The sequence below is a fragment of the Microtus oregoni genome, unplaced genomic scaffold (genome assembly GCF_018167655.1).
Source record: "Microtus oregoni isolate MIOR12 unplaced genomic scaffold, Mior012 000034F_ref0000314, whole genome shotgun sequence".
NCBI lineage: Eukaryota > Metazoa > Chordata > Mammalia > Rodentia > Cricetidae > Microtus > Microtus oregoni.
This window is the reverse complement of record NW_024543093.1, coordinates 13,091,299-13,163,387: the sequence shown is the minus strand read 5'-3', so window position 1 is coordinate 13,163,387 and position 72,089 is coordinate 13,091,299. Positions and strand designations below refer to the sequence as shown.

The 72,089-nt window shown below is 41.8% G+C and overlaps 2 protein-coding genes and 2 pseudogenes across 2 annotated transcripts in view; 2 read left to right on the top strand and 2 right to left on the bottom strand.

The window, feature by feature from the left end:
* Window positions 1-12,925: 12,925 nt before the first annotated feature.
* On the bottom strand, window positions 12,926-31,097 carry LOC121432310 (annotated as a pseudogene).
* An 8,591-nt stretch (window positions 31,098-39,688) lies between these two features.
* Window positions 39,689-42,433, top strand: LOC121432309 (cullin-4B-like). Its single transcript, XM_041630165.1, has one exon. The coding sequence runs from the start codon at window positions 39,689-39,691 to the stop codon at window positions 42,431-42,433; it is 2,745 nt and encodes a 914-aa protein (XP_041486099.1).
* Window positions 42,434-55,457: 13,024 nt separating this feature from the next.
* LOC121432308 lies at window positions 55,458-57,422 on the bottom strand (annotated as a pseudogene).
* A 12,366-nt stretch (window positions 57,423-69,788) lies between these two features.
* LOC121432307 (ATPase MORC2B-like) overlaps window positions 69,789-72,089 on the top strand; it is a 3,135-nt gene continuing 834 nt past the window's right edge. The window contains exon 1 of the mRNA XM_041630164.1: window positions 69,789-72,089. This exon is cut by the window's right edge and continues 834 nt beyond it. Coding sequence (XP_041486098.1) covers window positions 69,789-72,089 — 2,301 coding nt within the window.

The following is a 72,089-nucleotide window of genomic DNA, read 5'->3' as shown; positions in this document are numbered from 1 at the left end:
AAATAATCTGACTTTAATGAGGTCTCCACATTTCACTATGTATCACTTAACTGTATATATTTGATAATAGACAATGCAAAGTCTGAAAGATCACATCATTATTCTGTGTCCTGGTCCCTTGGTTTTACCGGTTGTACATACTTGATGTAAATGGAATCCTGATTTATATATCCTTCTGTGTTTGACAGCTTTTGTACAAGTGAATACGTCTTTCTATTATGACTGCTGCTGTTGATTTCTATTTACTGTGTGTGTGCACATTTGTTTGTGCACAGCTGTGTGTGTATGTGCACATGTGTGTGTGTGTGTGTGTGTGTGTGTGTGTGTGTGTAACATGTGTTCAGGTGCCTGAGAAGGCCAGAAGAGAATGTTAGATCCCCTAGAACTTCTGACCTCTCAATGTGGGCTTTTGAAAGTCCAATGGAAGTGCAGAAAACAGTTAACCACAGAGTCCCCTCTTTAAGCCCTGATGAATGCCCTCTTCAATAAGCTAAGTATTTGATTGTTTATAGGTTTATCATCTATTTTAGTGAGTGGTGGCTGTGTTTTTCAAATACCACCACTTTTCATGTTACTGGCTTCTATACTAGATGCCATTTGATCAGTTCCTTCATTTCAAGCTTACCACCTTCCAATCTGTCCAAAGATGGTGGTTCCAATCATGCCATACAACCCCAATACTCTGAGATCATGAAGGTGAATGGTTTGGGGAAATAACATCCTGTAGGATAAAACTAAATGGATGCCACCAGGATACATGGATGCTGCTTTCATACAGTTCCTCTGTGCACAGAGCAGGGTTTCTTAACACAGGACTATTGAAATTGGAACCTAATAATTCATTCTGTGATGGGCCCTCCTGTGCCTTTTGTGGTGTTTAACAACATCCCTGGTCTCTACTGTGTAGACAGCAGGAGCAGCTGACCAAATGTGACAAGGAAAACATTTCAGAAAGCATGAATGACTCCGTAGAGAAAGATTTCTCCTTGTTAAAAATCGCTGACCTAAAAGAATACAGTTGCCTTAATGGTACCCTTCCTCTCCATTCTGCATGAGTTTGTTGCCCAAGCTCCCTTTGTTTATTTGGCAAATACATGTTTCTGCTTAAGGCACAGAGTCAACATCATGTCCTTTTTAGAGTTTTTGTGTACATTTTCTTCCCAAAACAGATTGAGTCACTCTATTCTAAGAGACTATACTAAACACAGCTTACTACTTGGTCATGGATCCTTCGATCTGCATCATGCTGGGATCACATCTGCTCATGGAAACGGGCTGTAAGTTCTTCTATCAATGACTGTTGTAACTCTAATGACTACTATAACTATAATGTACTAAACACATTGAATTCCCATAAGCACATCTATCTTCTCTGTCTGTTTTGCGGACTCTTGTGCACCTGTCTCAAGGCTCAGCACCCTCCTGTGGTTCTTGAATCTTTCCCTGGCTTTGGGAAGAAGCTGCTATGCTCCCAGTTATCTACAGCAGAAAGGAGAGTCCCACACGGAACTCATCTCTTTCCCAGGGAAGAACAAGTGTGGAGCAGACAGGCCAGAATTTGAAGTTAGGACCTGGTGCTCATAGAGCTTGACTTCTTGACCTCCTGTTATTCTGCTCATCGCTTACTCATGAATGTTAAAAAGAAAACCAGAGGCTGCTTTCACTCAGAGATGTCTTTCCTATGTGACTGACCAACCCATTTCTATACTTATATTGCCCATGACCCAAGAAATACACAGAAAGGGAGAACTCTGCAATTAGAGCTGATCACCCCCGGAAAGAGGAGACTGAGATTGCATATGCCACCCATTGGCATAATAGGAACTTGAGTGGTTATTCAAAATTGGAAGGAGAATAAAAGACCCGTGGCTTCCAAGGAATGGCAAGGAAAAAGGAAGGAGGAAAAGATAAAGTAAAGAGGATTTCTAAAGGTAGTAAGAATGCTGTGGACTTTCAGGAGGAACACATGGCTTTGTACAATTGTCCAAACCTAGGCCTGAACAACACTAAGAATGAAACCTAATATAAACTTGAAATTCAGGAGCATACATACAAACACACACACACACACACACACACACACACACACACACACACACACACACAGGGAAAGGCCGAGAGCAGGCATAGGCAAAGAACAGGACACACTGAGTCTCACAGGTAACCATGGTTGGTGCCACTTTGATATCCAGATACATGCAGACTAAGCCTGGCATGGATAAATCCTACCCATACACATCTTTAGTGTTTCTTAAATTCAGCATTAGGGACATATAGGAAAGTATCATTTATTTTTAAATTGATATTATATTTGAATGGCTAATCATGGATATGTACATTTATGCAAAACAATGACTAATTTGGTGAATACCTATATATAGATGTGTCATGATTAAGTCAAACTGGTGGCCAAATAAATTCACCTCAGTGCTCAGCAGTTTCTGTGTTGTGCCAGACACAATTTTAACATTGCCACATATGATAAATTTTTACTGACTATCGTTATCCTTCTAAATGAATTTGTTGCTTATGAACAGTAATTCTGCATTCACTCTCCTCAAAATACAAGCTTCTGGCCACCACTCACAGAAGGCTCAAGCAGGCAAATTCTACATGATTTTCATGGTGTGGAATACAACAAATTTGAACACACAGAAACGATGAGATTTTTGCCTAGACCGTGTCTTTATGGAGAGAGCTGTGCCCTGAATTCTGACATATTGATTTTCACAAATTGTCAAATATTTCCTGAAGAACGGACCATGTTTGAGAAGCAATGGCTTATCCAGCTTCTCTCTAAGATCCCATTTTGCTCCTCCTGTTTCCTCTTCACTGACATCTCTCAGCTCCCTAGCCCTTCTTTGCATCTGTTACTTCCACTTTCCGCTTGAATTCCTTATTCCTTACATGCCTTGGAATTAGCTTCTCAGTCCTCAGTGTATTCTGTCTTCCATATGCCTGCCCCCATCCTGCTGCTGGACTCTGGCTGCACAGACCAACACATGTTAACACAGAAAGATAACCTGGGTAAGACAGTCTGCTCTTATATCTCTGCAAGTCATCTTTCCTGCCTGTCCAAATGACCTACCTCATGAAGTAGGAGATCCCGAGAAGATACAAACTACTGTGCAATCATCACACGGTCTTGATGACCCATGCCCCATATACTTGAATTTCTTGAAGAGTTGCAGAAGAAAGTGACTTCTCTGAGTCCCTGGCTAAAGCTGGCTTCGCAGGTCTTTCCTGGTGAGGTGGATGAGAGGGAAAGGCCACTAACCTGAGAGTCACGGCTCTGCAACTGATCCCTCTAATAAAAATCCCTGATTGAAAATGCCTGTGCATGTGGACACTACACTGGTGTGCCTAGAGCCAACTTGACCAGGGGCTTGGAGGAGCCTGGTCACCATTTTTTTTATCCTTCCTGTGCTACCTGCCCACTGCCTGTTCTGGCTGGCTGTGGTCCAGCTCCTCTGCTTCTGCTACAGGGAGCCCAGGGCCCCTAGAGCACTGCTGGAGATGAGGCCACCTCAGGGAATCTGTGTCCCCACTTCCCCTCCCTGCTTTCCAGGGGTGAGTCAATAACCTGAGCTTCTCTGTGGCTTGAGAAGAGACTTAATTCTCGACAGTCTGCAGATGTGGCATGCTAACTGTTAGAGTTAATAGGAGAATAAGCCTACGGCTGCACACAGGGATGAGAGGCCTCCAGTACACTTCTCCACTTTCCTCCCTCCTCATCTTAATCTTTGGTCCAGGCAAGAGGGATTTTCAAAGTTTCATCATTTTAATTCAAAGAACATACTTGTTTCTTTTTCTTGAGCAATTAAAAGGCCACAAAATAAGGTTGAGGGCTATGAAAAATTCAGTCACGAAAACATTTTCTGGGTGGGTGCTCTCTCTCCTTCTGCTCCTGATTTGGACCTTGAGATTTCAGACTGGTGCTCCAATGTGGGTCTCTGTCTCTGTCTCCTTTCATCGCCTGATGAAGGTTAATATTCAGGAGGATGCCTATATGTTTGTCTTTGGGTTCACCTTCTTATTTAGCTTCTCTAGGATTGCGAATTATAGGCTCAATGTCCTTTATTTATGGCTAGAAACCAAATATGATTGAGTACATCCCATGTTCCTCTTTTTGGGTCTGACTTACCTCACTCATGATAGTTTTCTATTTCCATCCATTTGTATGCAAAATTCAAGAAGTCCTTGTTTTTTACTGACGAGTAGTACTCTAATATGTATATATTCCATACTTTCTTCATCCATTCTTCACACACTGAGACAATGGGGATGTTCTATCAGGAACCCACCAAGGCCAGCTGGCAAGGGCCTGAAAAAGCATGGAATAAAACCGGACTTGCTGAACATAGTGGACCATGAGGACTACTGAGAACTCAAGAACAATGTCAATGGGTTTTTGATCCTACTGCACGTACTGGCTTTGGGGGAGCCTAGGCAGTTTGGATGCTCACCTTACTAGACCTGGATGGAGGTGGGTGGTCCTTGGACTTCCCACAGGTCAGGGAACCCTGATTGCTCTTCAAGTTGATGAGGGAGGGGGACTTGATCGGGGGAGGGGGAGGGAAATGGGAGACGGTGGCGGGGAGGAGGCAGAAATCTTTAATAAATAAATAAATTTAAAAAAAGAAAACATTTTCTGGGGATAGTTTAAAATACCTTATAAAATTAGTGGATGTATTTACCTGTTATTTAATGGGGGGCATAGATAACATACTTGTGCAGTTCACCTTGCTGGCCACATTCGCAGCGTTACGTATATGTGACATGTGAACCAATGCAAACCTTAAAAATGACATTACTCTGGATAAAAATTTCATTTTTTAGATGTTATATGCTTTATATAATAGATCTCAGTATATAAGTCAAGGGGAGTTGACATCTTTCAACTAACATTTCTACCTAGATCAAATCATTTTCATTAGGCCAATGAGACAACTCTGTGGTTAAGAGTGGACATTGTCCTTGCAAAGGACCTGAATTCAGTTCCCAGCTTTTATGTCAAGCAGCTTACAAATGCCTGTAACTCCAGTTCAGGGTACCAGATGCGCTCTTTCTGGTACCAGTGGGGACACACATGCACGTGTTAGGACACACACATTAATAGAAATTTAAAACAACATGATGATTAAGCAGACACAGTTCAATCTATCCCTGCAGCTATTGGAAATCTCCAGGTTCATCTCTACCTTGGAATTGCCTCTTTGGACCATTTCACGTGTGGAAATGGAAGAGTTGTGGCTTTTTTCTTTCATTCTGCAGATAACACATCTTTTCTCTGAATATTTTGTAGTAAAATTTGTAATGACCAAGGATATTCATTCTTTCATTGCTGACATTCTAGACACGTCATGCTTTTTGGTGATGACAAGATTGTGAATAGCGGGAAGTTGACCCACATTTCTGCTATCAAACATTATCAGGGAAGCTTCCGCTTACAGTAGTTGCCAATTAATTTATAGACCTACAGCTAGACAATGAGCAGAGAGTAAGACTTTGGAGTACTCAGTAGCGAATGGGATGTCTTCATCAAATCCTCCCCTCAAGGATCCAGGATTTTTGAGGAAGAGGAGGAAAAGATTGTAAGAGCCAAAGGTGATAGATGACTCCAGGTAACAGTGTCTTACAGACACAACAGGGCTGATGCTCATATGAACTCAGAGACCATGGCATCACACACATGGCCTGCAAAGATTCAGTCAAGATAGGGTTGCAGCCCCAGGAGAGGGGTTGGTTGACACAAGGTCCCCGTCCTATGGAAAAACCTGTTGCCAATTGATACCTGTTGACAAAAGGACAATCAGTGTTATACATTCACAACATAGTACATAAACCACACTCCATAGTAAATGCAATGCCCAGAAATAGTGGCCAACACAAAGTAGATTCCATGTGGATTTTTGTTTTGTTCTTATATATCTTGTTTTATTGTTTATTTTTTTAGCAATAGAAAAAAAAGAACATGAAATTGAATGCGTAGGGTGATTCGGGGGATCAGGAGGACTTGCAGGGAAGGAAAAACATGACCAAAATATGTTGCATAAAAGAATTTTAATTCAGCCAATTGGTGGTAGCACATGCCTTTAATCCCAGTACTCAGGAAGTAAAAACAGGCAGGTCTCTGTGTGTTTGAGGCCAAACTGATCTACAAAGAAAGGTGCATGACAACCACGGCTATTATACAGAAGAACCCTGTCTCAAAATCAAAAGGTAAAAAAGAGAGGTAGAGAAGGAAGGAGAGAGAGGGAGGGAGAGACAGAGAGAGAGACAGAGAGAGAGAGACAGAGACAGAGAGACAGAGAGAGAGAGGAAGAGGGAGAAAGAGGAATATATCTATATATAGAGAGAGAGACAGAGAGAGAGAGAGAGAGAGAGAGAGAGAGAGAGAGAGAGAAGGGGGGAAACTATCACAGGTAGACAGAGGCCTGAGATAAGATAGACTCACTAGAAAATGCCTCCAGCATCCTACTGCCTCCAATTAGATTCTATCTCTTGAAATTTATTCCACCTCCCAAACACATCTTCAAACCATTAACCCATTACTATATTAACCTATTGAGTCTTCCTGATCAAGTAGCCCCTCAATGTTTGGATTTACTATCCAGCGACCATGTAACAGATGAGACTTTAGGGGGCAAATTCACATCCAAACAAAAGTACCCCCTTATGAATGCCCAAAATTTGCAACATCTTAGACTCAACCACTCCTCCAGGTCATTGGGTTGCTTCACACTAACAGTAAGTGAGCCAACTGATGATGTTTCATATGATCCTTTGAATATGATGCCAGGAGAGGCCATGTCTTCCTTCTGTGTTACTTAAAATGTATATAAGAAGTGAAATCTAAAAGGCTCTACTTGGGTTTAGAAACTGGAGATAGAACCAGGTGAGGAGTATACCATGATCTCTCCCCAAACAAACAAAACCAAAAGTCAGAATGGCAAACAATTATGCCCTTGAGAATGTAAAGATTCCAGACACTCACTGTAATGCAATTGAAACACCCAGTTATACTGGGGAGATGTACTCCAAAGACAGGATGCAGATGAAAACCCCAGTGCCATGAATGTCTGACTGCTCTGTAGGTTGTAGGCTACTGAGCTATCTAATGTTATCCTCAGCCCCAATATATGCAGGCTATTGTCACTACTGTTGGTTGTACACTAGAAATAGAGACAGTAAGTGCTTGTTGCTGAAAACCACACATGCTGTGGTCACAGGACAGGGAAGAATTGAGCTAAAACTAAGCTGGGAGTCTCTTTCCTAAGGATTTCCATAGACACTGCTAAGATGCATTAATACAAGCTTTTAGGGAATAACTATCACCAACAGTGCAGATTTGTTATGGATCCGGAGTGTTATGGAAACAATATGCCAGACAAGATGTTCTCACAGGGCAATAGTGGCATGGTTGTTATGGGTACAACTAGTACTTTAATTGAAATTAAGGTAGATCTACAGGAGATAGCAACTGGGTACTGTAAACTAAGCAAAACCCTATGGCTGGGGAAAAATAGCCAAGTAAAGAAGCTACTTATGTTTTGATAAGTGGATACAGTGTACCTTGGAAATCAACTTCTAAACATTTGTGATTATGCCTAGATGTTACCATAATATTTAGCCTTTGTACTAGAGGGATACCTTTTCTTAAGTGAACAACAGAAATTGCAAACATGCATTCCTCCATGACTTGCTGAGAATAAGTGCACTCTACAGTGACAGAGTGTCCAAGCACTCTGGGCTACACTATCAAACACACACCACCACCATAGCTGTTTCCTCTGAGTTTAACATGACCACAGGCAATTACAAAGCAGAGATCACTAGATGGCCCCACACACTCACAGCATTGGCCATCATGTACTAGAGATTGCTTTGGTGGTTATGGCTATGGAAATGGAGCGGGCCAAATAATACAGCGTTCTTATGTCTATGCATGTGGAGAGACAGCTGTTATCCTTCCATTGTAGGAGTAGGTGTGTCATAAGACCTTCACTGTAGAATCGAGTCAGTCTCCTATCTTCTGCTATCTAGCACGTCAGTGAAAGGCTGACTAAGGCTGCAACACCAAAGATGCAGCTTTTGTGAGGTCATTAATCATGCTAGGGTGGGTATTTTTTGGTGATGTAGCGAGTTTTGAGTCATCCAGGCTCCTGTAAGTACTCCCTCATTCATACTTCTTACATACGATTCAAAATTCATACTTTCATATAGGTAGACAAGGTTGGAATAATTTCTCTTATTTTCTTCTGCTCTATTTAGAATGAATAGACCATTATAATGCATTCACAAGAAAAAGGCAAATGTCCCTTCCTAATGTCACGTTACACAGCTGTTTGGATAGGTTATAAAATGTTACTCCATAGGCTTGGTTTATTTGGAAACATGACTCCAGGATGGTAGCGCTGTTTTATGAGATTGGAGAAAAGTTCAAAGGCGGTCTGAGCTTGAGGAAGGAGCCGAGGAGGGCAGTTTTCCAGGTTATAGCCATAAGGCCACTTCTGGCCTGTTTCATTCCACTGCTGTCAGGATGTAGGGAGTTCAGCTACACCAATATGAACACTACCATGCCTCTGTCACCATCATGGATTGCATCCTTCTAACAGGGAACCAAAATAAACCTTTCCTATCCCAAGTAGCTATTCTCAGATATTTTGTCATAACAATAAGTCACTAATAAAATGACCACTTTCTCTATGATGTTAAAGCACATAGTGAGCCGGGCGGTGGTGGCGCACGCCTTTAATCCCAGCACTCGGGAGGCAGAGGCAGGCGGATCTCTGTGAGTTCGAGGCCAGCCTGGTCTACAAGAGCTAGTTCCAGGACAGGAACCAAAAGCTACAGAGAAACCCTGTCTCGAAAAATAAAAAAAATAAAAAAAAAAGCACATAGTGAATGATGAAGGGGTTTTAGAGATTTCACCGTGCTCTTCATGATGCCACATCTAAATTTTGTGACAGTGATGGGGTGGGAAGACATGAAAACCACATGCCTTCAAAGTCATTTCTTCATTGAATGATTTCTTCCTATCCATATTAATCTAATGATCACCACTTGGACACAAACACAGCAAGATTGAGTGTTTTACACAGATTCTTAGTGGTATTTTTATTATTGGAAAATTATATACACAAACACATACACACACAGTATAATATCCATCCCTACCTCTTGCCAACTCTCCACAGAATCCCCCACATCACATCTCCCAACTTCATGTATTTTTATTTTTAACATATCAAGTCCAATTTGTGCTTCTCATGCGCAAAATGGGCTTAGGGTCATCTTCTGAGACATGGCCAACCTACAAATGACCATACCCGTGAAGAACAGTGATTACTTTCTCTCAGGAGCATCAACTGCCAATGGCGCCTCAGCTAGGGATTGGGCCTCACTTAGTTCATCTCCTGTCCATGCTGGAATTCCCAACTGGCTTGACTGCAGTCAGTAACCACAGCTGCTGTGAGTTTATGTGCATAACCACCACGATATTTCAGAAGATGGCATTGCACAGCACTCATCTTTAAGGTTTACATTCTTTCTGTCCCCACTTCTGTAATGTTCACTGAGCCTTTGATGTAGGAGAAGGGTAGCCATACTGTTAGGTAAGGCAAATTCAGGGGCATTCATTAGCCCATAGGTGCTGTGCTCATATACCAAAGGATCTATGCCCATTCTGTCTCAGTCAAAGATTAAGTTTTTCATATTCTTATACGATAGGATAAAACATTCAGACCAAAAACTCAAGATTGCATGAATGCTCCATGTTGGAGTATGAGTTCTGGAATCTATTTCCACAGAGCCAAATTGAAAACAATTCATTGACACACACAGGTAAGCAAATCCCACAGTGATGCACTAACAGATTCAGAACCTATCCAATGGCAATTACTATGCAGAATGCACAAATCTAGAACTCCCATGACCTTCACATTCTGTCGATGTTATTTCAGTAAGAATTGAGATGCTAAGGTGACATTTCTTTCTCCAGTTATGAGAAGTTATGCCTATTTGTGAACTTCTATCAATTATAAAATCATGATTATTTGAAAATAGTTAATATACATCATCTTCTGAAGATCATCACTCTGGCTTAACAAAAGTGTCATCAGAATAATTGACACACAGGCAGCAAGGACCCAGACACCTAGGACAGCACCCCCAAGTTTCAAGACTGGAGACACCTTATTCTCACTTTCAGCTTGATTGGATGCCTCGTACAGCCTGTATGCTCTGATTGACTAAAGACTTTGGGTCCACACTCTCCAATGGGCAGGACGCCTAAGCTGGGAGGGATGAGAAAACTTTGGGAATCATCACAGCTGTTACTACTGTCAGAATGTTCCACACTCAAACTGATGCCAGCCCCCATTCCTTAGCTCCTGAGGCCAACAGTTCACAAAGATGTCCTGAGCAGCCAGGGAACTCTGTCCAATGGCACCTAAAAATGGAGTGATTCTTATTGGTTTTCAAGGTTTTTATGGAGTACCCAGAAAGTGTAGTTCTCTGGGACCAGAGCCTGAGTAGCCTGGAAGCAGAAAAAAATAGCTCACTCACCAAAACTTTCTATTTTAAATAGAGCAAAGAAAGACAGGAAGAAAGGAAAAACAATGAAAGACAGAAAGAAAGAAAGAAAGAAAGAGAGGGAGGGAGGAAAGAAAGAACCAAGGATAGTGCCTTAAAAAAAACAGAAAATCTGTTTAATTGCCTGATTCTTACTGAAATGAAATTCCAGACACAGCCCTTCATAACACTGCTTGCTCCCATACTTGGCCAGAATTGGGGACAGTTGTAAGTGGTGATAATTTATACAGTGCAAGGACATCTTGGCAGTCCAGAGCCAATGAATACCACAGAGTCACACCATGCAACCAACCTTACACAAGAGGATTATGGGGGAGAAATACAGAATGGCCACTGCTTCTGATCAGGAACAGAGACAGCAGAGGATTCAATGGAAGGGAAGGCTTTTATAAGGATTTTTGGAGCATGTACGAGCTTGGTTGGGAAAGTATGTAAGGATAGGAAACACTGATTGGTCATTAATGTTGGGTCAAGTGGTGAGGGGGTTCCAAATCTTGGAGTTCAGGGTCAAGTCAAGGGCAGGATATTTTTTCTTTGGAATCTGCCTTGGGTTTCATGTCAAGTCAGGCTCCGGGTGTTGTTCTTTGGACCTGGTATTGGGGTCAGGTTAGGATCAGTATGTTCTTTCCTTGGTCCTGGTTTTGAGGTCAAGTCGGGGTCAGAATGTTGTTTCCCTGACCCATTTACCCTACAATGGTATGGGGTGGGTGTCTATACTGCCTCACCTTGTCCAAGCTGGACTCCTGTTATCTATGTACTACAGAGCCTTCATCTTCTGAGCCTCTTGAATCCACCTCCCAAGGGCTAGAAAACAGCCATGCATCACAGTGCCCAGTATATGTTAGGATCAAATGCAGTTCTTGCATGCTGGGCAAGCACTCTACCAACTAAGCTACATCCCAAACTCTCCTGGGCTCCCTTTTTGAACATTTGAGAGATGAATGATGATGTACCCAAGGCTGGCCTAAAACTCACTATGTAGCCCAGTCTGTCCTTAAATCCATGGCTATTTTCTAGTCTCAGTTTTGTGAGTGTTGGGATTGCAGGCTGCTTGATATAATGATGTCTTTCTCTTTCTTCTATTACTTTATTTCCTTCTTTTTATTTTTGGTAGGATTTCTAAACCTCAGATTGGCTTCAAAGTGTAGCCAAGGGTTGCCTCGAACTTCTGATCCACCTGTCCCTACCTCCCCATTAATAAGGTTACAGTCATGTACAACTGTACTAGTCAGGGTACTTTAGAAGAACAGAACCGATAGGAAGAGGTGTGTGTGTATGTGTCTGTGTGTGTCTGTGTCTGTGTGTCTGTTTGTGAGTGTGTGCAGGTACCCTTACAAATGTAGAGGTCAAAAGCCAATGTTAGATTTGTCCGTCAATACCTACTCCATCTTAACTCATATTGGAAGGGTCTATTGCTGAAACTAGTCTTCACTAATTGAGCTAGATTACCTTGCCAGCAAAAGGAGCATCCTGTCCCTTCTAGTGCCCCCTCACCAGCACTGAGGTTATAGCTACATTCTGCCACTCCTGGACTTTTTGTTAACATGGACATTAGCATCCAAACTTAGGTCCTATATTTCTATTAATCAAGCACTTGGCCCACTGAGTCATTGCCCCAGTCCTTGCTTATTGCGCTTTGTAGCTTACATGCTGGCAGTTCTGAAACTTAGGGAGTTTTCTTTTCCACTGGGCAGTCTTTATTATACTTTTTTTCTGAGATAGGGTTTCTCTGTGTAGACCTAGCTGTCATGCTGTCCTGGAACTCTCTCTGTAGACTAGGCTGGCCTTGAATTCAGAGCATCTACTGCCTCTCCTCCTGGAGTAATGGGGATCAAGGCCTGTGCCAACACTCCCATCTCAGCTTTAGTAAACTTAAAGATTGTGCCTCCCTCAGACAAACAGACAAAAGCATGTCATGAAGTCTTCCAATTCTTGTTACTTTATGGATATGTGTTGTTGGGGATCATAGAAGACAGGAGTTTGGGAAACAGAGGGCAGTAAATATTCTCACAATAAATACATCAGCCAATTCTGGTTTGTTCAATATTGTGAGGCTTGTATTAATCCTCCTGAAAAATATTCAGCACAAGTAGAGTAGTAATGTGTATTGTACCAGGTTAGAAAAGTCAAATACCATTTTCTGTCTATTTTCTCATATTTATTTCATTGCCCAAATAAATCACAGGTGTTAACCCATTCATGTATACTTACATATGACTACAAAGGTTTGACCAACATGAAAGTATCAGAAGTAAACACATAGTGATAGAGAATTTTCACAAACAGTAAAATTTGGTGTGCCAATCCACAAGAATTTTCTTATAGGTCATTAAATTTTCTCTGGGTAGAGTTTGCTTAGGAAAGCTTTCTTCATGGCATTCTTCAGCTCTTTGTTCCTGAGACTGAAGATGATGGGGCTGAGGAAGGGGGTGAGGACCGTGTAGGTGATACCCATCAGAGTGTCTCCCTCCAGAGACTTGGGACCCTTGGGCTTGAGGTAGATGACAGAGGCAAAGCCATAGTGCACAATGACCACCGTGAGGTGGGATGCACAGGTGGAGAAGGCCTTTGCCGACCCTCAGCTGATGGTATCTTCAAGACGGCTGCCACAATGAAGGCATAGGAGAGGAGGATGAGGAGAAAGCATCCCAGGAGGTCTGTGATGCACACCATTCCTACACCTCTGGCTACTACCAGTACATTCTTTCCACATGCCAATTTCAATAGAGGATGAACATGACAAACAAAATGGTGGATCTCATTGGGTCCACAGAAAGTGAGATTGAAAATGGCTGTTCCCACAAATGAACCACCAACCCAGGACAAGGCAACCAAGCAGGCACAGTCACGGGGACTCATGAGCACATTGAACTGCAAGCTCTGAGGTAATCAGCTCAAATGTGTAACAATGTACAGTAGCAGAACCAGTTTCAATCCCAACTCTGCCTACTGTGAACTTCAGAAAATTTATTCACACTGTTTTTCTCTGTGTTTTTCTTCATATCTCAATAGTTATTTTAAGAAATAGTAAGTTTCAAGTCCATTAGTGGTGTTGCATGCCTTTAATCTCAGCATTCGGTTGGCAGAGGCAGGGGGATATCTGTGAGTTTGAGGCAAGCTTGGTCTACATAGAGAGATCCAGGACAGGCCTATGCTACATAAAGAAATACCTACTAGAAAAATTAAAAAAAGAAATGAAGGAAGAAAGGAAAGAAGAAAGAAAGAAAGAAAGAAAGAAAGAGAGAGAGAAAGAAAGAGAGAGAGAGGGAGGGGTGGGATGGAGGGAGGGAGGGAGGGAGGGAGGAAGGAAGGAAGGAAGGAAGATTAAAAAGACAAAAGAAATAGTAAGTTTTTCTTAAAATTTTCCTAAAAGGTGACACCCAGAAGGTGCAACGTAGCATTTTTAAGTCTACATAAGTTGGAAGGAAATGCTGTTTTTGCCTAGCAAATAATCTTTTAATAAGGTCTCCACATTTCTATATGAATCAGTTAACTATATTTCAATGATCTTTTGTAACATACAATGCAACGTTTAAAAGACCTGATCATTGTTTTGCTTTCTGGTCCTTTGGTTTTGCCTGTTGTACATACTTTATGTAAATGGAATCCTGAGATGTGTGACCTTCTGTGTTTGACAGCTTTTGCTAAGCATCCTATTTCAAGGTTAAACTGTGTTGCAGCAGCATGTGCTTGTCTATGTAAGTGTGTGTGCTGTGTGTGCAAGTGCGGTGGTAGGCTCAATGCCTGTTGTTCATGCAGGGTAGCAAGAAGAGGGCACAGAGTTCTCTCTCTCCTTACTTCCTTGAGACCAGATGTCTCCTGAACCTGGAGCTCAAGCTTTATTGGCTAGACTGGGAACTAGAAGTTACAAAATTCTCTTTTTCCTGCTCCTCTCTGTTCTACAAGCTACAGGAATGCATAGGCATCCTGACTTGTTATGTGAGTGCTAGCATCCAAACACTGGTTCTTGGGTTTACACAGAAAGTGCTTGTAACTACCGAGCTGCCTCTCTAATCACACAACTCCCTTTATTATAGCCAAACAATACTTTCTCATGTGGATGCTCTTCCCCAGTTGATGGGCATTTGAATTATATTGTCCACTTTGCCTCTGTGAATCGTGTATTGATGTGGGAGTGATTTCTTATTAATAAAGAAACTGCCTAGACCCATTTGATAGGCCAACCCTTAGGTAGGTGGAGTAAACAGAACGGAATGCTGGGAGAAAGAAGCTGATTCAGGGAGTCGCCATGATTCTCCCACTCCAGACAGACGCAGGTTAAGATCATTCCTGGTAAGCCAGCTCGTGGGCTACACAGATTAATAGAAATGGGTTAGATCAATATTTAAAAGCTAGCCAATAAGAAACTGAAACTAATGGGTCAGGCAGTGTTTAAAAGAATACAGTTTCCGTGTAATTATTTTGGGTAAAGCTAGCCGGGTGGCGGGACACAGCCCGCCGCTCCGTATTTCAACAGAGTGGTACCCAACGTGCTAATGAACTCCACGTAAAACCTGAGAGGACTTAAAAAGGAGAGAGAGAGAATTTAAGACAGCTTTTTGCTGTTTGTGGGTTGCGTGCCGCAAAGAAATTGTCCTGACTCAGCAGCAGGAAAAAACTGGCTGTTTTAAAATGCCGGCTTTCTGGGCTGTGCCGCCATTGCGATCTCTGTCTGGCTCCTGTGGGAGACAGAGCTTTTGAATGGAGCATTTGGAGTAAAGCTCTATGGCTTGCTTGATGGCAATGTGGACTGCTGTGTGCCTGGAACTGTGTGTGGCTCAGGGGCACCAAATGGCTCTGAGGCAGGAGCAGCTTGGCTCAGCTCTGCCATGCTGAACTGTGCTGGTCTCAGGCAGGAACTACCATAATTACCATAAAAACAGCGCATTTAAGGTTTCAACTGGGCAGGACACAGGCGGTACCGTATTACCTGTACATGGTGCAACTTAAGTTTTTAAGAAGTGCTTAACATTTTAAGAAATGCTCCTGGATAGTAAAAATATTACAGATTCACAATAAAACAGATTCAGACATTACAGACCTCAGTGGATCACAGTGTTGGATGAATGTACATAGGCTTGAGAGAGAGAAGAATAAGAATATAGAGAATAAAGTAAATGTCTTAAAAAAAGGGTAAAGTCTTTAAAGAGACAGAGTACAGATAGTTAAGAGATTAAAAGAAATAAAGAAAAATAAGCCACGTAAAAATGGAAAATTCACAGAGAGTCTGGATTATGTACATTGTGTTTTCTTTAAAATTTTTGACTGTAAAGGAGCTAAGTACAGACAGATATTTCATTACATGGGCTGCCAAGCTAAACCAGAATGGATATAAAGGTATTACGATTTCAAAATTTGGGTCTAAGGATATGATACTTTGGAAAGGGTCTTCTTTTGTTTTCACAGAGGACCAGACCCTGTGGATTTCTTCTATCCCAATTTGGTATGATAGACCACGACCTCCCGAAAAGTTGCTGTGAACATCTTCACAAAATTACTTCACTCAACTGCCAACTGAGATGAACCTGACACACAGGTTACACCCTAAATGATCTGATTAACAGCGCCCCCATTCAGCAGGAAGCAGTTTGGAGAGAAAAAACTGCGCCCATGTTCCCAAAATATTGTTTGTAAATGTTCTTTTACATTTAAAGGGGGAAATGATATAGGTATGAGTAATTTGCATTGGTGTGGATTTTACAGTCAATTTTGTTATATGTATATGTATTTCTGATCTTGATTAAGGTATTGTGATTGTGTAGTTCATTTAAAAATGTAATGTATAATTAAGAAATATAGGTTAATGGTTAATCATCAATAATAGTCAATCTTGTAGTCATGTTAGTTAGATTTTCTAGATATATAGAGATACATTTCAGTTAGATAGACATTCTTCATATCTTTCAAAGACTGCAGAATATGGCATTCAATGTTTTAATAACTTAGGACTTTTCATGACAATGAGACATATCTGCTCCTGGCAGCACCAATCTACTTCAAGAGGAAGATGGGCATCGAAGAGGATCCTTATGGAGTTGGATAGCCATTTGGGCAAGAAACTGCTCTTGCCTGGTCTGTTGCATAAAATGGACACAGAGAACCCGCAGAGAGAGGACTGCTGAACTTGCCTAAAGGTGAGACGGCCTTTTGGGGTTCATGACTCATGAAAGAGTCTGCGAGACATTCTGCAGGACACAGCAGATAGTGACTGAACTGTCTTTGAAATTTCCTGCTTCATGGAAATGTCTGCTGGATACTATGGGCCTGAAGGCTGAAGATGGATGCCCCAACCATACAAAAGAACTTTGGGTGACTGTCCAGGCAGCAAGATGTCTCTGTCATTTCCAGAGTTTTCTTATTTCTTGTTTACCTAGGTAGTATTATATCCTTCTGGAGTCTTTGATGGAGTTGAAGAATGGATAGATATAGTTTTCCTTAGTTATGATAAAAGATAAAATAGATATAAATATTGTAACTGTAATTCTTGCTTGATAACTGTTTTGCTATATGTAATTTTACTATGTTAAAGTTAAAGCCTTTCTTTTTTGTTTAAACAGAAAAAGGGGAAATGATGTGGGAGTGATTTCTTATTAATAAAGAAACTGCCTAGACCCATTTGATAGGCCAACCCTTAGGTAGGTGGAGTAAACAGAACGGAATGCTGGGAGAAAGAAGCTGATTCAGGGAGTCGCCATGATTCTCCCACTCCAGACAGACGCAGGTTAAGATCATTCCTGGTAAGCCAGCTCGTGGGCTACACAGATTAATAGAAATGGGTTAGATCAATATGTAAAAGCTAGCCAATAAGAAACTGAAACTAATGGGTCAGGCAGTGTTTAAAAGAATACAGTTTCCGTGTAATTATTTTGGGTAAAGCTAGCCGGGTGGCGGGACACAGCCCGCCGCTCCGTATTTCAACAGTGTATCAGTGTATATATTCACAGGAGTCTAGCACAAACAAAAAGTTGGCAGGGTCTGAAGCAAAAAAGACAATAGCATATGACTAAACATGTGTCCGTAGAATTTATTTTTGGAGTAATAAAATGTCTGTCATTAAACAGAAGCATTGAGTTCTATGATATCACGATTATGCTCACTACCACTGAATTTTACATAGTGCTTATATTTCTGATGACTTGTTTTAAAATGAATAATTAATATTATTTTTCAACTTTAAAATTTTTCCTCGCAAAGTAGCAAGCGTCCTTAAAATATTTTCATACACGTTGGCTTTGGGCGACCCTCCCTCATTTCCCTGCCCCGCATCCCCACTGAACACTTCCATCTCTAGCTTTCCCACTTCTGGTTTGATATCACGTGTGTTCTATTGTTTCCCTGCCCCTCTCCCTCACAGCCTCCTTTCCCTGCACATGAGCTCCTTTCTAGTGTCCTGGTATCCACCAACACTTACACCCATGTAAAGATACACAGTTCCACACATTTTCCTGAGGCTTCCCTACCTTTGTTTTTCTTTATGGCTGAATGAACATTCCATTGTCCATATGTACTTCGTTTGTATTATCCATTGGTCTGTTGGTGGGAACCTAAGCTCATTCTGTTTCCATACTATTGTTAATACAGTAACAATAGCAGAATTATTAACATTATTCTTGGTTGAGTAATCAAAATTGCCTGCTCTATGGAGCACATGTTGTGTGCATGTGTGTGTGTATGTGCATGTGTGTGTGTGTGATACAATATGATTAAATTATTCCATGGTCATACCATTACCTCTGTAATGAAGTTTTTATATACATGTGTGTTTGTGTGGTATTTATGAGAGTACTTTGTGTTATGTGTGCATGTGTGCACATGTGTGTGGGGGTTGTATGTGTCTGTAAACATGTGTGGAGGCCAGAGACCTGTATCATATGTATGCCTCTGTCACTAACCTCTCAATTCCCTTGAGGGAGGATCTTTCACTGAACCGGGAGCTGGCAATTTTTGCAGTAGGCTGTCTGACAACTAAGTCAATTAATCTTCCAGTCTCCAGCCATCCCAGGAATGAGTTATAGCTCTGCTCAGTCACCCTTAGCTTTTTAGATGGATGGTGAGGATCCAAACCCATATCCACAAATAATTCTACCCTCTTAGCCAAATGCTCAGTTCTTTAACATGTTTTTAGTTTTTTTTTTTCAGTGCCAGAGATAAAACCCAGAACCTCATACTGAGCAAGCACTATTACTAGGCAACATCGTGCCTTTTCTTTATTTTATGGGAAGAATTAAAATTTGCCTTTTAGTTGATTTGAACTATATAATACTTTATTTTTAAATGGCCACTCTGCTCTGCAATAGGTATATTATATATTAAGGAATACCGATTCTTTGAACTTTATGTGAAACTTTTTGCCCATTTATCAACAAACCTCTATTCCTTGGTGACTTCCCTGCCTAAATGGCAAAATTTTGTTATGTTTACTTTGCCACAATAAGAAATCAGTTTCAGGATTGGAGATTTTTAGCTAAGGGGTAGACAAATGCAAGGTCCCAAATTTCATCCCCCATTATATATTTCACACACACACACACACACACACACACACACACACACACACGGAAAATATGTTTGGGAGCGGGAAAGATGGTTCAGGGTTCAGTAGTTAAGAGCATTTGCTGATCTTCCAGAGACTTGCATTCAATTCCCTGCATTACACCAGGTGTCTCACAACCACCTGTAACTCCAGGTCTAGAAATTTTCACACCCTGGCCTCCAATAGCACCAGCTTGTCTATGTGCATATCCACAAAGACACACACAAACAAATGGTAAAAGAAAATAGTTGGGTCTAGAGGAATGATTCATCACTCAAGAGCTCCAGTTGCTCTTGTAGAGGCAAATTTTGTTCCTAACTCCCATATGGCAGCTCACAGCTGTCCACAACACCAGATACAGGGGATAGGATGCCCTCTTCTGACCTCTTCAGGCACCAGGCATACTTGTGATACACGAGCACACATGCAAGCAAAATACTCATACACATGAAAGAAAACTAAATCATTTTAAAAATATGTTTGTAAAATCACTTTCAAGAGAAGGGTTTATTTTGCTCACAGTTTTTCAGGTTTTAGTCCAGTTGTCCCATGGACGTGGGCCTCTGACAGAACATCATGATTAGCATATTAGGGAGAGAGGAAGCCCAGAGACTGCATGCACATGTTTGAAAGAGCATGACAAAAAGGGACAAAGGTCTCGTAATCCTCTTCAAATGGACTGCAAAACCTTCCCCGATGCCCTAAAACCTTCTCCTAGTCCCCAAATCTAAAGGCCACCTCCTAATAATTCCATGGACTGGCAACCACATCCTTAAGAAATGGGGTTTTGCCGGGCGGTGGTGGCGCACGCCTTTAATCCCAGCACTCGGGAGGCAGAGGCAGGCGGATCTCTGTGAGTTCGAGACCAGCCTGGTCTACAAGAGCTAGTTCCAGGACAGGCTCCAAAACCACAGAGAAACCCTGTCTCGAAAAACCAAAAAAAAAAAAAAAAAAAAAAAGAAATGGGGTTTTTAAGATTGTTCCAAATCCAAACTATAGCACAAGTGAGTACATTTTCTATTGTTATTTTTGTTGGTGGTGGTATTTACTGTGTGTGCATGTGTGTGTTTGTGTATATGTGTGAACATATATCATATGTTCAGATGCCTAAGAAGGCCAGAAGAGGATGTTAGACCCCCTAGAGCTTCTGAGCTCCTCAATGTGTGGTTTGGAAACCAAACAAGGGTGCACTGCAAGTGTAGCAGTCGCAATCAACCATGGAGTTGACTCTCCAGGCCCTGGTGAATGCCCTCTTCAATAAGCTAAGGTCTTTGATTGAGTGTTTTCAAGTTTATCATAAAAAAATCAAAGAAGAACTATCTACTTTAGGAGTGGTAGCTATGCTCCTCCAAATACAACAATTTTTCAGGATACTTGCTTCTATTCTAGATATCATTAGACCATTTCCCCCATTTCAGAGTTAGCACCTTCCAATCAGTTCAAAAAATGGTGGTTCCAACAGCCCCATACAACCCCAACACTCTGAGATCATGGAGGTGAATGGTTTTGGGAAATAACATCCTGTAGGATAAAACTGAATGGATGCCACCAGGACACATGGACGCTGCATTCATACCGTTCCTCTGTGCACAAAGCAGGGTTTCTTAACACAAGCCTATTGAAATTGTAACCTAATAATTCATTCTGTGATGGGCCCTCCTGTGTCTTTTGTGGTGGTTAACAACATCCCTCATCTTTACTGTGTAGATAGCAGGAGCAGCTGACCAAATGTGACAAGGAAAACATCTCCAGAAAGTATGAATAACCCCATAGAGAGAAACGTTTATCCTTATTAAAATTCGCTAACCTATAGAAAATACAGCTGCCTCATTGGTACCCTTCCTCTCCATTCTGCATGAGTTTGTTGCCCAAGTTCCCTTTGTTCATTTGACAAATACATGTTTCTGTTTAAAACACAGATGCAATGTCATGTCCTTTTTAGAGTTTTTGTGTGCATTTTCTTCCCAAATCAGTTTGTGTCACTTTTTCCTAAGCGACTATGATATAACCAGCTTCCTCCTTGGTCATGGATCCTTTGATCTGCATCATGCTGGGCTCACATCTGCTCATGGATCTGGATTATGAATTCTTCTATCAATGACTGTTGTAACTCTAATGACTACTGTAAATAGAATGTACTAAACACAATAGATTCCCATAAGAACATCTGTCCTCTGTATCTGTCTCGAGCATCCTCATGCATCTGTCACTAGGCTTAGCACCCTCCCGTGGTCCTTGAATCTTTCCCTGGCTGTGGAAAGGAACTGCTGTGCTCCAAGTTATCTATAGGAGAAGGGAGATTCCCACAGAGAACTCATCTCTCTCCCAGGGAAGGAAAAGTGTGGAACAGAAGGGCCAGGATTTGAACTCAGGACCTAGTGCTCACAGAGCTTGTCTTCTTGACCTCCTGTTATTCTACTCATCGCTTACTCATGACTGTTAAAAAGAAAACCAGAGGCTGCTCTCACTCAGAGATGTCTTTCCTCTGTGACTGACTGTGGCCACTTCTATCTTTATATTACCCATGACTCAAACAATCCAAAGAAAGGGAGAACTCTGCAATTAGAGCTGATCACCCCAGGAAGAGGAGACTGAGATTGCATATGCATTGGCATGATAGGAACTTGAATTCAGAAAAATAAAAAATTGGTGAGAGAATAAAAGATGTGTGGCTTCCAGGGAATTATGAAGAAAAGGAAGGAGGAAAAGAAAAAGTGAAGAGGATTTCTAGAGTTAGGAAGAGTGCTGGAGACCATCATGAGGAACACATGGCTTTGCACAATTGTCAAAACCTGGGGACTGTACAACAATAAGAATGACACCTAATATAAACGTGGAGTTCAGGAACACACATACACACACACAAAGGGAGTGGTCAAAGACAGGCATGGAGAAGGTAGGACAGGAAACAATAATCTCACATGTACCCATGGCTGGTGCCACTTTGATATTCAGATACCTGCAGACTAAGTCAGGCATGGATAAATCTTACCCATAAATTTTTTTAGTGTTTCTCAAATTCACCATTGGGGACATTTAGGAAAGTATCATTTATTTTTGAATTTTAACATTTTTGATTGGCTCATCATCATTATATTCATTTATGCAACACAATGAATACCTTGATGAATACCTATATATTAATAGATGTATCATGATTAAGTAAAACTCTTGGCCAAATAAATTCAACTTTCTGCTTAGAAATTTTTGTGTGCAGACACAATTTGCTCATTGCCACATATGATAAATTTTTATTGACTATAGTTACCCTTCTGAATGAATTTGTTGCTTATGAACAGTAATTCTGCATTTACTCTCCTCAAAATACAAGCTTCTGGGACCACTCACAGAAGGCTCAAGCAGGCAAATTCTACATGATTTCCATGGTGTGGAATACAACAAATTTGAACACACAGAAATGATGAGATGTTATGCCTAGACCATGTCTTTATGGAGAGAGCTGTGCCCTGAATTCTGACACATTGATTTTCACAAATTGTCAAATATTTCCTGAAGAATGGACCATGTTTGAGAACCAACGGCTTATCCAACTTCTCTCTAAGATCCCATTTTGACCCTCCTGTTTCCTCTTCACTGACATCTCTCAGCTCCCTAGCCCTTCTTTGCATCTGTTACTTCCACTTTCCGCTTGAATTCCTTATTCCTTACATGCCTTGGAATTAGCTTCTCAGTCCTCAGTGTATTCTGTCTTCCATATGCCTGCCTGCCCCCATCCTGCTGCTGGACTCTGGCTGCACAGACCAACACATGTTAACACAGAAAGATAACCTGGGTAAGACAGTCTTCTCTTATATCTCTGCAAGTCATCTTTCCTGCCTGTCCAAATGACCTACCTCATGAAGTAGGAGATCCCGAGAAGATACAAACTACTGTGCAATCATCACACGGTCTTGATGACCCATGCCCCATATACTTGAATTTCTTGAAGAGTTGCAGAAGAAAGTGACTTCTTTCAATCCCTGGCTGCCTCTGGCTTCCCAGATTTTTGTGGTGAGGTGGATGAAAAGGAAAGGCCACTAACCTTAGACTCCAGGCTCTACACCTGATCCCTCTAGTAAAAATTCCTGATTGAAAATGCCTGTGCATGTGGACACTACACTGGTATGACTGAAGCCTGCTTGGCCAGGGGCTTGGAGGAGCCTGGTCACCATTATTTATCCTTCCTGTGCTACCTGCCCACTGCCTGTTCTGGTTGGCTGTGGTCCAGCTGCTTCTCCTTCTTCTACAGGGAGCCCAGGGCCCCAGAACACTGCTGGGGACGAGGCCACCTCAGGGAATCTGTATCCCCACTTCCCTTCCCTGCTTTCCAGGGGTGAGTCAATAACCTGAGCTTCTCTGTGGCTTGAGAAGAGACTTAATTCTCGACAGTCTGCAGATGTGGCATGCTAACTGTTAGAGTTAATAGGAGAACAGCCCTGCAGATGTCCCCGGGGATGAGCAGCCTTCAGTATACTTCTCCACTTTCCTCCTTCCTCATCTTAAATCTCTTGTTCAGGCAAGAGAGATTTTCAAAGTTATATCATTTTAATTCAAAGAACATACTTGTTTCTTTTTCTTGAGCAATTAAAAGGCCACAATTAAGGTGGAGGGCCACAAAAAATCTAGCCATGAAAGCATTTTTGGAGACTTCTTTAAAATTCCCTTTTAAACATTATTGGGTGTATTTACCTTTTATTTAGTTGGAGGGAGCATGGATAACACACTTGTGGAGTTCACCTTGCTGGCCACATTCCGAGCTTTACATACACGTGACATGTGAACCAGTGCAAACTTTAAAAATGAAATTTCTCTGGATATCATAATTTCATTATTGAGATGTTATATTCTTTATATAATAGATTTCAGTATATAATTCAAGGGGAGTTGACATCTTTCTAGTGTTCAACTAACATTTCTACCTAGATCAAATCATTTTCATTAGGGCCAACAAGAACATTCTATTGTTAATAGTGGACATTGCCCTTGCAGTAGTCAGGTTGGCAAACAACAGTGCCCATGAGAATAAAAAGATTCCAGGCAGTCACTGTGATGAAACTCAAACACCCAGTGAAATGGGGGAAAGGCTCCCAAGGACAGGATGCAGATGAAAACCCCAGTGCCATGAATGTCTGACTGCTCTGTAGGTTGTAGGCTACTGAGTTATCTAATGTTATCCTCAGCCCCAACATATGCAGGCTATTGTCACTACTGTTGGTTGTACACTAGAAATAGAGATAGTAAGTGCTTGTTGCTGAAGACCACACATGCTCTAGTCACAGGACAGGGAAGAATTGAGCTAAAACTAAACTGGAAATCTCTTTCCTGTGGACTTCCACAGACAGTGCTAAAAGTCATTGATACAAACAGCTAATGGATAACTATTCCCGACAGTCCAGGTTGATTGTAGAGTCTGACTGGTATGGAATCAATATGCTGGCCACGATGGATCCAGAGAGCAATAATGGCATGGTTGCTATGGATACAGCAAACACTCTAATGGCAATCAAGGTAGATCCACAGTAGATGGCCATTGGGTACTTTAAGCTAAACAAACTCTATGGCAGTTGAAGGCATAGTCAAATACACAAGCTACTGATGTGTTGTGCAATGGATACAATGAACCTCTAAAATCAACTTCTAAACATTTGTGATTGTGCTAAGAGATTACTATAACACTCCTCTTTTGTCATAGAGGGCAAACATCTTTTTGTTTTCAGTAAACAGCAGTAATTGCAAACACTTATACTTAAAATTGCCGAGAACAAATGCACTTTACAATGGCATAGTGTCACAACGCTCTGGGATACACCGACAAAAACACACCACCACTACCATCATCAACAATACAGAAAATACCCCAGGAAAATGTATAGAAGGAATGTCAAAGACTGAGGAAGAGTAGGTTGTAGGGTAGAGCTGTTTCCTCTGAGCTTAACATGACCACAGGCAATTACAAAGCAGAGAGCACTGGATGGCCCCACACACTCACAGCATTGGCCATCATGTACTAGAGATTGCTTTGGTGGTTATGGCCATAGAAATGGAGCGGGCCAAATAATACAGTGTTCTTATGTCTATGCAGGTGGTGAGACAGCGGTTATCCTTCCACTGTAGGAGTAGGTGGGTCATGATAACTTCACCTTAGATTCGAGCCAATCTCCTATCTTCTGCTATCTAGCACACCAGTGAAAGGCTGACTAAGGGTGGAACACCAAGGATCTAGCTTTTGTGAGGTCATTACTCATGCTGAGGGTGGGGTGTCTTTTGGTGATGTGGCTAGTATTGAGTCATCCAGGGTCCTGTAAGTACTCCCTCATTCATACTTCTTACATTCGATTCAAAATTCATAGGTTCAAACAGGTAGACAAGGTTGGAATAATTTCTCTTATTTTCTTCTGCTCTATTTAGAATAAATAGACCATTATAATGCATTCACAAGAAAAAAAATGTCTCTTCCAAATGTCACATTACACAGCTGTTTGGATAGGTTATAAAATGTTACTCCATATGCTTGTTTTATTTGGAAACATGTCTCTAGTGTGATAGCACTCTTTTGGGAAATTGTAGAAAAGTTAGAAGATGGTCTCAGCTTTAGGAAGGCAAGGAGGGCAGTTTCTAAGGTTATCGCTATAAACCTCTCTCTGTGTTTCCTGCTCTGTCAGGATGTAGTGAGTTCAAACACACCAACATGAATTCTGTGATACTTCGTTCACCATTATGGATTGCATCCTTCTAACAGGGAACCAAAATAATCCTTTCCTATCCTAAGTCGCTTTTCTCAGATATTTTGTCATAACAATAAGTCAACAATAAAATGACCACTTTCCCTCTGATGTTAAAGCACATAGTGAATGTTGAAGGGGTTTTAGAGATTTCACCGTGCTCTTCATGATGCCACATCTAAATTTTGTGACAGTGATGGGGTGGGAAGACTTGAAAACCACATGCCTTCAAAGTCATTTCTTCATTGAATGATTTCTTCCTATCCATATTAATCTAATGATCACCACTTGGACACAAACACAGCAAGATTGACTGTTTTACACAGATTCTTAGTGGTATTTTTATTATTGGAAAATTATATACACAAACACACACACACACACACATACACAAAGTAAAATATCTATCCCTACCTCTTTCCAACTCTCCTCAAAACCCCTGCATCACATCTCCAACTTTTTGTATTTTTATTTTTAATATATCAAGTACAATTAGTGCTTCTCATGCGCAAAATGGGTTCAGGGTCATCATCTGGGCCACAGGCATGCTACAAATGACCATACCCATGAAGAAAAGTGGTTACTTTCCCCCAGGTACATCAACTAACAATGACACCTCTGCTAGGGTTGGGGCCTCAGTTAGTTCATCTCGTTTCATGTAATAATTCCTAACTGGCTTGACTGCAGTCAGTAACCACAGCTGCTGTGAGTTTATGTGCATAACAACCATGATATTGCAGAAGACGACATTGCACAGCACTCATCTTTGAGGTTTACATTCCTTCTGTCCCCACTTCTGTAATGTTCACTGAGCCTTTGATGTAGGAGAAGGGTAGCCATACTGTTAGGTAAGGCAAATTCATGGGCATTCATCAGCACGTGAGTGCTATGCTCATATTCCAAATGGTCTGTCCCCATTCTGTCTCAGTCAAAGATTAAGTTCCTCATATTCTTATATGGTAGGATAAAACATTCTCTCCTGAAATTCAAAATTGCATGAATGCTCCTGATTGGAGTATGAGTTCTGGAATCTATTTCCTCAGAGCCAAATTGAAAACAATTCATTGGCACACACAGGAAAGGAAATCCCATAGTGAGGCACTTACAGGTTCAGAACCTATCTAAGGGCTATTACTATGTAGAATGTACAGGTCTAGAACTCCCATGACCTTCAAATTCTATGATTATTATTTCACTATGACTTGAGATGCTAAGGTGATAGGTTTTTCTCCAGTTATGAGGCTGCCTACTTGTGAACTTCCATCAATTACCAATAACAATAATTTGAAAATAGTTAATATACATCATCTTCTGAATATCCTCAGTCTGGATTAACAAAAGTGTCATCAGAATAATTCTACTAGCTTCCATTTAACTGAATCAAAGACAGCAAAGTCAGCATAATACTAAACATTAAACATCTCATGAAGTTTATCCAATACAGTACACTAGAAAGCAAAGCAACTGTTCTTAAGGGGTTCTTTATCACAAGGCTCACTGGGAAATAGACCTTTCTGCAAGATTTTACTTTTACTTTTGATTATGTGCTATTGGTGTATCTGTGTATGGATATATGCACACGAATGCAGGTGTGTCAATAGCCGAGAAGGAAGAGTATCCTATCTCCTAAAGTTATAGACTGTTAGAAAACAGTTGATTTGGGTAATGAGAGCAGCAAGCACTCTTAACCACTGAAACATCCTTTCAGTTCTGCAGGTGCATCTCACTATATATGGCTAACTCTGATATAGGCCAAAATACAGCATTCTGGACCTCGTCATGCTTTAGAGATGCAGAGTGACAATCTCTGGTGGCAAGAAGAATATTGCCCTCCCAAGTTCATCTTAGAGATTTTGCCTCAAGAAGTCTGAATCAGCTTAGGAGGCAGAGGAATTCTTTGATTTCTAAGCCAGCCTGGTTTAAACAGTGAGTTCCAGGAGAGTCAGAGCTACATAGTTAGACTTGCCAAAAAAAAAAAAAAAGGTCTGGGTCAAGTTTGGTCCTAAAATGTTTTAGTTAATCACTGAGGAAGTACATACCAAGGTCTTGGCATGAAACCAAGAACATGACACAGGATTGCAGACACTATGGAGAAACTGGAAGTCCCAGGTCATATGAATACATTATCCAGAATTTTTTTATATTTCTTTATAATTTTTATAATGTAATTTCAAAGACAAATGAATGCTGTCCTGACTGATAAACAAGAAAGTAAAATTCAAAATGCTGTACACATCATTTTTATTTGGGGAGGTAGTGTTTATATCCATGCCCAAGGCTAGAAACTAGAATGCTATGCAGCCAAGGTTGACCTTAAACTAACAACTTTGCTGCCACTAGCTTCCAAGTGCTGGGATTAAAACCTGCACCTCTACACCAGGCCCACAGTAAATTGTTTAATATATACTTGCTGTGGGACAATGGTCTGTACCCTGTCACTTGTATTTTAAATAAATGCTGATTGGCCAATAGCTAGGCAGGAAGTATAGGCGGGACAACCAAGTGAGAAGTAGAGTCAGGGCAATGAGAATTCTGGGAAGGGAGAAGTCTCAGTCTACAGTCATCATCCAGACTGAGACAAAGCCAGACACAGAGTAAGCAAGATGTGACTGCCTCACTGAAAAATGTACTAAGTCATGTGGCTAACACAGACAAGAATTATGGGCTAATATAAGTTATAAGAGTTAATAAGAGCCGGGCGGTGGTGGCGCATGCCTTTAATCCCAGCACTCGGGAGGCAGAGGCAGGCGGATCTCTGTGAGTTTGAGACCAGCCTGGTCTACAGAGCTAGTTCCAGGACAGGCTCCAAACCACAGAGAAACCCTGTCTCGAAAAACCAAAAAAAAAAAAAAAAAACAAAAAAAAAACAGTTAATAAGAATCCTGAGAGACTAGGCCAATCAGTTAATAATTAATGTAGACTTCTATGTGGTTTCTTTGGGACTGAACAACTGCTGGACAGCGTGAGTTCAACCATTCTATGCTGGAATGTCAGCAAAACTTTAAAATATTGTACACAGAATGATCAAATTTTTAACAGCCCAAATAAGTAAGGTTAAATTCCCTTCTTTCAATTTACCATATGCAGGCTTAAAGGGGTGGGGATGGGATAGAGGTGGAGAGATAGGAGCTGAAAATTTTACCTTAAGAAAAGAAAAGAACTTGGGTTTCCTCCAAATCCAATCCCTCAACTCATCCCTAGCTCTGCAGTGGAACACCAGCCATCCCTTCTCTGCCCCTTTATAAAGGCAGAGGATCCCACAGATCTTCTCTAACCTGCCTAACTTCCCTGCCTCCACTCATTGTTTGTCCTAGACCCCAAATAAAGCAAGCACTCCCTGGGAACCCACATGCCACTCAACCCAGGGAAGCAGGTAGCCTGCTGGCCATTTCCACCTCTCCTTCATCCTCTTCAAAACCAGTCCCTCAGTCTTACCACAGATGTGTAACAGACTTCCTGCTTTAACCTCCCTCTACCCCATCCCCTTCTCCAGTGAATCATACAGATTCCCACTCTAATGGTCTCTGGCTCACTGCTTTATCCCAGCCCTAAACCCCAGCAGCAATTGCTTGGGAACCCAAATGCACTCCAGTCTGGGATTTATGATCTACTAACCAGACCATCACACCTCCCTATGTCCTTCAAAACCAAACCCCAGTCTCATCCCCAGCTCCATAGTAGAAGGCCTGCTATGGCCTCCTCTTCCTCTCTGCCCCCAACTCCAGTGGATCATGCAGATCTTTCCCCCAAACTTTTCTCAAGTTTTTATTGTCTAATCTCAGCCCCCAATTCCAACAGAACCCATAGACCACTTCAGCCTGCAAAGTAGATAGATTAAACACAGATCTTCAGCCTCTCTCCTCATTTCTCCAAGTCCAATCCCCCATTCTTATCCACATCTCTGTAGCAGATATTCTGTTGTGATATCTCCTCATTCTTTGCCCCCACCCCCAGGGGATTAAGCAGACCTTAGTGGAACACCCCCACTATCCCTCTTCCTGTGGACTTCCTTAGCACCCACTCCTAGCCCATCTGTTCCTATATGTCAATTCCCAATAGCTAGAAGCAAATTTTGCTTGAAAGCCCCTAGTAGCCAGACATAGTGGGATCGAAGGCAACACACAGTCTCAACACTCTCTAAGGGTCAGAGAGGGCAACAGAAACCAAGAAGCAAAACACCCACACTACAAACAAAAGACCACAGATCAGCACATAGAATTTGTCTTCCCAAACCCAAATGCCTAGACTACAGTGTAAAAACACAACCAATATCTGCTGTGACAGTACTGTCACAGCACTAGAGCCCAGCAACCCCACCATAGTGGATCCAGAGGATTGAAACATAGATGAAGCATAAGAAAAATGATCTTAAAATAGCCTTTATAAATATGATACAGGTCCTTAAAAAGGAACAAATCCCTTGAAGGTATCTATGAAAACAGGAGCAGTGGAAGGAAATGAATAAAGCAGTTCAAAACATGAATGTCAGAATAGAATCAATAAAGAAAACTCAAACTGAGGAAAATCTAGAAATGAAACATTTAGGGATGCAAACAGAAACCTCAGAAGCAACTCTCATGAACAGAATGTAAGATATGGAAGAAAGACTCTCAGGCACTGAAAACATGATAAAAAAAATTGGATACCTCTGTTAAAGAAAATATTAAATCTAAGAAACTCCTGACATAAAACATATGGGAAATCTTGGACACTATGAAAAGACCAAATGGAATGAAAATAAACATGGGTCAAAAGCACAGAAAATATTTTCAACGAAATCATAGAAGAAAATTTCCCTTACCTAAAGAAGGGGATATCAAGATACAAGATCCATACAGAACACAAAATAGGCTGGACAAGAATATAAAATTCCCCAGGCACAAAATAATCAAAAACTAAATGCACAGAATAAAGAAAAATATTAAAAACTGCAAGTAACATATAAAGGCATAATAGAACAATTCTTTATTTCTCAATGGAGACTCTGAAACCCAGAAATGTCTATGCAGGTGTTCTATACACTGGAAGAGACTACAGATTCCAGCCCAGCTCTATTATACCCAGAAAAACATTAATTTATAGTAGATGGAGAAAATAAGACATCCATGCTGAAACAAAATTTAAGCAATATCTGTCTACAAATCCAACCCTACAGAAGGTGTTAAAAACAAACTTACCTGGGGTTCTGGCTGCCAATTGGGCCTCTGGTGAAGCAAGGGGCTTACACTGGAGTTATAGTCTGACATAGGCCAAAAAGAATTCAAGGAACAGTGTGGCCATGCTAAAGAGTAATTGGAGTAACTTTACTTGAGATTAGGATGATCATTAATTTATGATGTTCTGACTTACTATCTTTCAATGCTACAGTTCTGGGAAAGAAACTTCCTTTAATTGTATACAGTGGCAATGACGTTCAACTGTCAAGCACCCATTCAGAAGTATAGAAACTGAGATTGAAACCAGGTATTAAAGCATATGTATACACTGCCAGCTATCAAGAAACCGAAAGAGGAAGATCAGGAGTACATTGCTGATGTGGGATCCCCTCTGTATTCTGTAAATACCATTTGTTAATAAAGAAACTGGCTTAAATGTTCAACATCCTTAGTCATCAGAGAAATGCAAATCAACACAACTCTGAAATTCTATCTTATACCTGTAAGAATGGCCAAGATCAAAAACACTGATGACAACTTATGTTGGAGAGGTTGTGGGGTAAAGGGAACACTTCTGCATTGCTGTTGGGAGTGCAAGCTGGTACAGGCCTTTTGGATATCAGTGTGGCGATTTCTCAGAAAATTAGGAAACAACCTTCCTCAAGACCAGCAATACTACTTTAGCGTATATATCCAAACAAACGATGCTCAATCGTACCACAAGGACATGTGCTCATAACAGCATTGTTTGTCATAACCAGAACCTGGAAACAACCTTAATGCCCCTCGACTGAAGAACGGATAAGGAAAATGTGGAGTATTACAGAGAAAAAAACACGACATCTTGAAATATGCAGGCAAATGGATGGATCTAGAAAACAAAATTGATATAGTATAATATTTGCAATGAATTAAAAGAGATATCCAATATACATTATAAGACATACTGTAGTATATGATTTGACTTGATATAACCCCAATGCAAGTGATCTGATGATACCGGAGGGAGGTTAAGCCCTGCTTTGATGTTCAGCAGGTTAAGTGTGTTCAGTGTATTTTAACTCATGGTAATATTTTCAACTCATGAATACACAACACCACTGTGTCTGTGGTGAACTGTATTCACTGAGTACATAATAGGCAAGATGTGGAAAAGTTGGAGCCCAGGGAGATGGCTCAGCAGTTAAGAGCACTGACTCTTCTTCCAGAGGACCTGGGTTCAACTCCCAGCACCTACTCGGCAGCTTACAACTGTCTGTAACTCGAGTTCCAGGGGATCTGATAACTTTACACCAACGCACATAAAATAAAGGTTAAATAAGTTTTTAAAAAGGTATGGAAAAAGTGATTCAATAGAGGGCAATTTGCCTAACACAGGAAGACCAAGTCTTTTTCTTGAATCACCTTTCTCTGTCTTCCAAATGCTTGGAGAAATGGCTTTTGCTACCATGGCCTGTGTTGTAGATCAAGCCTAAAAGAGACATAACAGTGCCTGCAAGATGGCTCAGCTGGTAAAAGAACTTGTTGACAAGCCTGGCAACATGCATGTGCACATGCCCATGCAAAGACACACACGTGCACACACACACACACACACACACACACACACACACATTAAAATGAAAAGAAAGAAAAGGACATGATGTGACTTACAACATTAGGTAAAGTTGACTAGGCCCAAAGCAAACATATCCTGTACACATGCTCTCAAATTTTGAGCCTAAAAAGTAACAAAGTTTGGCTCTTCTCATTAGTGTGACAGATTGCGACTTCTCATGTATATATATTTACTCATCATTATTTCAGCCTTCTAGGTAAGAACTATCAATCACCCAGCAGATTTTTTTCTTGTATTCACTCTACTAAGAGGAAGGAGAAACCACAACACAAAAAGAAAGCAGTTGGTAAGCAGGGCATGGTGTGCACAACTTTAATCCCAGCACTTAGAAGGCAGAGGCAGGAGGAGTTTGAAGTTTGAGGACAACCTGGTCTACATAGTGAATTCTTGAACAGCCAGGGCTACATAGAAAAGCCCTGACCCCACACCAATAACAAAAGGAAATGAACAGAGAGGGCCTGGGGAAACAAGCTCCACTGAGGGCAGAAGCCAGGAGCAAATCCAATCCCAGGAGCCAACCCATTCCCGGGACACTGGCAGATCAGGATTGAGCCAGAGATCTCCACCAGAACTGTCACAGGGGAGTAACCGCTGAGCGAGTAAGCCAGAGCCAAAGACCACTGAGGGTCTGAACGTGAATCTGGGACCTTCAAGAGAGTAGACCTAAGATAGGATCCCTGTGGGTCTGGACATGAGTCTAGGACCTCCCAGGAACTAGGCCTGAGCCAGGACCTCTGCCAGTCTGGACAGGAGTAAACCTGGGACCTCCGAGGGTGTAGGCAAAAACCAGTGATCTTGGCAGGGCCAGGCTTGAGTCTGGGACCTCAGAGGGAGTAGGCCTGAGCCAGGATCACTGTGGGTCCAGGCATTAGTCTGGGATATCAAAGGGAGTAAGTAGGAACCTGGAACCTCTGCGGGTCCAAGCATGAGCCTGGGATCTCTGAAGGAGTAATCAGGTCCTCTGCAGTTCTGGGTACACCCATGCCTGGGACCTCCAAGGCAGTAGACCAGAGCCAAAAATCTTCCCAGGTCCAACTCCAAGCCAGGGACTTCTGCAGGAGGGAATCCAGATCAGGATTTACAGAAAAAGGGCAAAGCCAGCAACCTAGGCCAAAGTAGGACTAAGACAGCAATCTCCAAGGGAGCAGAGCAAAACACAGAAGCAATGAGCTATCTCCAGGAACAGAGAGTAAATGACAGGGTAACCAGAACTATGGCACTGACTGTACCACGAGGAAAAAACATCTGAGCTTTGGATTCACTGGCACCTAGAAGATTATTCAACAGAATCTCAGACAGCCCCAACTACTCTATTAGAGGAAAAGATGAGTAGAAAAGGTAAGAACACACACAATACCACAAAGAGCAACACAACACCAATAAAACTTAAAGACCCTACAACAGCAAGACCTGAACAACCAAATATGGATGAAGCAGAAGAAAATAACCTAAAAAATAACTTCAAGAGAATATTTGAAGCTCTTAAAGAGGAAATGAGAAATTCCCTTAAAGAAATGAAGGAAAAGACAAACAAAAAATTGGAAGACATCAGCAAATCACTTAAAACCAAGAAAAAGAAATCAAACATATGAAAGAAACTATTCAGGGCTTGAAAACTGAAATAGAGAAAATAAAGAAAACACAAGCCGAGGGAATTATAGAAACAGAAATCATGAGAAAATGATCAGGAACCACACATGCAATCATGAAGAGCAGAATACAAGAAATGGAAGAAAGACTTTCAAGCGCTGAAAATACAATAGAGAAAATAGACTCATCAGTTAAAGAAAACATTAAATCTAACAAAAGCTTAACCCAAATATCCAGGAAATATGGGACACCATCAAAAGGCCAAATCTAAGAATAATGGGTATAGAAGAAAGGAATTTCCACTCAAAAGCACAGAAAAATATATTTAACAAAATCATAGAAGAAAACGTTCCCAACCTAAAGAAAGATATGCCTATGAAAATACAAGAAGCTTACAGAATACCAAATAGACTGGATCCAAATGAAAAGTCCTCTCACCACATAATAATCAAAACACTAAACATATAGAGTAAGTAAAGAATATTAAGAGCTGCAAAGGAAAAAAAACAAGTAACATATAAAGGCGGACCTATCAGAATTATACCTGACTTCTCATTGGAGACAATGAAAGCCAGAAGGTCGTGGTCAAGCATTATGCAGACATTAAAAGACCACGGATGCCAGCCCAGACTACTATATCCAGCAAAACTTTCAATCACCATAGAAGGACAAAACAAGATATTCCATGACAAATCTAGAATTCACCAATATCTAGCTACAAACCCAGCCCTACACAAAATACTAAAAGGAAAACTCCAACCCAAGGAATTTGACTCCACCTACAACACAGACAACTGATGGTCTCATAGCAGAACATCTCAAAGAAAGGGAAAATCCACAAATTAACAACACCAATAATGAAAATAATGGTCAATAATATCCCTTAATGTAAATGGACTCAACTCACCTATAAAAAGGCACAGGCTAACAGATTGGATATGAAAACAGAATCCATCCTTCCAAGAAATCCATCCATACAAGAAACACATCTCAACCTCAAAGACAGACATCATCTCAGAGTAAAGGGTTGGGAAAAAAAATATTCCAATCAAATGGTCCTAAGAAACAGGCATGTGTAGCTATTCTAATATATAACAAAATAGACTTCAAGCTAAAATCAATCAAATGAGACAAAGAAGGTCATTTCATATTAGTCACAGGAAAAATCTATCAAGAGGAAATCTCAATACTGAAGATCTATGCCCCAAATACAAGAGCACTCTCATATGTCAAAGAAACACTTCTAAAGCTTAAATCATACATTAAACCCCACATACTAATAGTGGGAGACTTCAACACTCCCCTCTCACCACTAGACAGGTCAGTCAGACAAAAATTGAACAGAGAAATAAGAGAACTAACAGATGTTATGACCCAAATGGACTTAACAGACATCTATAGAATATTCTATCAAAACAGAAAATAATATACCTTCTTCTCAGTACCTCATGGAACCTTCTCAAAAACTGACTACATACTTGGTAACAAAACAAACCTCAACAAATACAAAAAAAATGGAATAACCCAGTGTACCTAATCAGATAACCATGGTTTAAAACTAGAAGTAAACAGCAATACTAATTCCAGAAAACACATGGAAATTAAACAATGATCACATGAATCATCAATGGGTCAAGGAAGAAACAAAGGGAAAAATAAAAGACTTCCTAAAATTCAATGAAAATGACCACACAACATACCCAAATTTATGGGACACAATGTAAGCAGTGTTAAAAAAAGTTCATAGCACTATACACCTATATAAGTAGCTGGAAAAATACCACACTAGTGAATTAACAGAACATTTGAGAACTTTAGAACAAAAAGAAGCAAACTCACCTATGAGAACTAGATGGCGGGAAATAATCAAATTGAGAGCTGAAATCAATAAAATAGAAACAAAGAAAAGAATCAGTGAGACAAAGAGTTGATTCTTCAAGAAAATCAACAAAATAGGCAAATATTTATCCAAACTAACCAAAAGGCAGAGAGAAAATATCTGAATTAAAATCAAAACTGAAAAGGGGGACATAACAACAGACACAGAGGAAATACAGAAGATCATCAGGTCATATTTCAAAAACCTATACTCCACAAAATTGGAAAACTTAAAGGAAATGGACAACTTTCTGGATAAATATCACTTACCAAAATTAAATCAAGACCAGATAAACAAATTAAAAAGACCTATAACTACTGAAGAAATAGAAGCAGTCATCAAAAGTCTCCCACCCAAAAAAAGCCCAGGACCAGATAGTTTCAGCTCAAAATTCTATAAGATTTTCAAAGAAGACCTAATACCAATACTCCCCCAAATCATCTCACACAATAGAAACAGAAGAAACATTGCCAAACTCTTTTTATGAGGCTACAATTACCCTGATACCCAAACCACAGAAAGACATTACTAAGAAAGAGAATTATAGACCAATCTCATTCATGAACATTGATGAAAAATACTAAATAAAATACTGGCAAATCGAATCCAAGAACCATCATCCACCATGATCAAGTCAGCTTCATCTCAGAGATGCAGGGATGGTTCAACATACGAAAATCTGTTGACATAATCCACTATATAAACAAGCTGAATAATAAAAACCACATGATCATCTCATTAGATGCTGAAAAAGCTTTTGACAAAATACAACATCCCTTCATGATAAAGGTCTTGGAGAGGGCAGGGATACAAGGAACATACCTAAGTATAGTTATGGCAATATACAGCAAGCCAACATCAAACTAAATGAGAGAAACTCCCAGCGATTCCACTGAAATCAGGAACAAGACAAGGTTGTCCACGCTCTCAATATCTATTTAATATAGTACTTGAAGTTCTAGGTAGAGCAATAAGACAACAAAGAGAGATCAAGGGGATACAAATTGGAAAGGAAGAAAGCAAACTCTCACTGTTTGCTGATGATGTGATAGTTTGCATAAGTGATCCCAAAAATTCTATCAAGGAACTTCTACAACTCATAAACCCTTTCAGTAATGTAGCAGAATACAAGATTAACTCAAAAAATCAATTTAAAAAAAGAAAGCAAGCTGAGTAGGTTATGAGGATCAAGCCAGTAAGCAGCACCCTTCCATGGCCTCTACATCAGCTCTTGCCTCCAGGTTCCTGCCCTGTTTGAGTTCCTGTCCTGACTTTCCTTCAGTGATGGAACTATAAGCCAAATAAACAATTCCTCCCCCCACTCCCCAAAAAGAGAAAATGAAGAAAGAAAGCCTTTGTTAGGTGTGAGTTGTGATACTACACACCTTTAAAACCAGCACTTGGAAGTTAGATGCTGGAGGATCACTTAGAGATTAAGCCCAGCAAGGGCTACATAGTGAGGAGACTGTTTCAGAAGAAGAGAGCAAGAACAGCAGCAGGAAGAGGAGGGAAAAGCCTTCCTGGGGCTGGAGAGAAGGCTCAGTGGTTAAGAGCACTTACCGTTGCTGCTACTTTCTTTCTGAAGGGAAGACATGAACCACTTCTATTTTTCTTCCTGTGATCCCAATAACAAACCAAGTCGCTTTTCTACTGAAGTTCACTCTAGGTAATCAATGAGTGTATTGGGATTTCTTACAAAGCATAGGCTTACTTATAGAAATGTGGGTGCTCCACTCCCAACAGGCTGGGGAGCCTTTACCCAACAGGAATGGGGCTTCCTGGCATCTGCATAAATGGAGCCCCTCTCTAATCGTCTTTCTTGGCCCATACAGTCCAGCGGCTCCTAATGTCTGTCACATGCAGTTCACATAAAGTTGTACAGCAGGTAGTAGGGAGGGACTGGATGGACACTTCCAGTCTTCTAGGAGGGGAACCATCCACAAACCTAACTAGATGATCTTTTGCAAGTGGGTAAATAAAGCTGGACAATCCAAGGTGGCAGATGATAGTTCTATCCAGCACTGTTCTCGAAGAGGACAATGGATTGGTTTGCCACACCAACAGTGAGAGGCTTACAGCAGCCTCTGATTCCGGTTCCAGGGGATCTGCCACAGTCTTCTAGCCTCTACAGACAGCTCCTTGCACACAGAGCACATACACACATTCTCATAAAAATTTGCAAAGGTTTTTGCTGAGAAGCTACTGATTCATCTAAACATATCAAGTGTGACAAAAGCATCTTTCTCGCTTTTCAAGATGGCTGGGACACCCCTTCTTCTACGAAGTCAGTTCCATGGCTCACTGGGTTGGGAATTCTGTGGTGGGTTTCTGATCCCATTTCCAGTAAGAAGCATCAACCAGACTCAATCAGAAACAGGGATGTCAGTGTCCACTCTAGAGAGTCAAGGGCAACTCGGCTTACATTCTACTAATCTGCTGTCTAGGCCAGGTATGTTCGACATGCATGGAAAGTTATTGAGACTACAATATGGCATTTGCAATCCCACCCTAGCCAGGACCCCTTCCATTGGGATTTCAAATGATGGGTCCTGAGTCACTAGACAATTAGAAGTGCTGGAGCAGGCAAATATTCCAACTGGACATCTGCAGGGGCCCTGCCTTAGAAATCACCAATCCTGGGATCCCACAAATTCTGCTGGGTAACACATGGTAACCAACCCTCTGTCTGTAACCTTCCACGGGCCACAAACAGCTGAGAAGGACCAGGGAACAAACCAAAAGTCGGAAATTGTAGGTGTTTGTGATGGGTATCAGAGACAGGAAGTACGAAAGAGTCAAATGTTGAGCTTTCTTGGCAACTGGCCTGCCAATGGCTACAGAGCCCTGAATTCCTTCTGTGGCTTACTTAGGGTTTTGGTGCTGTGTAGAGATACTATGGCCATGACAACTCTTATAAAGGAAAATATTTAACTAGGTCTGGCTTACAAGTTCAGAGGTTTTGTCCATTATAATCCTGGTAGGAAGCTGGTATGCAAGCTCACTTGATGCTGGAGAAGAGCTGAGGATTCTACATCTGGATCAGCAGACAGCAGGAAGAGTGAAAGGAAATGGGCCTGACTTGGACTTCTGAAACCCCAAAGTCTAGTTACACACTTTCTCTCATGAGGTCATACCTCCCAATAGGGCCACTCTCTGTGAGCCTATTGGGGGGGGGCACATCCATTTTCATTCAAACTACAAGAGTACAGGATTCCTGATCCACTTCCCCCTCTACCCATCCTATTCCAGCCCATATATCTCACAGTAAAAACCCTCAACAAGCTTGTGTGAGAATCACTACCCCAATCCACAGCTGTCTGGTTTAACCACCACCAACTCAGTCAACAGAGCAGGTGACCATTGAGCTGCTGAGTTATGATTATCCCAGGTTTTCTGATCACCATAACAGATTATTACTAGTAAGAATCAGGTCATTTTGTAAAATTCTCCTGATCATTTATTTCCTATCTTCTTGCTTTCTCCACTCTCATAGATGACTCTACATGCAGGCTAATAGACTCCCTCCTCTTTCTTGCCTGCTGGGAATCAGAGACAGCCTAACTGCAAGCACATAGTATCCACTGAAAATGTGGCATGGCCCCCCCACCTCAAGTCCAGCGGACCCCAAGGCTTCGGGATCAGAGAGCTATAAAAAGTGTCTGCCCAGGCACTTCTGGTTTTTCTTCCCCCAATCCCTCTGCTGCTTCTGCTGCTGCTCAGAAGGTCAGATCAGCCAATGATGGTAATACCAGCACCACTCCGCCCACCTCTGCCAAGAAGAGAAAGTTAAACAGCAGTAGCAGCAGTAAAGAGAGAGAAGACTTTGCTTCCACCTCTTCCTCCTCCACGCCTCCACAACTTAGAGATTCGGCGTCCCCTTCAACCTCGTCCTGCTGCCTCGGGGTTCCAGTGGTCACTTCCAGCCACATACTGATACAGAAGAAGCTGCGTTTTGAAGACACCCTGGAGTTTGTAGGGTTTGATACGAAAATGGCTGAGGAAGCTTCCTCATCTTCCTCATCATCGCCCACTACTGCAACCTCACAGCAGCAGCAGCAGCAGCAACTTAAAAATAAGAGTGTGTTAATTTCTTCTATGGCTTCAGTGCACCATACAAACGGCCTGTCTAAATCATCTACCACGGTCTCTAGCTTTGCTAATACCAATCCTGGCTCAGCTAAGAAGTTAGTGATCAAGAACTTTAAAGATAAGCCTAAATTACCAGAAAACTATCCAGAGGAGACATGGCAGAAGCTGAAAGAAGCAGTGGAAGCTATTCAGAATAGTACTTCAATTAAGTACAATTTAGAAGAACTCTACCAGGCTGTAGAAAATCTTTGTTCTTACAAGATTTCTGCAAATTTGTATATGCATCTGAGACAGATCTGTGAAGATCACATCAAAGCACAGATTCATCAATTTAGAGAGGATTCGTTGGATGGTGTTCTTTTTCTAAAAAAGATTGATGAATGCTGGCAAAATCATTGTAGGCAAATGATAATGATCAGGAGCATTTTTTTGTTTCTGGATAGAACTTATGTTCTTCAGAATTCCATGCTACCCTCCATTTGGGACATGGGATTAGAGTTATTTCGGGCTCATATTATAAGTGATCGAAAAGTTCAAAGGAAAACAATTGATGGCATCCTTCTCTTGATTGAGAGAGAGCGGAATGCTGAAGCAATCGATAGGAGTTTACTTCGAAGCCTTTTAATTATGCTGTCTGATTTGCAAATCTACCAAGACTCTTTTGAACAACAATTTTTAGAAGAAACTAACCAGCTTTATGCAGCTGAAGGTCAAAAGTTAATGCAAGAAAGAGAGGTTCCGGAGTATCTTCATCATGTTAATAAACGCCTAGAAGAAGAAGCAGACAGACTTATGACTTACTTAGATCAGACCACCCAGAAGTCACTAATGGCTTCTGTTGAGAAACAACTTCTAGGTGAACATTTAACAGCCATACTTCAGAAAGGTTTCAATAACCTTCTTGATGAAAATCGAATTCAAGATCTGTCTCTTCTGTATCAGCTCTTCAGTAGAGTTCGAGGTGGAGTTCAGGTTCTCTTACAGCAGTGGATTGACTATATCAAAGCTTTTGGAAGTACTATTGTTATTAATCCTGAAAAAGATAAAACCATGGTTCAAGAATTGTTGGACTTTAAAGATCAAGTTGACCATATAATTGATACCTGCTTTCTGAAAAATGACAAATTTATCAATGCTATGAAAGAAGCATTTGAAACATTCATTAATAAAAGACCAAATAAACCAGCTGAACTGATAGCTAAGTATGTAGATTCAAAACTTCGTGCTGGCAATAAAGAAGCGACAGATGAAGAGCTTGAGAAAATGCTGGATAAAATAATGATTATATTTAGATTTATCTATGGCAAAGATGTGTTTGAGGCCTTCTATAAGAAAAATTTAGCCAAACGCCTATTAGTGGGCAAGAGTGCGTCTGTAGATGCTGAAAAATCAATGCTGTCTAAACTGAAACATGAATGTGGAGCTGCATTCACCAGCAAGCTTGAAGGGATGTTCAAAGACATGGAACTTTCAAAAGACATCATGGTTCAGTTCAAACAGTATATGCAGAAGCAGAATGTACCTGGCAATATTGAATTAACTGTGAATATCCTGACAATGGGTTACTGGCCAACATATGTACCTATGGAGGTCCACTTGCCACCAGAGATGGTAAAGCTTCAGGAAATTTTCAAGACATTTTACTTAGGCAAACACAGTGGCAGGAAACTCCACTGGCAGTCAACTTTGGGACACTGTGTGCTAAAAGCTGAATTTAAAGAGGGCAAAAAAGAATTTCAGGTCTCTCTTTTTCAAACCCTGGTGCTGCTAGTGTTTAATGAAGCGGAGGAGTTCAGTTTAGAAGAGATCAAGCAAGCTACGGGGATAGAGGATGGAGAATTAAGGAGAACACTGCAGTCACTAGCCTGTGGCAAAGCTAGAGTTCTGGCTAAAAATCCAAAGGGCAAAGAGATCGAAGATGCTGACAAATTCATTTGTAATGATGATTTCAAACACAAACTATTCAGGATTAAGATCAATCAAATCCAAATGAAAGAAACGGCTGAAGAACAAGCAAGCACTACAGAAAGAGTATTTCAAGACAGACAATACCAAATTGATGCTGCAATTGTCCGAATTATGAAGATGAGGAAAACACTTAGCCACAATCTTCTTGTTTCAGAAGTCTACAATCAGCTAAAATTTCCAGTAAAACCTGCAGATCTAAAGAAGAGAATAGAATCCCTAATTGATCGGGACTACATGGAAAGAGATAAAGAAAATTCAAGCCAGTACAACTATAGTGCATAGAATGTTGGCCTTGGAACATCTGCTGTTATATGCCATAGCCATTGGATAAACTAACTTGTTGAAGCTCATGTTATTTGACTTTTTTATACTTCCGATGACCAAATGAAGCAGTGTAATGGAAATAGTTGCGTGGACTTTTTTGCATGTTAAGTGGTTAACATGCCCATTTAAAGAGTAATACTTAATCTTTAAGAATAACGTTGTTGAACTCTTTGCATGTTATTTAGTATTATGTGCAGAAAAATCTTTAAGAAAGTTTCTGGTCTTCATGATTCCTTTTGGAACTGGGAAAGAGACCCCTATGGCCATTAAAAGGGGGGAGGGGGGATTCTTATACATCATCAATGAAACAAAAGGTTTGTTTGCTTAAAAGTCACTTAAAGATACTTAAACTGCATGCAAACTTTATTTACTGTACAGAGTTCTGGATGTATTTATCAAATAGAAAAACCACCCTGGACTTGTTTGTTCACCCATTTTGTGGTTTCCCTTGAAAAGAAAAATAAGTTGTTATTGCTGTTGGCATTCTGTTACACTGAAGGGATTGGTTAAGAAACCTTATTTGGAAACAAGTTTTTAAAGTAGGGTGACAGTTACTTCCATAATACCTTATATAGTCACATCCTAAAGGTTTTCATTTATGAGTATGGAATGTGTACACAAGACTTAGCCCCAAATTTACTGAGCTGATTAACAGTACTTAATAAATAGATAAAATAGAAAAATTGCTGAGCACCTTGCACTAGAAGAGCATAGTAAGAGGGGGAAATCCAGTTCTTTTTATTAAAAATGAATACAGTATGAAAATCACAGGAGACTGAAATCAACCTGTTTTGTAGATTAAAGGAACAAAAATCACCAGCTACTTTTCATCGTGCTTCAATCTTTAAATGTTGTTTGGATTGTTTGTCTTTAACTTGGGCCAATTGTCAGTTATTAGAGGCTTCCTAGGGTTTGCATTCCAGTTTTTTCTACTGAAGTGGGATTTTTTTGGAAGCATCTCTTCTCTGTTGGTAAACAAAGCTTTAGCTTTCATCCACCTCCTGACTTGCAGAAACTCTACATATGCTTCTCCCTTGTCTCCCTTATATACTTCCTATTTGAAAATGTCAAGTCCTGGATTCTTTTTTTAAAATTGCTTGAATTTAAGAGTTCTCATAGCCACTAGACACCCGCTTTTCAGGGAAATGTCCCCAAATTGTTCACACACACAAAATAACAAAAGTATTGTTCTTCAAATTCAAAATGTGAGATGTGAGTAAAAGACGTCTCTTCATCACCAGAGGGGTTGTTTTTCCTTCTGGTTTCCATTTCTATGAAGGGAGTTGATTACTGGAGAGAAGCAGACAGTTTTAGTGTTTGCTTTTCAATGAGAACTTCTTCAGCGCTTCATTCACCAGCATATGCCCTTGTCTTTCTGAAGCCATTAGGGGAGCTGCTTAGATCTGAACCTTCAACTTGGTTCAGATCTTATGAACCAAGATCTTATGTCTACTATTGATGGTTTTCTTGAATTCTCAGAGACCTGTGGCCAGATGTCTGTACTTTATCTTGCCCATTTCTCTTTATTGCATCAACTTGCACACTGTTTGACTATATATGGTATTTAGAATTAACTTCCCAATTCTTTTTGAGCAGCTATTTTGTATATTTTTATTCAGCTTCTCCCTGATTTCCTTACAGGAGCTCTTTTGGCAAGGAAATGTGGCTGTTCTGTTTACTAGACCATCAACATCAGTGTTGTAATTCATCCCTGTTGGTCTCTGGGGTATGGAGACTATTACACCACTCACCAGTTAACTTTTACAGAATTTTTAGGTGGAGTTGTTTCTAGTAGAAGGCTCTTGATAACTACCTTCATTATTTTGAAGGTGGGTCCCTTTTCTGAGGTTCTTCATTCTTTGAAAATTTGATTCTGTTTCCGTTGAAAAACTAGCCAGACTATTTAGGGAAGCTGGTTAAGACACTGAAAAGTGATGGCAAACTACGTTGGATAATTGTGAATTTCAGTTGTTCTGTATCACTTGAATTTTTGTGATCCCCCCCCCCGTGTTCATTTTTTCTCCAATAAAACTTTTATTTAAAAAAACAAAAGAAAAGAAAATGTGATATGGAACTTCCATCTTCGTCTAAAATATATAGGGAATCCCCTTCACTCGGCCACATGGGCAGGAGCTCACTAGGCTAGTTGCCTCTGCCTCCCTAGTACTGGGATTAAAGACTTGTAACACCACTGCCAAGCTAGGTTTTGTTTTCTGTTTAGTCAATTTCCAGAATTCACCCATGACACATGTTACATAGAGGTTGGTATATATATATATATATATATATATATATATATATATATATATCCATCCCATGGAGGAGTAAACTGGGGCCAGATGTCTTTTCTACTATCCCAAAGCATCTTTCTTATACTTATAGACTGACATTTCTCTGTCCATTTCAGATATTTTTTTTGTCTTTAGAGGGTATTATTGTTTATTCATGTGTGTTCATGTATGTTTGTAGTGCATGTGGGTGCAGGTGCCTTTGGAGGCCGGAAGATAGCCCCTGGTTCTGGAGTTCCCTGTGGTTGTGAGCACGGGTGCTGAGGATGAAACTGGTCTTCAACAAGAGGAGCAAGCACTCTTCAAAGTTGAGCCATCTGGTGATAGAAAGTTGACTCACGGATTAAGAGTATTTGTTACTCTTGCAGAAGACCGTGTTGAATTTTCAGTGTCTACATGGTATTTCACAGTGGCCTGTGACTCCAGCCCCAGCAGATTCTTTTTGTTTGTTTGTTTGTGTGTTTATTTGTTTGTTTTTCAAGACAGGGTTTCTCTGTGACTTTGGAGCCTGTCCTGGAACTCACCGTGTAGACCAGGGTGGCCTCAAACTCACAGAGATCCCCCCTGTCTCTGCCTCCCAGGTGCTGGGATTGAAGGCATGCACCACCATTGCCTGGAATGGGAATCCTCTTCAAACCTCAGTGGGCACCAGACATGTATGTGATACACATATATACATGCGTGCAAAATACTCATACAATATAAAGGCCATCTTTCCAGCCTCCATTTCCTTCTTCTTATGGAAAATCTCTATTCCAACATTTTAAAATATTTTTGGCTGTCACTTCTCAAAACACTCATGTTTTTTGCTTCCTCTTTCAATATATAACCTCCCTATTGTTCAAGGAAAAAGGAGCATGTGCTTGTTTCTAAGTAAACACTAGCTTTTCCATGAGCCATGGGTTAAGGCAGACCGTGATTCCAACCACTGTTATACAATGCCTCCTCTACTATGAATACATTTTCTGTTTACATAGGGATGTACTAAAAACTGTTTTCCTTTTCTGTGACTGGTTGTCATTAATCTATCTGTGTTTTTTTGGTTGTTAATCTATCTGTCAATAGTATCATATAGTGTCTGCATGTGTCTGCATGTGTCTCTGTCTGTATGTGCATATAATTCATGGAGGTCATAAATCAAAGACTGAAATAGAAATGTCTGTCAATTACTTTTCCACCTTATTGTTTTGAGACAGGACAAGCTTCCAATTCAATAAGAGTCCTTTTCTCAAGGCAATGGGGCAGAGACCCAGATTGAAATATCGATCTGACCTCTGGCATGTGTGTGGATACACCTACATATTCACATGCACAACACAAATACACAGCACACACACACACGCACACACGCACACGCACACACACACACACACACACAATGAATGTTTATGCTCCTGGGCTTACCATTTGCACTGATTCTTGGAACTTTGCCTCCTTCTTAGAAGCCCCAACCCATAGACAAGATTTCTCTGTGTAGCCCTGACTCTTCTGGAACTCACTTAGAAGACTCGGAGATCTTCTTGCCTCTGCATCCCCAGTGCTGGATTAAAGGTGAACTTTCAATTCCAAGCCTCACTCCCTCCTATTTCCTCACATGTGCTTTCTGAATGACAGGATCTCTCACCGAACCTGAAGCTCATCAATTCAGGTAGACTAGTTGCCTGAGGAGCTTCAGAGGTTCACCTATCTCCACTGTACCTCTGGGGAAGCTACGGCGTATGCTGCATACTGGTGTACTGTTTTGCTTTTTAACGTAGGTGCTAGGGATAGGAGCTCAGTTCCTTGTGTTTGACAACGGGCATTTTACCAACTAAGCAGTCTCTTCAGCCCAAAAAACTTTTTTAAAATTACATTTGAAGGGGGGGGCGGGGAATCCATAGCATGTGTGGAGAACAGGGACAATGTATGAGAATCAGTTTTCTCTTCCTACCTCTGTTCATACCAGGGGTTAAACTCAGGGAGTTGAGCTTGATAGAAAGCTGTGGGGCCCAGTCATGACAAGCTCAATAGGGCCTGAGTTTTAGATTACCTGGTTCCAGGGAAAAGCACAAACTGAGACCACCCAGGCATCACCCAGGAATGGACCATCCAAGGAGAAAGTACCTTAACATTCCAAAGGAAATTCCAGTTCCAACCATTATAGATGGGATTGCCTAATGTCCTTTAGCCCATCACAATCCATCCCCTCTCACCAGGGCACCCCTAGATAAATATCAGCCAATCAGGAGTCATAACCTTAGAAATCCCTCACCCTAACCTCTGATATTATTTAAAAAAAAAAAAAAACATCCCAACTGAGCTCACGGGTCTCTGATTGTGCCAACGCTTTAAACAGAGAGTCTGAGTTTGAGCTTGAAAAAGAATAAAGTCTCTTTGCTTTTACATATGGGACTCAGTCTCCTTGTTGGTTTTAAGGGGGGATTCCACAAACTGGGCACGTTTATCTGTTGAAATTTATCCCCAGTCCCCAACATTTACTCTTAAAGTGTCTGTTCTTGGAGGCACGGGTACTTTAACTTGACTTTCTAGCTTCCAGAACTATATGTTTTTTTTTCTTATAAATTGCCCTCACAGGTGTATGTCTACTAGCAGACATACACAGAAATTGAATTGGAAGAAGGAAATGGGGATTTAGTGTAACAAATCTTTCAAATATGGAAATCAATAGTGGGTATAAGTTGAAAGAGTTTTGACCTGAATGCTAGGGAAAGGCCTCTTTGGGGCTGTAGAGATGTCTTAGTGCTTAAGAACATTTGCTATTCCTGCAGAAAACCTGAGTTCAACTCTCAGAACCCATGTCAGAAGCTCATAACCTCCTTTAACTCCTGCTTTAGGGGATCCAACACCCTCTTCTGGACTCTGCAAGCATGCACATACAGACACTTAAAAAATAAAATAAAATCTTTAAAAGCCCATGTTATGACAGTAACTCAGAAGGCACTTCCCTTGAAAACTCAGGGAAAGAAAGAAGCCGTAGAGAAATCCTGAATCAGTGGTTCTCAAGCTAATGCTGAGACCCTGAAATACATTTCCTCATGTTGTAAAGACCCCCAACCACAGAAGTACTTTTGTTGCTGCTTCATAATTGTAATTTTGCTACTGTTATGAATTGTAATGTAAATATCTGTATTTTTCAATGGTCTTAGGTGACCCTTGTGAAAGGGCTGTTTGACCCCCAAAAAGGTTGTGACTGGCAGGTTAAGAACCACTGTCCTGAATTCTGTCAGACAGGATTCAAGTACCATAGAACTGAATTTTGATAGGGAGGGAAAAAGACAAAGACCACTCTGATAAGGTCTTTGAAAAGAGGAGATCTTGCTGGACACTAGAAAGCAGCCATTCTTATGATAAAATGGTAACAGCTTGACTTTGTTTTGTTCATGCCTTATATAATTGAAGAAGTTCAAAGTCAGATGAACACCTATGTTGCTGGGTTGAGTTGCTTGTATGATTCTTATTGTGGTTTGAATGGAAAATATATCTGCCTTAGCTCATGTATTTGAACATTCAAGCTGCAGCTGGTGGCACTGTTTAGGGGGCCATTGGAATCTTTGAGAAGTGGAGCCATATAGGCTGGGGAAAGGATCTGAGACTGTATAGCCCAGCCCTGGTAGTAATGAACAATGCCTTGAGAGGATAAATTTACTGTGCCATGCTTTGGTGTGGGAATTCATTCAGCCTTTTAGATACCAGCCATTAGGGTGTGGTCTGAGGTACTATAATCACAGACAGGAAGCTTGCTTAGCCCTTTTTTCCTTTCACTTGGTCGGTGGTCAGAGTTCAGTTTGCAGCTCCCAGTGCCCACAGAGCAGAAGAACACAGCAGCTTTCTATTGTGAGTGTTCCCTAATAGACATTGGTTATCCTTTGCTACGGGATCTCACGGACCTTCATTCACAGCGCTACAAGGCTTATAAAAACAAAATTATTTTTAACTTGTATAAGTCATAAGGAAGTTGCTCTACCCTGCTCTTGGGGAAGCTTGTCTTTGTTTGCTTCTCTGTGTAACAGTCCTGGCTTTCTGAGAAACTCACATTGTAGATGAGGCTGGACTTGAACTCACAAAGATCCACCTACCTTCACTGCCCAAGTGCTGATTAAAAAGACTGGGCCAGGACCAAACCAGAAAGAGTTTTCTAGGTAAGGCCCCAGCTATTGTAAGGCAAGGGATTATAGAAAAAAAAAGTTATAATTTTGAGGAGTCAAATCGACTTACCCTGTCTGGGCACAGGAAAGGCTTGATTTTATTACAGACATCCAGCAGGTGCTTCAGTCATACAAGCATGTATTTCATATGAAAGCAGAACTTAGCAGTCAACCTGTTTAATCTTGCAAGCCATTACTAGTAAGAAGAACTGAGGCTGTAAACTATTTTATAGCGCTCAGCAATTTTTTAATATTCATGCAGAGGGTCCAAATTCAGTGCCTAGCACCTACATCAGGCCACTCATAATCACTGATATCTCCAGTTCCATCAGAGCCAATGACTTCTCGACTCCTCAACACCTGTAATTCCTCATGCAAAGACACCTCCCCACCCCCACACAACATACAATAAATATTTTTTAAGAAAGAAAGAAAACTTAAAAAGTACTTTATTTAAAAAAAAAAAAGAAGAATTGATCTCCTCCCAGTTCTGAATGCAGAAACATTCAAGATCAGGAAACCTGTACTTAGTGAAGACATTCTTGCCACATCTTCATATTCAGAAGGTTGAGGGTCAAGAGAGAGTAACGTATTTCTACAAGACATTGTAGTACTGGATTTAGCTTGTAAAGGGACAGCCCTTGTGCCTAGACCACTCTCTTCTGTGAAAGATCACAGCACTAGTCTGTCGCCCTAGGAATTATTCTTTATACATAGGATTTTAAGGAAACATGGAGACGATAGCACAGAATCACACATCAGTTTCACATCAAGTCTAGGGCCTGAGCCCTGTATTTGAGAACCTGCGAATAAATTTTCATTTAGACTCATCATAATTACAAAGAAGCATTGATACCTGTCATGTTGGGAGTGCTGTGCCCAAGTCACAAGGTAAAAATATTTACCAGACCAAAATTGATATAAAAGGTTTTTCTTGTGGTTGTTTTTGGGTTTTGGTTTGGTTTGGTTTTTGGTTTTTCGAGACAAGGTTTCTCTGTAACTTTTGAGCCTGTCCTGCAACTCACTCTGTAGACCAGGTTGGCCTCAAACTCACAGAGATCTGCCTGTTTTGCCTCCTGAATGCTGGGATTAAAGGCATGTGTGGGAGCCCACAGATTTGACTACATTCCATTTTGACTTATGGTCAGAAAGCTGAAACCTATTCTTGACCCTCAAGGCTGTTGTGCCCAGATTCAGGACCCTGAAAGATTCCTCAAGAGACCAGATCTGATGGAAAAACAAAGAGTCTTTTTTTTATTATACCAGCATGCTGATCCTACACAAAGACAAGATATCATCAACCCCGAGAAGGGGGTGGGGCTTCTTCTAAGCCTTGCTGAGGGGAGTGTCTAAGGAAGTTAGGTCATTTTAGATATGGTTGGCTTAAGCAAGTGGAAATCATATCAGTACATTTTAATTGACTAGGACTAGTCAGGGGTCAGTCAGGGCTACAGTTTTCCATTTTGGGGCAGGCCTGGACAAATCCCAGGCCCTGTCCTGGAGCTGCTGTGGAGGCTGACTCAGGCCTGGCCTGGGTTAGTACTGTATCAGGTCTCCTCCTTGCTGTTGGGGGCGTTGGAGACTGATTGTCCCTTATTTGTATTGTTTCCTCAGAAACTGTTTGTCCAGTCTCAGGAAACTGAAACTGAGGTCTTGTAGTAATATGGGCTGCGTCCCCAGCACCCTGGGTGCCCACATGGCTAGCTTATGCTCCAAAATAACAACGCACAAACTGTATTCATTTAAACACTGCTTGGCCCTTTAGCTCTAGCCCTTACTGGCTAATTCTGATATCCCGATCAACCCATCTCTAATAATCTGTGAGAACTGGTCTTACCGGGAAGATTCTAGCCTAGTCCATCCTGGGTCGGAGCTTCATGGCGTGTCTGCCCGGGAGCGGGGCATGGCGTCTCTCTCAGGCATCTGCTCCCGAGAGGAGAGCTGTGGAGTCTGACCTCACTTCCTCTTCCTCCCAGCATTTTGTTCTGTTTACTCCACCCACAGGGCCAAGCAGTTTCTTTATTGCTTAACCAATGAAATCAACAGATTGATATATGACACTCCCACATCAAGGTCTGATCTCTGAGACTGAGCAGCCTGTTATGGCATCTGCTCAGTCCTCGCAGAAGGCCAGATAACTGGATGTTTGATGGAAGGTGTGGTTTACTAGATATCTTGATCCTTAAGGCAAGATAACTGAATGTTTGATCTAAGGCAGGGTTACTGGATGCTTTGAGAATTAAGAAAGTAATTACACTCATTTGTTTCTTTTATCACGCAAGGAAGTCTTTTGCCCTCCCCTTTTGCTTGAGGTATATAAGGGCTATGAGAAATAAATTTGGGTGGTTAACAGTATTCACCGGATGTCCTCATGACTCTATCTCCTGCTTCTTGTCTATTTCTTTCCTCAATCCTCACTCCCCTGCTTCAGGAGTGAGTCAGATAGGCTGACTAGTTTCCGACAAGCATGTGCCACCACCATTCAGCCAATATAAAAGCTTTAATAAAGAATGTACAGATGTATGTTATTGTGCTGATTGTGTTGTCTTTTGTGTTCTGGACTAGAGAAAGACATTTGATTCTGGGAACTTCTAAGAAAGGTATTTTGACTTTAAAAATGGAACTAAGGATTTTATGCTTTGGAAAAGAACTTTTGTCTGCTTTTGTCTCCACAGAGGATGAGAACCTGAGGATTTATTCCAGATTTATGTAGTTTGGTTCACGAAGACCCCCTGAAATATTGCAGTAAAATATCCCACAGAATGCAGGACCCCCGCTCAGCAGGAAGCAACCAGACAGATTGACGATGCCCAATTTCCCTAAAAGATTGTTTAAGTGGGGCCCCTTCAGTGGTTCCGGAACAGCAAGCCTGCTTTCCCAAGTTCCACTCCACTCCATGCACCAGTTTGGACCCAGAGCAAAAGTGGCTGGGGTCAGAGGGCAGCTGGAGCAGAGCTTTGCTGGGCGACTATGGCAGAAGGCACATTGCCCCCACCCAGTCAGTACCCAGTCTGGGGTATGCCACGGTGCTGACAGGAGTATTAGCAAATGCAGCAACAAATGCTGGAGCTGAGACAAGGTGGAGCCATAGAGATCCAGCTGCGCAGCCCCTCTGCATGCAGCATGGAAGGTAGCAGCAGGCAAGGGAAAGGCAGTGGTGGTTCCAGGCTCTGCGCGCCCAAAAGTCTGCAGCACAAGCGACAGGCTTTTCTACAGCACCTGAGACGTAGCTGCTGAAGGTCTCCAAGCCTGCCTGCTGCCCTAGCCGGTTGTGGTGGCACACACCAGTAGGATTTGCAAAGGAGATAGAAGCTGAACAACAACTGCCAAGCCATCCTAGAGATTTCAAGATCACCACGGGTGGCAGCTATTGTCACTGTTGCAGCCTCCTTCATGGCAACTAAAATTGTCATCAGCCAGATGGCTGCTGTGACTATCTTGTAGCTGGAACCAGCATTTAATATCATTCATGTTGACCATAGAATGAGCATGTTTGCTAGGGCATTTTTCAGCTTATAAGAGCAGTTGGATTTCTTGTGGGATTTGCATGTGGTTAGTTGCTCTTCTTTTTTCTAATTATATAAAAAAGGGGGGGAGTTTTTGGGAGCAGTAAACCCCCAGATCCTAAATTTCTGGTAAACAATTTCTAATGTTTGCAGCTACTTTGAGCACGAGACCCTCAGGAGTTCCTGATGGCAGGTGAGTGGTTTCTGGTGGGTTTGGCTGGGGCATGGTTATCAGTTAAAGATCCCTATATAAGTGGCTCTGGTACACAATAATTCCTGTTTCAAGGATTTTGGCATCAAGGATGACCTGTGTCTCTATGAGTCTTTGTGTGTTTTAATCACCTTGCCCGAATCACAAACTGTATGGTGGTGCATAGAGCGCAGATGGGTGTGGTGCACCACAATAATTTTATTATATTCTCAGAAGAAGAAGGAAGAGAGAAAAAGAAAGGAAGGAAGGAATGAAGGAAGGAAGGAAGGATGAATGGAAGGAGGGGGAGAGAGAGGAGGAGGAGGAAGGGAGAGGAAGGGAAAGGAAGGGGGAGGAGGAAGGAAGAAAGGAAGGAAGGAAGGAAGGAAGGAAGGAAGGAACGGTGGGTCCAGGATCATCACAAAAACCCAGTAATAAAGTCAACAGTTAGCAAAAACTGCTTTTATTCTTTTTTTAAAAACAATATAAAATGTATTTATTTATTTATTCTTATGTGTATGAATATTTTGCCTGCATGTGTGCCCCATGTGTGTGGGACCTACCTGCAGAAACCATGGAGATAGTGTCCTGATCATATCTCCTGGAACTGGGGTTACAGATGGTTGTTAAGCACTATATAGGTTCTGGGAACAAAGCCTATTCTTGATGTAGCCAAGGTTGTTTGAACTCCTTGAAATCCTACCGCCAGGGGTGTAATTAGGTATACAACAAACTCAACTCTAGCATTCATTTTTTTCAGAAGTTACTATTTCTAGGGACTGAAGAGATGGCTCAATAGTTAAGAATGCAGGCTGCTCTTCCAGAGGACCTAGGTTCAGTTCTCAGCACCCACATGTTGGTGACTCAACCACACTGCTTGTGCCCATATGGTTTTCTTCAGTGTGTAATTAATCAGACAAATTCAAAGACTAGAAAGCTTTCTTGCATAGTTTGCAGGATAGAGGGGGCTTTCTCTAAACCATGAACAAATCATTTCATGATGGAGAAACTGTGAGTAGGAACAGTGTGCCCATATTGATTGTGTTCACTGAGTGGATAAGTTACTTTTTTTGATGCCATGACAAAATACCAGACAAAAACGATTTACATAAATGCTGATTTTATCTCGGTTTTATGGAAAATGGTTCACTTTAGCAAGGAAGGCATGGTGTTGTGTTGGAAGACAAATGCTGGCAGTAGGTTAGTCTTCTCCTTTCTCAATTTTATTCAGTCTGGGCCCCAAGTCATGAGGTAGCACAATGAAATCCAAAGTGGGTCTTCCCTCCTCATCTCAATCTCTCTGGATATATCATAAGTGGTTTTTGGTAATTATAAATCTAGCTAGGTTGAAATATTAGCCATCTCCAAGTCTACCTCTTGTCAAGCTGATGCCCAGAAGCATCCTTTTAGTCATACATTCTATCCCTAGCCCTTACAGGTTCATGACCATTATCATAAAACAAAAAAATCAATTCTGACTTCAAAAGTCCCCACAGTCTAAGTACTTTAAACACTACTTAATAGGTCAAAGTTCAAAGATTTTTCTTTCTTAGACTCAAGGCAATCTTGGAACTGTGAGCCCTTAAAAATTTTTTAAAAAATTATAAAGCTCACAGTACAATAAATGATACAATAAACATTTCCATTCCAAAATGAAGAACTGAGAATATAGCATAAGAAAACTGTGCCAAAAGCAAGGCCGAAACCCAGAAGTACAATCTCCAAATCCTAAAGATCTTTGTCAGCATCTAGGGCTATCGTTGATACCATAGGGGCTCCATTAGCCTGTATACACCCACTCCTCCACTTCTGTACTCTGCAGCACCCATAGCACTAAACTGGTTCTACTCCCTGCCCCCTCAGCTGAACAACCATGGTCCTGGCATCTCCTGGAGACTCTGCTGTAACGCAGGGCTCACCTCCATAGCTTCCCAACAATGAAAGGAGACATTTTAGGACATCTTTTCATAGATTTGAATGTGCTACAGATTCCCTTCCTTGCAGGGAATGCACACGGGACACATATCACCTGGCCTTAGTGTACTTGGAGCGGGTCTCCATAACTCAGGTCAGGTCTTACATTTTTAATTCATGAAGGATGAAGGATGCTGTCAAGTTCTGCTGTTGGCTTGAGATGTAGACTGGTCCCCTTCTAGCAGAACTAGTCTACGTGCCTTAGTGGTTGAACCAGGAAAATTGTTCCCTAGGCAATTATTTTGAGCAAGAGATCACTTCAGCCTCTCCTTCCAAACCATTTTATATAGTTACAATGGGTGGGCTATGCTCTCAATGTTTCCTTCCTATTGTGCAAGTGCAAAGCACATGCTTTATTCTTAGATGAACTAAGCTTTTTAACAATGACAGCCCTCCACTGCAATGTTTTCCTTTTGTGCAACATTAAAATTGCTTATGGTTTTCTCAACAAACTAGATATCTTCTCTCTCTCTCTCTCTCCCTCCCTCCCTCTAAACCCAGGTAAGAGTGGTAAGCAATAACCATGACACACAGAATATTACACTGTCTTTAAATTGCCTTTGTCTAATAAAACATGTCTTTTAACTAAACCTCACTCAAATTCTTTGGACATGGGCAGAATGCAACCAGATTTGTCAAAATGAAATATGCATGGTTTCTCATCCATTTACCAAGAGAGAGATCATTCCTTTTTGAAACCTAAGGAGTAGTCTTTATTTTCTGAATTTCAATTGGCATTTTGGCCTTCCACACTCCCAACAAAATGGCTCGCTAAACCCTTTATAGCATTCCAGGGCTTCTCTAGCTCCCAGATTCACACTCTTCAGTACAGGGGTTTATTCCAGAGTGAATCTGTTCATGCCTTTGCAAGGAGCTGGACTACAAGAAGGCTTTCCCACACTGCTTACATCTGTAAGGTTTCTCTCCACTGTGAATCTTTTTGTGGTACCAAAGGGAACTGTGATATGTGAAGGCTTTACCACATTGCCTGCACACATATGGTTTCTCTCCACTATGGAACCTCTCATGGTCTTGAAGGGAACTGTGGAGAGTAAAGGCTTTACCACACTGGCTACATACAAAGGGTTTCACTATACTGTGTGTCTGCTCATGTCTCTGAACCTGATTCAAAGAAGGGAAGGCTTTCTCACAGTGCCTACAAACATAGGGCTTCTCTCCACTGTGAATCCTTCCGTGACGTTGAAGGGAACTGGAAAAAGTGAAGGCTTTTCCACATGGCTTACACACATACGGTTGCTCTCCATTGTGAGTTCTTTCATGGCGTTGAAGAGAACTGTAAAAAGTGAACACTTTCCCACACTGCTTACACACACACAAGGCTTCTCTCCACTGTGAATCTTTTCATGGTACTCTAGGTAACTGTTTTTAGAGAAGGCTTTCCCACATTGTCTACATACATAGGACTTTATTCCAGTGTGTGTCTGTTCATGCCTCTGAACCTCACTCAAACATGAAAAGAGTTTCCCACAATGCTTACATGCATAGGATTTCTCCCCACGTGAATTCGTTCATGTCTTTGTAAGAACCTGCAAAACGTGAAGGCTTTCCCACACTGTTTACATCCATAGGGCTTCTCTCCAGTGTGGGTCCTTTCATGATGATAAAGGGAATTCTGTGTTCTGAAGGCTTTACCACACTGCTTACATACATAGGGTTTCTCTCCGATGTGAGTCCTTTCATGGTGATGAAGGGAATTGTGTGTAGTGAAGGCTTTCCCTCGTTGTTTACACACATAGGGCTTTTCGTCACTGTGAATCCTCTCATGGCATCTCAAATATTTGGGATGAGTTAAGGCTTTCCCACAATGCCTACAACCATAAGGCGTCTCTCCACTGTGGGTCTTTTCATGATATCGAAGGGCACTGTGGACATAAAAAGCTTTACCACACTGCAGACATTCATAGGGCTTCTGTCCACTGTGAATCCACTCATGTCTTTGCAAATATTTGTACAACATGAAAGATTTTCCGCATTGCTTACACTCATAAGGCTTTTCTCCGGTGTGAATCTTCTCATGGCATCAAAGGAAAGTATGTGTGGTAAAGGCTTTCCCAAACTGCTTACATGCATATGGTTTCTGTCCAGTGTGAATCCTGAACTAGTAGACGTTTTCTCACAGTACTTACAAGCATAGGGTCTCTCTTCATGATGCGTTTTTTTCATGGCACTCAAGGGAAGCAGCATTAGGGAATTCTTTCCCACAATGTTTACATACATACCGCTTCTCCCCAATATGAGAACGTAAATGCATAAACAGTGAAGCGGACTAGGGAAAGTCTTTAGTATACTTCTTACACTTGCCTGAACCATCACCCTTGTGTGCTCTCATTTGTCTTTCAACACCTGCATTGTTCCTGAGTTCTTTCCTATGCTGTTTGCACACATCTGGTTTCTTCAAAGCAGGGACTGTTTCATGTATCTGGAAGGGATTATCACTAAAAGTTTCCCTATGTTGCTTACTTTCATCAAGTTTCTCTTCAGTTTGAGTTCTTGCATACCTCAGATGGCACTGGGAAAAGCTGGAGCTGTTTCTGCATTCCTTACATTCATACAGTTGCTTGGCATATTCCTGATAGTCATATGATCTGTGACCATTCTGAACTGTGACAGGCACATCGGGATATATCTAAGAACTGTGGGTCCAGTCTGGCCTGGACTGGTTTTGAGTGTGTGTGCAGCAAGGCAAACTGTGTCTTCTGAGTGAAGATTTTAGAACAAATCCCCTACTTCTCATCTTCCACCCATGCATAATTGGGTGAACACAGGATTAAAATAAGACTCACCATGAGAAGAGACACTTATTGCGTCAAAGGCCCACCTCATCTAGGCCTGTCAACCGAAACCAAAATCTATCCTCACTATACCCATTCCCAACCAAACTCTTCCTTTACTTAAACTGTGTACAAGGAAGCCCCAGCCTTTTAAGGACTTTTCCAGTCAGGTGGCCTGCTGTCCCTCTAGACAATGTCACAAATGCTCCCATGGTTTTGCGTAGAAGAAAGTTGCCTTTACTCCTTTTACACTCTGTGTGTCAGCCCTTATTTCAAATCTCTGGGTTTGAGACCTACAACCTAGAAACGCCTGATCTAGACCATAACAACCAAGGCTACACAGAGCAGAGGTTCGCAGCCTTCCTCATGTTGCAACCCTTTCATTACAGTTCCTCATGCTGTGTGACCCCCCAACTATAAAATTACTTTTATTACTACTTCATAACTGTAATTTTGCTACTGTTATGAAGTATAATGTAAATATCTACCTGCTAATCAACCCCAAGAGGAGGTTGCAACTCACAAGCTGAGAACTACTACCATAAACACTGCCTCAATTAATTAATTCATTACAAATTATTAACAATAGGGGCCAGAGTGATGACTTAGTGGTTAAGAATACTGGTTGTTCTTCCAGAGACCCCAGGATCAATTCCCAGAGTCTATATAGCAGCTCACAACCATTTCTAACTCCCATTGTAGGAACAGCAATGCCATGTTCTAGCTTCCATGGGCATCAGGCACATAGACATATATTATACATCCAGAATATTCATACACATTAAAAGAATAATAATACATTTAATAATTTTTAAAATGTTAATAATAAAGACGTGTCTATGCTACCTTCAAAACCAGGCATCAAAAAGGAGAAAATTATTTAGCATCTAAGTGTCTTAAGTTAGAATAAATGTTTTAGAAAAATTTTAATACACAATTACATCTACCTCATTGTCATCCAAAAATGTATTTATTTTCTTGACCATCATTGAAAAATAATTTTCCTTATTTCTTTCTTTTAACATTTTAATCATGTATAGGTATGTATGTACGTACATACATATGTATGTATGTGTATGTATTATATACAGTTTCCTTTTATTTCATGTGCATTGATATTTTGTCTGCATGTGTGTCTGGGTAAAGGTGTCAGATCCCCTGGAACTGGAGTTCCAGACAGTTGTGAGCTGCCGTGTGGGTGCTGCGAATTGAACCCTTTGGAAGAGTAGCTAATGAATGCTCTTAACCACTGAGCCATCTCTCTAGCCTCCAATTTTCCTTATTTCTAAGGTTTTAATTTCTAGTAGAATTCTGAAGACTGGTCCTAAAACTCCGTTCCCTGCCTCCCCAAAAGCAGAACAGGTGAAGAAATACAAGATACTATGGCAAGTAAAAAGTGAGTAAATTTAAAAAGAAAATGATAATAACATATGCGAGCTGGCAAAGTGGTTCAGTGGGTCTAGGTGCTTGCCTAAGATCAATCATACATCAGAAAACAGCAAACCAGCTCCAGCTAGCTGTCCTCTGACTTCCACATGCACACTGTGGCATGGGTGTATGCACCACACACACACACATGCGCGCACACACACACACACACACGCACACATTTAAATACATAAAAATAATATGACCATACCAAGCTCCCTCCCAATTTGTACCTTAAATCCCATAGATTAGTAAGTCTCTCAGATCTCATAGAGAAATCTCTTTGTTCAGAGACTATCAGTGAGTGCAGAAGCTCACAGGTGGTCAGGATGCCAAGAATAAATGTCTACGGAGCTCTCAGCCACAAACGGGATGCCTACAGCATATCACTACAACCTGCCTCTGCAGTATGGCTCAGCGACCACCACGAAGGAGAGGCTAAAAGATCCGACCAGAGTAAAACAGTATCTTCTGGGTATAATGCTGCACCCATGACCTCACAGAAGCTGTGGCTGACTGCACGAGACCTGCCCACGACCAAGGCATCAACATTCCAACACGGAGAGGGAAAGGGCTCACAAGCAGAGCAGTTACTCCTAAATGAGGAGCTGATTGACAGCTGATGACTTCTGGAGTAGAAAGACTTGATTAGGAGAATTTTTTTTGTTGTTTTTGCTATGTGCATTGGTGTTTTGCCATGGGTGTCCATTCCCCCGGAATTAGAGTTATAAACAGTTGTGAACTGTAGTGTGGGTACTGGGAATTGAACCCGGGTCCTCTGGAAGAGCAGTCAGTGTTCTTAACCCCTGAGTCATCTCTCCAGCTCAGGGCTGGTTTTCTTTAAGAATGTACCTCCTAGTAGATCAGCTGCTCTCCATTGATTTGTCCCACATCTATCAGTACAAAGGCAGCATAAATTGGAATCAAACAGTAAACTAAAACAAAGAGGACAGATTCAAAGGTGGAAAGTTGGGAGGCATGAGAACAGATCTGGGAGGAGTTATGGGAAGTTAAGAGTGATGATCCATATACACTATATGCATATAAGACTTTCTCAAAAAATCCATAAAATGTTATATTTAAAATGCAAAAAGGGCGAGGTGCATAATAACAACAATAAAAATAATTAATGTAATGTAAACTCAGCTATTTAAATGTTCCCCTAAAATCTAAGTGTCACTGCCTCTTTGGATGTTATGTTTGACGTTGTTATGAAAACTGGAGAAGCTAACCAGGCGGTGATGGAGCACACCTTTAATCCCAGCACTCGGGAGGCAGAGGCAGGTGAATCTGTGTGAGTTTGAAGCCAGCTTGGTCCACAGAGCAAGTTCCACGACAGTCAGAGCTATACAGAGAAGCCCCATTTTGGAAAACAAAATAAAACATAAAAGACAGACAGAAAGACAGGAAGGAGAGGAGAGAAGGAAAAGAAGAGAAAAATTGAAGATGCCAAGCATGGTGTTGCACACCTATAATTTCAGCTTTATGTCGGTGAAGGGAGAAGTTGTTACCAGTTCAAAGCCAACCTGAGCTACAGAGTGAATTCCATGCCAGGACAGCCAGAGAGCAAGATTTTGTCTCAAATAAATAAACAAGTAAATAAATCCAATGAAGAAAGGAAGGTGGGTGAGAAAAAAGAAAAGCACTCCGTGGGCCCTTAATGAGGGGAAAAAAACACTTAATGAGGAAACCAATTAAGCCCGGGTCAGTTTGGGATTAGAAGCAAGGTATGTCTGACTCGAGTTTTGGTGTTTTGTTTATTTGCTAAGAACAGAATGTCATGAATCTCAGACTAATGTTGACCTTCTGATTGTCCCACCTCCACCTCCCCAACCCTGAGACCACAGTCATGAGCCATAGTCTTCAGTTCCAGAAAGAAAAAAAAACAAAAAACAGATTGAAACAGCTAGGAAAATCCATACGAAGAACACGGGTTTGTGGGCAGGAGTCCCTGCCTTACATGTCAAACAACTTCAAGACGATCCTATCTGCTCTGGGCATTCAAGGCAGAGTGTGCCGGAGCCTGGCTCCTTCCCTGCAGATCTCACTTAGAAGTCGGTAGTCTCCCTCCACCCTCTGGGCCTCCAAAAGAAGAACTGGACAAGGACCCCTTGTACAGCCCAGCCCCGCTCAGGGTCAGCACCAAGGGCTCTCCAGACTCGGGGAGACGGGGCTTAAGGATGCTAGTGTCCTGACTATACTGTCCTTCCAGCCTCTGGCACTCGGCCCAACACCTACCATTTCCAGCTCCTGGGTTGTTCCGGGTCCTCCTCAAAGTAACAAGGACCCGAGCAGGTTTCACAGCGTGGCAGAGGATTTGTGCCTGGAGTCTCTGAGCTACATACTGGGTCAGAATTTATGGTGAAGTAAAAAAGGCCCGCACCTCCACTTCAGGCGGGGCTCCTCCTTCTACAGACTCAGGACTGGATGATCTGCACAGCTCCAGCGCCTCTCATTCGCTAGTGACGCAGGAGCCGCCCCTCTGAACCGTGAAAGACAACAGAAAGCCTCTTAGCTAGCTAGAGTCTGCGCACAAACCAGAGATCAGAGCATAGCATCTTAGCGAGCTATTCGACCGACTTTTTCACCTGGTGCATACCTGTCTGAGACTGGGAATTAGCATAATTTTAACAGAACTGGCCCTGCCTCTCCATAGTGGACTCTGATTTCCCTAGCTTTCCTGGGAGGTCTGGTCTGCTCAGGGAATTCCTTATTCCACGACTCCTTAAGACAACCCCTGATGTTGTGTAGCAACTGGATTTGAATCAAAATATTCTCCTCTGGAGCGAGGATCATTAGACACAGGAAGTAAAGGAAACGGACATGGTCCAGGAAAGAAATTAATCTTAGAAGTTCTAATGCTGCGACATTTTAATACAGTTTCTCATGTTATGGTGACCCGAACCATAAAATTATTTTTTATTTCTGCTTCATAACTGTAATTATGCTACTGTTATGAGTCCTAATCATAACAGCTAATATTTCCTATGTTCTTAAACGATCCCTGAAAAAGATCATTTGATGTCCAAAGGGCTTGCGACCTACAGGTTGAGAACCACTATTCTAGCTTCTAGCAGCTTCTGAAATTGAGATTCACGGCGTCTTTCCCCAAAATTATATAAACAGTAACTACCTAGGAGGGAAGATTCTCCAACAGGCCGAGCTGAAGGCGCCAGGAGGGGGGCTCTTCTGAGTCCTTACTGGTTTCTGGAGCAGCTGCTCGGAAACTAACTAGCATACAGGCTGAGCCCTCCAAGACCAGCAACCAGAGCAGTAGTTCCTGGGCATCACGTTGGGAATTGCCTTGGAACAGAGAGTTCTGTTAAACGCTGAGTTGTTGAATTTGGGGGAAAGTCGGGACATGTGTTCCCAACTCGGCCAGCACATCAGAGGTGCTGAGAAACAGCACCAAGGCATTCGAGAAAACAGGTGTTGCCTTGGTTCTTCAAGCGCCAAACAGCACTGGGTAGCCTGCAGAGAGCTGGAGATGAAGTCTGGGAGGATACTTCAGTTCTGGGGTTCCCAGGGGCAGCGGGAGCTGCCCCTTACACAGTGCACCCTGCTTCACGATGCTAAGCTCCGTGGCGGTAGTGGAGCACAGCCCTGGGAATCTGAGGTAAATCGATGGCTCCTTGGCCCTCGTTGCCTTCGTGGGAAGGCATGGGTATACTATTAATGTTTTTGAAAGGTCTATTGGTGATGGTGACATGCTTCAGAGGTAAAGGTTCTTGCCGTGAAAATTCGTTAACCGGAGTTTCACCCCCAGAATCCATGGAGCCATAGAGAGAGAGAACTGTCTTTACAACGGTTGTTCTTTGATCTCCATGTGCACGCTGAGGCACACATACTATCACATACCAAATGATGTTGATGATGATGACAACGATGTTTTCATTTTATTATTTATATGTGCCTGAGTATAGAAATGTGCTTTTAAATTCTGGTGCCTTTAGAAGCAGGAAGAGAGCATCCGATCAGGATGTGGAGTTACAGAAATTTAGGAGACATCCAAAAAGAGTGCTGGACAGGGAAGGCAAGTCCTCTGCAAGATTACTATGTATCTTACTTGCAGGGCCCTTTCTCCAGATCCTAATTAAAATTTCTTAACCAAAGACGGGCTGGAACATGGTGACTTACACCTAAAATCCCAGCACTTGGGGAGGTGGGAGTTGGAGGCTAGCCTTAACTATGTAGCAAGTTCAAAACAAACCTAGGCTACTTGAGAATCGGCTACATGCCCCACCCCTACATACACAAAACAAACACATAAGTAAAAATCATTTAAAAAATTGAGTTTTCACTCTTAGGGATAGGATTTGGAACCTCATAAACAGACTGAGGACTCGAGAGATGGATAAGAGTGGTTGCAGCTCTTGCAAGGGACATGAGTTTGGTTCCCAGCATGCATTTCAGGTACCTCATAACCACCTGTAACTCCAATTCCAGGAGATCTAAAAGCAGATAACCTCCTTTTTCTTTTAAAAACACCTGCATGCCGGGCGGTGGTGGCGCACGCCTTTAATCCCAGTACTCGGGAGGCAGAGGCAGGCGGATCTCTGGGAGTTCGAGGCCAGCCTGGTCTACAAGAGCTAGTTCCGGGACAGGCACCAAAGCTACAGAGAAACCCTGTCTTGAAAAACAACGACAACAACAAAAACAAACAAAAACACCTGCATACATGCACAACTGCACACACACACACACACACACACATGGATTTTAAAAATACATCATAAAGAGAGAGAATTATGTTCATTTTGCTGTCTTGCTCTTTAAGCCCTGCATTTTGTGAGGCTCAATTTTTGCCTCCTCTAGAAACAGTGCTGTCATGGAGTCAGAGATAGGTGGCCCACCAAACGCCGAACCAAGAACCTTGACCTTGGAGTTTCTGTACTATAACAAGAGGAAGTTAACTGCTACATAAATTAGCAGGTTATCATTATAGAAACAAAAATAAGCACAGCAGAGCGGATATATAATTCTGAGAAAATGGGAGGAAGGAGTTGTTGGAAGTTTGAGAGATATTTTTGATTGATAAGCCAAGGAACTAGAAAACATGAATTGGCATAGCCACAATGTACATAGTACTCAACGCGTTTGGTGCTGTGCCGGTTTGAAAGAAAATGAACCCCATAGGCTCATAGGGATTGACACTATTAGGAGGTGAGGCATGGAAGTAGGTGTGGCTTTGTTAGAGGAAGTGAGTCACTGGGGGTGGGGGTGGGCTCAAGCCATGTCTAGTATGACAGTCACTTCCTGCTTCCTGTGGATCAAGATGTAGAACTCTCAGCTCTTTCTGCAGTATCATGTCTGCTGGCATGCTACCATGCTTACTACCATGACAACAAAACCTCCAAACTGTAAGCCAAGCCCCAACTAAATGTTATCCTTTGCAAGAGATGTGGTCACCGTGTCTTCTCACAGAAAAAAAAAAAGGAAAAAAACAAACAAATAAAGTACTTTGTGGGAGCCTAGGCAGTTTGAATGCACACCTTACGAGACCTGGATAGAGGTGGGCAGTCCTTGGGCTTCCCACAGGTCAGGGAACCCTGATTGCTCTTCGAGCAGATGAGGGAGGGGGACTTGATCGGGGGAGGGGGAGGGAAATGGGAAGCGGTTGTGGGGACGAGGCAGAAATCCTTAATAAATAAATAAATTAAAAAAAATAAAGTACTTAGGACAGGTGCTTCAAAATCTAACAACCACCTCACTACTGTAAACAAACAAACAGCAACAAAGTCACACTAGGTCACAAAGCAGTAAAGGAGGATAAAAATTCACAAAAATGAGTGACATACTTACAAATAGAAGCCACCTATTATTATCTAGCATGCAAAATTAATAGACATTAAGCCACAACGGAAAGAAATGACAATTTTCCCATTAGAAACAAAGATAGAACATGCAAAATACATAAGTGACAACCAGAACCTGCTCCTGAGGCCAGTAACCAAATTTCAACCATCAGCAAAGTTTCATTTTAATCAAAGAATAATTTTGAAAACACACACTAAGTGCTTATTTGTATCACTTTCCATGCACCCGTGACTCTAACTCACTTAAGTGAAATGAAAAATGGTGGTGGCGGCAAAGCCCTGTAATGCCAGGAGACAGAGGCAGACGTGTCATGTGACAGAGGTGTTCTTTCCAGAGGAGATGCAGCACACATGCTCAGACCAGGAACACAGAACTTTCGGATACCACTTAAGTACTACTTAGTGACCCAGTGAGTGAAATTGAGGATCTTTCCAGAAGTACAAGTGAGGGCTTACTGACCAGCACAGAAGTGACTCAAAAAGCAGCTGCATAACCAAAGCCCACCCAGCATGGGTGAGAGCTCACGGAAACTGGGAATGTGGAGCACACTGCACAGCCTGCAGACAGCTTAACAGCTGGAACAATAGCCATTCTTTGGGGGAGGGGAGGAGAAAGAGTTCATTTGGTTTACACTGCCAAGTCACAGTCCATCCCTGAAGGAAGTCAAGACAGGAACCAAGCAGGGCAGGACCCTCATGCAGGAGCTGATGCAGATGCCATTGAGGGGGGTTGCTTAATGGCTTGCTCCTCAGGGCTTGCTCAGCCTGCTTTTTTAAATATTTTTTTTCTGTTGTTTTTATTGAGCTATATATTTTTGTCCATTCCCCTCCCTTCTTTTAACCTCTCTTTCTGCCATCTCCCATGATCCCCGTGCTGCCAATTTACTCAGGAGATCTTGTCTTTTTCTACTCCCATGTAGATCCATGTATGTCTCTTTTAAGATCCTCGTTGTTGTCTAGGTTGTCTGGGATTGTAAATTGTAGGCTAGTTTTTCTTTGCTTTATGTCTAAAAAGCCACTTATGGGTGAGTACATATTATATTTTTCTTTCTGGGTCTGGGTTACTTCACTCAATATGATATTTCTAAATCCATCCATTTGCCCACAAATTTCAAGACGTCATTCATTTTTTTTTCCATTATGTAGTACTCCATTTGATGTGAAAATTCCCTCTGTGTGCTGTAATTAGCATTAATGAATAAAGAAAGTGCCTTGGCCTGTTGGTAGGACAGAACATAGGTAGGCAGGGAAGATGGAACTGAGGAGATACCATACATCCATTGCCGGAGACAAACACTGGTTAGAATCTTTGCTGGTAAGCCACTGTCATGTGGCAATACACAGATTAATAAAAATGGGTTAAATTGATGTAAGAGTTAGCCAGTATGAAGCTAGAGCTAATGGACCAAGCAGTGCTTTAATAAATATGTTTTCTGTGTGATTATTTCAGTTCTGGGCAGTCGAGAAAACAAATGCACCTTCCTCCTACATCCATTGAGTAAATGTACCACATCCTCTGTATCCATTCTTCAGTAAAGGGGCATTTAAGTTATTTACAGGTTCTGCTATAACAAACAATGCTGTTATGTTGAGCACATGTCTTTGTGGTATGATTGAGTATTCTTTGGGTATATACCCAAAAGTGGTATTGCTAGGTCTTGAGGTAGGTTGTTTCCTAATTTTCTGAGAAATTGCCATACTGATATCTAATGAGGCTATACCAGCTTGCATTCCCACCAGCAATGCAGAAGTGTTCCCTTTTCCCCACATTCTCTCTAGCACAAGTTGTCATCAGTGTTTTAGATCTGGGCCATTCTTACAGGTGTAAGATGGAATCTCAGAGTTGTTTTGATTTGCATTTCTGATAACTAAGGATGTTAAACACACACACACATATATGTCAGAAAAAAAGAAAGCATATTCAATAAATGGTGCTGGCATAACTGGATATCAACTTGTAGAATAATGAAAATAGATCCCTATCTATCACCATGCACAAAACTCAAGTTCAAATGGATTAAAGACCTCAACATAGAACCAACCACACTGAACCTCATAGAAGAGAAAGTGAGAAGTATACTTGAACACATTGGAAAAGGAGATCACTTCCTAAATATAGCCCCAGTAGCACAGACATTGAGAGAAACAAATACTAAATGGGACCTCCTGAAGCTGAGAAGCTTCTGTAAAGCAAAGGACATGTGAACAAGACAAAATGGCAGCCTACAGAAGTGGAAAACATCTTCACCAACCCCCATATCAGACAGAGGGTTGATCTCCAAAATATACAAAGAACTCAAGAAATTGGTCATCAAAAGAACAAATAATCCAATAAAGAAATAGGGTACAGACCCAAACAGAGAACTCTCAATAGAGGAATCTAAAATGGCTGAAAGACACTTAAGGAAATGTTCAGCATCCTTAGTCATCAGAGAAATTCAAATCAAAACAACTCTGAGATTCCATCTTACACCTGTAAGAATGGCCCAGATCAAAAACACTGATGACAACTTATGCTGGAGAGGATGTGGGGTAAAAGGAACACTTCTGTACTGCTGGTGGGAGTGCAAGCTGGTACAGCGCCATTGGATGTCACTGTGGTGATTTCTTAGAAAATTAGGAAACAACCTTCCTCAGGACCCAGTAATACCACTTTTGGGTATATATCCAAAGGATGCTCAATCATACCACAAGGAGCTGTGTTCAACTATGCTTATAGTAGCATTCTTTGTCATAGCCAGAATTTGGAAACAACCTAAATGCCCCTTGACTGAAGAATGGATACAGAAGATGTGGTACACAATGGAGTACTACACAGCAGGAAAAATGACAACTTTAAATATGCAGGCAAATGGGTGGATCTAGAAAACATCATATTGAGTGAGGTAACCCAAACCCAGAAAGACAAATATGTACTCATCCATAAATGGCTTTTAGATATAAAGCAAATAAAATCCAGCCTACAATTCACAATCCCAGAGAACCTAGACAACAAAGAGGACCCTAAGAGAAACATACATGGATCTAATCTTAAGTAGAAAAAGACAAGATCTTCTGAGTAAATTAGGAGCATCTGTACCATGGGACGGGGTTGAAGGAGAGGGGAGAAGTAGTGAGGGGAGCAGAGAAAAATAGCTCCATAAAAACAATTTAAAAAAAGAGCAATGAGTGCTCTTAACTACTGAACCATCTCTTCACTCCCTTTTTATGACATTAAAAAAAGTGATTTAATCATTCTCCTTCTGTTTCGTCACTGCTCTCCTGCTGCTACCTCTAGTTTCTCTTTATAATTCCCCAAGTTTAATGTTCTATGTATCCTTTGCTCCTCCCCATCCTTCCCCAAACAAAAACTCTATGTTGTGTGCCATATGCAGTTCTTAGAATGTAATGGTCAATCGTTTGTTTTGTTTTGTTTTTGACAGGATCTCATTGTGTAACTCTAGATTATTTGGCCCTCACTATGCAGCTATGCAGATCAGGTTGGCCTTGAACTCACAGAGATCCACCTTCCTCTGCCTCCCCGAGTGCTGGGATTAAAGGTGTCTGCTGTCACTCCTGGCGACTTTGTACCACTGTTTCTAGTTTAGATTTCTGGAGGCCAAACCCCACAAATGCCACAATACGCAGGCAGCAAACCAGCAAACGATAATTTCTGGAGCACCCACCATAGCAAGGGTCACATAGTAATTAAAAGTCGGCTAACTAGTTGCAAAATCATGGAGACAGACACTGGTCTCATCCTCAAACAACAAAGTATAGGTTTCTTGGGTCACCGTTACTAATGGTGTCTGTGCTAGTCTATCCAGCTTCTCGGCATCTTGCTCAAAGAATTTAAGAAGGGCCAGACTTTGAGGCTAGATAGATGACTCAGCAGTTAAGAGAATTTACTGCTTTTCCTGGAAAATCAACGTCGATTCCCAGCACCCAGGCCTGGGGGCTTACAGACTGCTTCCAACTCTATCCCCAGAGGACCGGCGAGCTTCTGCAGGCATCCACACACAAGTGGCATACAGCCACACAGACAACATAAAAACAAAAACGTTTAGTAAAAGAAGGCCCAGGGCAGTGCGCTCTAAACGACACAAAGCAGAAACCAAGATGGCGTTAGCGTTGGCAGAGAAGCAGCAAACTCTGAACCCTTGCTGTTACTTTTGTTACTTTTTTGTTAACATCTTTTGGTCCAGCACCCAGTCCGTTTTTGCACTTTAGCACTGTGGTGATATAGTCCAACCTACAGGTGGCGCTCTTCCTAGGCAGAGTTAGCGGGTGGTTCCAAGCCGGCAGAGAACGGTTGAGTTTCAGTTCTAAGGGTGAGGCAGACAAAGGCTTCTGGGAGCTGCTAGCCGCTCGCGCGAATTGGTTGGTTGTGGCGGATAACTGTCTTACACTCTGGGGCTGGGCCTTGGAAAAGGAGACTCCTCCCGGAGAGGAGGGAGAAAGTGGCCACAAGACCCAGGCCTTGCAGGGACGTGGCTTAGCGCCAGTGCCCGCCACTGGAGATTTGGGTGGTTCTGTGGACCACTGTGAGGTCATCTCACACATCAGTGGTGATTGTGGCATAACATCAAGCTGAGTTCAGTCTGGGTTCGAATTTGAAAGATAAGTAAGGAGCCCCAAATACCTTTATCAGTTGCCCAAGGGGTCACCGGAAGTACAACTATCTGCTCTGGCCAGGGTCCCTCCAGGACAGCACCTTTTTAAGGATACTTCGGTCTCTGGTGGTGAGGATGTAGATGAAAGCTAAATTTCTTGTAGATTTCTGCATTGGTAAGTCTTCTCATCAAAAAACTGAGAACAGGGCATGGCTCAAATAATGTCAAGATAAAACAATAACAGCCAACTCTATGGCTGTTTTGGATGGACCATCCACTTTGGACCCAGGCTGTCTGAAATGAACTAAGGAAACAACACTCAAAGTTCTTTAGAAATGCAGGTTTAGCTCCCCCCCACACACATGCACATACACAAACAAACAAAAAAAAATTACATCATAGTCATTGAAAAGATAGAAAGAAAGAAGGGTTCCATCTCAGATTCAAATATCTCTGTATTTTAGTTACTAGATTGCTTGTTTAATTTGTCATTAAGAAGCAAGAACTACCCTTTACTGTGTAGAACCCAAGAAAATCTGCTTCAATACATATATATCTCTCAGTGGAGACTTTGTCAGACTCATGGCATTCACCAATTATAGCAGTCTTAACCGAGCTCAACTAACCTTTGAATACCTACACACAAATTCAACCACTCATGAATTTTTGTTCGGAGCCCTTGCTGAGCTGGTTGATAACGCAAGAGATGCCTATGCCACCCGAATAGATATCTATGCTGAAAGGCGAGAGGACCTGCGAGGTGGATTCATGCTGTGTTTTCTGGATAACGGAGTGGGAATGGATCCAAATGATGCCATCAGTGTGATCCAATTTGGGAAATCAGGGAAACGAACACCAGAGTCCACACAGATTGGGCGGTATGGGAATGGGCTAAAATCGGGCTCAATGCGCATTGGCAAGGATTTTATCCTCTTCACCAAGAAGGAAGACACCATGAGCTGCCTCTTCCTGTCTCGAACCTTTCATGAGGAAGAAGGCATTGATGAAGTGATAGTTCCATTGCCCACCTGGAATACGCAGACACGAGAACCTGTCACAGACAATCTGGAGAAGTTTGCCATCGAGACAGAACTCATCTACAAGTATTCTCCTTTCCACACCGAGGGAGAAGTGATGACGCAGTTCATGAAGATATCTGGGGATAGTGGGACCCTGGTGATCATTTTTAATCTCAAGCTCATGGACAACGGAGAGCCAGAACTAGACATAACCTCAAATCCAAAAGACATCCGGATGGCAGATCTGTTCCAAGAAGGCGTGAAGCCAGAGCGACACTCCTTCTGTGCCTATGCTGCTGTTCTTTACATTGATCCTCGGATGAGGATTTTCATTCATGGGCACAAGGTGCGAACAAAAAAGCTCTCCTGCTGCCTGTACAAGCCCAGGAAGTACACATTCACGTCAAGTCGTTTCAAGACCCGGGCAGAGCAAGAGGTGAAGAAAGCAGACCAGGTAGCACGACTTGCCGAAGAGAAGGCTCGGGAAGCAGAGAGCAAAGCTCGTGTGTTAGAAGTACATATAGGTAAGGACATCTCACGGGACTCCAGGGTGATGCTGCGGCAGGTCCAGAATACAGCCATCACCCTTCGAAGAGAAGCTGATGTCAAGAAAAGGATCAAGGATGCCAAGCAGCGAGCACTCAAAGAACCTAAGGAACTGAATTTTGTTTTTGGGGTCAACATTGAACACCGTGACCACGATGGCATGTTTATCTACAACTGTAGCCGCCTGATCAAGATGTATGAGAAAGTGGGCCCGCAGCTGGAAAAGGGCATGACATGTGGTGGGGTTGTTGGGGTCATCGATGTGCCCTACTTGGTCCTGGAGCCTACACACAACAAGCAAGACTTTGCTGATGCCAAGGAGTACCGCCACCTGCTGCGGGCCATGGGGGAGCACCTGGCACAATATTGGAAGGACATCGCCATTGCCCAGGGTGGAATCACTAAGTTCTGGGATGAGTTTGGCTACCTCTCTGCCAACTGGGCCCAGCCCCCATCGGATCAGCTGCATTTCAAGCGCAGGAGGTCAATGCAGGTCCCGACCACCATACAGTGTGATCTGTGTCTGAAATGGAGGACCCTTCCCTTCCAGTTAAGTGCTGTAGAAGAAGGTTATCCAGACAACTGGGTTTGCGCCATGAACCCTGATCCTGAGCAGGACCAGTGTGAGGCTTTTGAACCGAAGCCGAAGATTCCTATCGGAATATTAAAAAAGGCTCGAAAGACCCAAGAAGAAAGGCAGAAACAGCTGACAGAGAATATTTGTCAACAGCAGAGGAAGCTTGAGGCCCTTGAGAAAACCAAGCCCATCTGTTGCCAAGGTGACCTGAAAAAATTACCCTTGGAAGTGACTTCCAGACCTCTCACCAAATGTGCCGCTCAGAGCCTTCAACCACCTTTGTGTGGAGTGAATAAGAATGCCCAAAGAATAACCCAGTCCATATATGCTCCTATACCATCCAGACAGCTCCAAAGGGCTTCTGTCTTCTGCACCAGCCCCAATTCTTCTGCTTCGACTGCCCAAAGGGAGACCATCCTGATCTACCCACCTGAGACATCCCCAAAATCAGTGGTGCCCCTGGTAAAAATTGTACCCCAGCCCACTCCTCTGGTCCAGTCCTACCTGTCAATGTCTGTAGTCCCTAATTCCAACCACCTTTGCAAGGCGGAAACCCATGAAGCCATGAAGACTCCAGTGCTGGAGAACCCAGATCCACCCGTAAATCCCTCACCAGAATGGTGGGGTTGTAAACGGAGTCTTGAGACCTCTGATGAGGAAGAGGCTGAGGAGAGAAGGATGGAGTCACGCAAACGGAGCAGGTTGACTGTGAAGGAGGAAAAGATGCCTGCAAACCAACTC

Excerpts from the sequence above, each read along its gene's own strand:
- LOC121432309 (XM_041630165.1), top strand. The coding sequence starts at position 39,689 with ATGGCCCCCCCACCTCAAGTCCAGCGGACCCCAAGGCTTCGGGATCAG.